Here is a 72,089-nt window from a genome sequence, read left to right on the forward strand (position 1 = left end):
CATGCCGAAAAATGGTGCCGGCGTGCTCGATAAATAACTTACAATGCCGCATTGTAAGTTGGGAGTACCATTTTTTAGCACTGCTTTTATCGGCATTTTGTAAGTTGGGAGTACTCATTTTTTATCCAAATTCCTATTACCTCAAAATATATCCTTATACTCTCATCCAAGTGAAGTGATTATGATTCATACTAATCATTATCAAACTAATCTATTTACTTATCTAATTATAATTAACCACTAAACATGATTAGCGAGGGGTAGATTAGGAATTATATAAATTACATGGATAAGGGGTAACTCTGATTTACTATTTAAATCTCGTTTTGTCATTTTCCTATATCCCCCAATTAGAAAAAGAATCCCCCTACCAAACGGATTCTTATAATTATTAAAATAACCCATAAAATTGTACATAATTTTTATATATAGCCAAAATAAATTATCATATCCCTAAATCAAAAAAATAAAAGTTAATTATATAGTTTTCATAAAAAATGTTACGTAAAATCTATGGCATAATTGATGATATTTAAGAGAATACTCAATTTAATGTAATTATGATTGGGAGAAAGGAACATTATCTTAATTTTTTTTTTATAAAATAGTAGTGCTTATGGAGTTTTAGAAAATTGATTTTTTGGAGAACAATCAAAACCTTAGTTGATTTCCAATCGATTTTCGATTGATATTGTTGTGCAGAATTTTTAAGAGAATAATTAGAATATATAACCTCAATCCATATTATCATAATCATGATTTAGGAAAAATTATATTTTATAAAAAATGTGAAAACTTGGGTTTAGTTTGTTTTGAGGCCGGGAAAAGTAAAAATTAAGGTTTTTAATTGGGCAATTTGTAAGAATAATGAGAGAACAATTAGAGATATTGAACCATATTTAGTTTGGATCTAAAAAAGGAAAAGTTAGGGTTTATATTTTGATTTTGGGAAGAAGTAGGATTATTAGTAAAAAGATTAAGACATATTTGGTAACTTTAATTATTCATTTTAGCTTAAATATTTTGGACTATAGTTAATAAAAATATGTGCTATATTTAAAAGAAACCTTGTTAAATTATACTCCCTCTGTTTTTGGAAAAGAGATAATTTTACAAGACCAAATTGAAAAAGTAAAAATATCTCTTTTCCAGAAACGGAGAGAACAGTAGTTTTTAGTTTTACGCTGCTGAAAGAATGCGAAATGCTAGAAAAAGGCTTTGCAGTTTGCACCAACTAAATTACGGAAGGATCCCAACTAAAACTGGATGAGCATGTGCACTCCAACAACGAAGATATAACTAGTAATTTAAAATTTTGTACGTATAGCCAAGACAACAACCACGATTATCAAGAAACAACCAGAACCACCACAAAACTTGTTGTTATGATCACAAAATTGGTTTAAAAGACCAAAATTAATATTTTTTTGTGAAAAAGACATGTAAAATTTGATACTGTTTAAATGGACGAGAATGTAAAAATAGTCAGAATGTAAACAATTTCATCCTTCCCATTTTCAAATACTTCTTTTTATTTTTAATTTACATCAGGATGCATCCGGTTTTATCCTTATTCCTTTTTAAGTTTGAGTCAGGATAAATCCAGTCTCATTCTTGCTATTTTGTCGGTGTCCATTTCACCCATACTAATTTTTACTCGTCCGTTATCAACCATGTTTTAAAAATATCTGAATAAATGACTTATTTTCCGATCTCTCATTAAAGTAGTTGCAATATGTGTATTTGTCATGAGTACGGGGTCTCTTATTAATTTGCTCGGATATAAAAATTTAACTGAAGTATTTGGTAAACCAACTCCCCAACGTGGCCACTGGGCACGGATTTTTTTTTAGTTCGATAGAAACATCAGTTTTGTGCTGTTAAGCAACAATGAAATCTTTCGGTTTTTAGCTAGAAATTTGTCATAATTTCTCATCTCATCATGCCTTGTGGTTTAAGTGTATATCTATTCTATTATATAAAGGGAACTCCCCTTAGCAACAGTACTTGAAGCTGCAAAAAGTGTTTTCCAAATTTACCCTCGGTTTTATTTTTTCTCATTTAACCATTACATAAATGAATGGGGTTAGAAAAGTAATTTACAGGAACTTTAAAGTCCCTTCGGCAAAATCATAACCATCACAACTAAGATTGTTTGATGAGAATCGAACAATTTCTTACCCCAAAAAAACAACCCTGTTACCCAAATTAAAGTTTGTTAGTGTCTTCTGTGATTGCAATAATTTTTACAAATTATTACCCCAACAACAACCCTGTTCTCCATATTCCAAATCAGGATTAAAAACAAAAACTATATCATCCTCAACGAAATTGGAAAATTAAAGCTAATAGATCGTAATCTCGCGAAATCGGAACTATATCACCTTCACATTTATCATCAATTCGATCGAATTCCATAAATAACATCAGCAAAAAGATGAAATTGAAATTTATCCTCACTGCAAACCAATTTCTATTAATCAAATGAAATTGCATTGCTATTGATTTCTTCAATCACCATCAAACAAGGACTAGGAGATAACATAAATTAAACTGGACAGAAGAAGAATTTGGGAGAAGGAGAAAACCAGCCGCAACGGTGGAGGAAGGAGAAGATTGAAGATAAGGCTTAATTGACCAAAATGCAAATTATTTGTTCCACCTGTTCAACATGCATGTGAGGTCATGGTGTGTTCCTGTACATTAAGGAGTGACTTAGTTAACGTGCTCCAACTTTCTAGATTCTTATTAGCCATTGCTTAGGCACGCGCAATTCTAGATTCTTATTAGCCATTGCTTAGAGCACGTGCATGTGCACGTGCCTAACATTCTTGTACTGTATAATCATAACTAGATTTCTCTAACGGTCCGCGAGTTATAACCCCAGAGGTGTCACCGTCCTTTCACAAAAAACCCATCAAAACAAAAGTAACACAAAAACCCCATCAAAACAAAATTAACACAAAAAACCCAAATTTAAATGTTGGTTTCATCAAATTTTATGATGAAACCAAAATAAAATTTGATGAAACCAACAGTTAAATTTGGGGTTTTTGTATCAACTTTTAAAAATTTGGAGTTTTTGTATCAATTTTATTTACGATGGAGTTTTAATGAATCTCAATATTTGAGTGGGGTTGTTGTACCACAAGTTTGGTCACATTGAGTCTTTATGACTAGTTTTGTTTCTGTAAAGATAGTGTGGAAGTAAGAGTTTGAGGGATCTCTTTTTTCGAAAATGATTAGTTGACCGAGACATAATCCCGATTCTGATCCCGCGTCTAAATTTTGGGCAAATTAATAAACTGACCAACTTCCTACCATATAATTTATAAACCGGCCACAAAATTTAAATCATTTATAAAGTGGCCTTTCCGTTAGATTTCACCTCTGGGCCCACTAGTTTAGTCCACCACGTTGATTTGGTCAACTAATCATGTTGAAGTTACTAACATGTCCTTCGCAACTTATGTTTACAAACCTTAACTATTAACAGAAGGAAAAAAACCCATGAAAACTGCCACTCATCTTTCCTTATCAGGAAATCCATGAAAAAAATCTAACCTCCTCCATGTTCTGTTGTCTTTCCTACTGTTCAGATCGATTAGATTACCACAGCCTGATCTTTCGCCGTTTCCGTAGCAGTTGATTTCTCTTCTAATACTTCATCTTCTCCGAGAATAATGAACAGGTGATGGAAAAATAAGAAGCTATCACAAAAAATTGGAGTTCTTCAAATTAATCTGTTTAATCATTTATTGGTGATAATTTAAGGTATGGGTAGGCACCAATCAAGTACAATTGCATGTATTGATGTTATTTTTTTTTTAATAAAAATTAGGGTTCTTGAGAAATATGTAAAATTTGTATTGGTTTCTAAATATTCCTGAAATTCCAGATCCTTTGTATCAGCTTTTTTAGGATGCGAGTCTGTTTGTATAGCTTGGATTTCTCAATTATTTGTTACTGGGAATCATAACCAGGACTTGATGGTTAATTTTCAAGTGTTTGTTAATGGTTGATTAATCAATGGTTTGATTGTTGCTTGTTCTTGAAATTTCAATCCACGATGCCATCAGTCTGTCTACTCTATGTTTTGATTAGAACTAGTTGAAGCAGATAGTTATATCACCATATCCCAGTCGACAATGGTGATGAATAGTTGGGAAGAAGATGAACAGGGTTATATCAGCAACCCGTTTTGTTCTTTACCGAGATGACTTTGAATAAGTCATTAATCCAACACTGAACCATTCAGCCGATTCAAGGGACTTATACGACTTTTAAACGGATTGGATAACTGACATGTGGGCATTAACTGTGGTTAGCCGTTTTTTGAAAAAAAAACGGGACGGAAATGGTCAAACTCGGCAACTTTATATAATGATTCGAAAAAACGGCCAGTTTCTTAAATATAGGTCGAAAAGTTGGCCACTTTATTAAAAAGAGACCACACAAACCCTTTACCAATTCAGATGTTGAGATCTTAGATCTCCTCCGTTGATTTCCCTTATCAAGACGTTTTGTGGGAATAGATGTCGGTTGATCTCCCCTCTTTTTTTCTTTCTTCTCAATTGTTTTTGGACAAAATTCGACTCATCTAAACTTAGATAAGAGTAATTGTTGGAAATTTGGTCTTTGTGGCTAAGAATTAAGAAGGAAAATGTAATGAACAGTCCTAGTATTAGACCCGATTCACAAAAACATCCTACTGTTACAAACTATTAACAAAATGATCATACTTCCGTAAAAAAGAGAGTTAAATGGTGACTCACAGTTAAATATGTTGATGAAATTACTTATGTGTCCTTCATATTAATCCCTTCATACATAATTTTAACTTTTGCTTTCATTATAATTTTTTTGACGGTGATGCTATTTGTAGGTGGTGGTGGTGCCACTTACATATCGCTACACCGCATTCATGATCGTAAAACCGCATTCAGGTTCGTTTCACTGCATTCAAGATCGTTACACAACATTCATCCAAAGGGTTTACCCTTTTCCCTTCGGGATCTAGCAGAGGTTCTTAAGCTTCCACCACCACCACCACTTCAAACAATTAGTTAACTAGGAAGGTTATTTTGAGAAAGGATATTTTCGAAAAAGATAACACCGTTTTATTCAAAAGTGTTAAATCGGATGAAAAAAAACCATTTTGTAAATAAATTACAAAAATATAATCATTTTGTGACCCGATTACAAAAGATATGACCATTTTGTGATTGCCCAAAGTAAGAACCCTAGATGACACATACAGATCATCCTAGCTTGCCGTTCTGTTAGATAATTTTTCGGGATGGTCAAACTTAAAAGTGAAAGTCTACAAGTTTTTTTTATCTTTTCAAGACTTGTGTTTTGGAAGAGAAGTTTCCAAAACGCTTTTTAACTGCCCAGTTTGACTCACACTGACATGAAAAGCTACAAATAAAGTGACGGAAAGAACCAAACAACACCCGCGTGTTTTATGAAGCGAAACTCTGTACATGTACGTAGTAGTAACTTTGTGCATCTGTTTTCGTTTGTGTGTGTGGGATGTTACGGTGTTTCATCTTTTTGTTTGGTATAAAAAAAGTGATGATAACTATCCAAAGGAGAGAGTGACCATCGTAGTTGACTTAAGTCAAATATCTCCCCAAAACAGGTGCGGAGCCAGAAATTATGATATGGGTGCAAAATTTTGTTAGGGGTGCAAAAAAAATGTATTTTTAGGGGTGCAGATAAGCAGAACACAGGTTCGGATATAGAAAAAAATTTCTTGTTGGTCTAAAAAAGGCTTTGGAGTCAGCTGAACAGGGAGTATAATTGCACACCTATATAATGGACTGGCTCCGCTCCTGCCTCAAAGGTTAACACTTCCAGATCAATTGATAATTTAACTTTATATGGTTAGATTTTAGATACAACTAATATTTTGGTTCGCTGACGATTGGTTTCCAAGTTCCAATTTTTTTTATTTTTAATATAGTCACTGTCACGTACCCACATGCCAGTGTTGGCTTTGTGTCTACGTCAGACGCGCGTCAGACACAAAATATACATGGGACACCGACATGACGTGCACGTAGAAATTATACTCAATTTTACTAGTTGAGTAATCTAGCATGTTAGGAAAATTATAATTAATTTTTCTATCGATAAGCTAACCTAACATTATAGAATTGAATTTTTTCAATATATTTATGTGATTAATGTATTTAATACATATATATATACACACTGTCCTCTAATAATTTTGAATTTTACCAGTTTTTGTATCCGAATCGTATCGTGTCGTATCCGTTATTAGTGCTATATATACACACACGTATCCTTTTTTACCGATCTTTGTATCCGTATCGTGTCGTGCCTGTTGTTGGTGCTTCCCAGGTGAGCATGTAGAATCTATTTGCGAAAATGACACTACTGATGCAAAGCAAATCAGTCGAGGTAAAAGTCAAGCCCCTTTGTTAGGAATAGTTTTGAGGGTTTGAGATAATCTCTAAGAGCAACTGCAGTGGTGCGAGTATAACCAAAGACCAAAGAGGGAAAAAAAGATCAAATTTTGGGTTTAGTATGGTGTGTGACGCTATGGTGGAAAGACTAAATTTGGTCAGACCTACATTATACGTTCGCCTGGTGTGGGGCATAGACTATACCAACGCCTGATTGGGTAGATTCTAAAAAAAAATAAAAATGAAAGAAGTGGGGCGGAGGTATAAAGCCCGCCCCACTAAAATGGTTTTGAAAACAAAGAATGGGGCGGGGGTATAATGCCCGCCCCATACAAAAATTAAAAAAAAAAAAATGAGGCGTAGACTTTACGTACGCCCCATGTGGAGCGTAGACTATACCAACGCCTGATGTGGGGCGTGGAATATACGTCCGCCTGATGTGGGACGTGCACTATATGTCCGCTTGGTGGTGGGGCGTGAAGTATACCAACGCTCGACTATATTTGGGTTTAGTCTTGGTCCCAGATCAAATATACTCTGGGTTTTAATCGTTGATCAAAATTTGATCGATAGTACGTTCCACTACGTCTGTTCAAAAGACCAAATATTTGGGTTTACTCTCCCACTGTGGACGCTCTAAGCAAGGTATGATATGACTCAACACTGACTAGTCAAACAAGAAGTCTTTGACAGTAATGTTGGCCTTCACAATTTCTCATACTGTGAATTTACCCGAGAAGGAAAGAACCTTGATAACTGTACGAGGAGAATCGTGGTCGATTTGGTTTTTTAGGTCATCAATGATGTCCGAGACTCAGAGAAAGAATGTTACTCTCTCCATCTCCAGTTTTATATGTGGAGAAGTGAGTTTCTCTTAGAATAAGATTTTTTTTTTGATTTCCTACATTTCCATCCTCTTTCCTGTTTTATCCTTTGTACAATTTCCAACACAGAAACATTAACTTAATTGTGGTAATAACTACCTATAATAAATAAGGGTAATATATGGAAAAACCCATCTTGGAATTGAAAGTCTGCCTATCTAACGGGACTACAAATTTTTACAACTCCGCCTTTATAATAGGGACAGAGGAAGTATAACAATTTGGTAGCCGACTCCAGGTGTTTCTCAGCAGCTTTAGCCACTTAACTCAAAAGACGAAAATGCAATTTTCCACTCGCTCTCAAATGTTTTGAGTTGCTACCTTCCAAAAAGAGAGGTTTTTTTTTTTATCTTGTGCATCAATGCATAAGATAAGAGTCAATCATTGGCATGGAAAGGTGTAAAAATCAACAAAATATAAGAGAGAGAATGATTATTTGTATTGGAGAATACATTTATATAGAGAGAAGTTAAAAAATCCATGAATCTTTGCATTCCCAAATGCAAAGAATCATTCTCTCTTAGACTGGATCTTGTGGAGATGCCCAAACTCTTCCCAAATGCCTTTACACATCAGCTTGGAAAGGGCCTAGCTCTAGCGATAATTCTCTATTTTGCTTGCGGACGGACAATGAGTATCCGTTTTTTATGGAGAAAACGGATGATGGTAGACCGTTTCATAGAAAACGGACAACGGTTATCCTTTCTCGAACCTATCTTGGCCGATCAACTTGCAAAGACCCATCATTCAGATACATATATCTGTATTTCTTCTTCAAATATACTGCCCATTGCTTGTTCAAAGCTTTTAACATTTGAAGAAATTAAAATTCTTCACTGTAATTATCAAACCCTATGTTTTCAACTTCGACAAATTCTTCCCCAACATCATCATCATCATCACTATCTAAAATTGAATACTTATCTTTAAAATACAAAGAAGATATTTGTTGAGTGAGTTCAGAAAGTTAGACTTCAGTGAAAACTGATGAATCCAAAGAAGGTAAAGTGAAGTCATCTATAGGCTGAAGTCTTGCGTAAGTTGTAGCTTTTAAACCATATTTACCTCCTCCTCCTAAACTGGGAACTGAATCTTCTAAAGATTTGTTTTTTGCTTTCAATTTAGGGCTTGGCATATTATTGTTACTATTATTTCTTCTTTTGCTTCCGGGGATTTGCTGCTGCTGTGGTCTCTTCCTTTGCTGGTTTCGATCTTGAGAAGCAATGACAGGTTGAAGGAAATGATGATGAGCAGCGAAACAAATGGATGTGGAAGTGGCCATTGTTAAAAATGGGTTTGTGTAGTCCAACTTCAATTCATAACTGAGGGTGCCCAACCATGGATTGGTCGTGGCGATAATGGTTCTACTTCTATTGTTTGTCATGGCTTCTTACCAATCTACTTTCAAGGATAAATGGTTGATCAGTTAAACTGAAAATCAAAGTTATACTAACCATTACCAATCTAATGTTACGAGTTTTGTGTAGGCTTAAAAAAGGTCAAGTAACGGGCAATGGTAGTCCGTATTTATTTCCTAACAACGGGTAACTATCAACCGTTTTTTAGGAACAAATAATGATTGTCCGTTTTTTTCTGGATAAAACGAGCAACTGTTAGCCGTTTTATACTTTTTGAGAATGGATAATCATTGTCCGTCTCCGTAGTCTTCTCGCTGGGATTTTTAGAGACCAGGGAAGGCTAGCGGGAAGAGGGGGTTTAAGCCACGATTTTTTGTTCTGGAAAGAGTTTGTGCATCTCCATAAAACCCAGTCTTATATTTTATAATTTTTTACACTTTCCTATGTTAATGATTGACTCTTATCTTGTGGATGGATCACCAAGATAACAAAACCCAAAAGAAAAATATGCTAGCATTTTATAACAGTATTTAAGAATATTGTCATTTTGACCATTTATTCAATATAAGTCAAGTAAATAATTGAACAAGAACTGTTTACAATAGTACTTCGCAGTGGACAGTTTAATTAAACACTCCATACTACACAGCTACAAGCGATAACGCGACCAACACTTCATAACTATACAACCACAAACCTACAACTCTACAAGCTGTAAGGTGATTGATCATGGATGCTGCTAATAGGGGGCAACACTTTAATTTGGAGTATTCCACTCCAAAGTCAAAAGATATTTGTTTTATATAAAGTTTGGTAAACCCTTCTATTAGCAATCTTGCGGAGATAATATTGTCTTTTTCTTTTATTATATAATTAGTATTGATCAAAAATTACATGTCAAAAGCAAAATACTTATCCTAACTCTAAATTAGGGATGCATATGGGTATATCGGCTCGAGTTTCCATTGACGAAATCACTATTCTCTCAGTTTTCATCTTTAAAACCATTTCCGCCCGTTGAGATTATTAGTCCCACATTGTATGGGCAATCTAAAATCTAGCGGTTTATAATTCTATGTGTCACTCCGCTCATTGCCAATTGATTTTGACTTGGATGCCCGTATTCTAACATGGTATCAGAGCAGGCTATTTGCGACGAGTCATTGACCGCGCCTTTACACCGCGTCACCCGATTTATTGTCCACGTGTTAGACCCAACGAGGCTACACGTGAGGGGCGTGTTGAGATTATTAGTCCCACATTGTATGGGAAATCTAAGATCCTGCGGTTTATAATCCTATGAGCCACTCCACTCATTGCCAATTGGTTTTGAGTTGGATGCCCGTATTCTAACACCGCCCGGCCTATCTTCGAGTTTAAATCACGCCGATTTGGATTAGGTTCGAGTTAAATTGTGGTTTCTAACTAATTACAGTTCTAGGCAAATATTTGTAGTGGTGATGAACTGGATCAAAGAAGAAGAACTGAATTTGAAGAGAATCTGGTGAGATATTGGGAGTGTCCCATGGGACACCGACACGATGTGCATGTAGAAATTATACTCAATTTTACTAGTTGAGTAATCTAGACGTTGATGAAAAAGTGGAGATGATAGGACAGATTAAGTCTTTTAGTTTTTGGATATCGATAGTTGGAGGCCTAGGATTAACTTTAATCAACGACCCTAACAATCGGTTTAAAACTGGTCGGTTCGAACGCTTTTGATATCAAAAACATAGACCACACCATCAATATCGGGTTTTTAATTTTAGAACCACATATCAAATCTTTATGGTCGGTTTCGAATCAAAAACCCGCGGTTACATCGGGTTCGAGGAGGTCGGCTAGGTGGGTCGCTTCTTGTGCGAGTTTACTCTAAACCATTCGTCTGATTAATCTTATATTCCACCAAGAAAAATAATTAAGTCCTCGATTCATTTTACAAACAAATATGTCTGGACTAGGTTCCGAGGTTTTTCTGCACCTTGCAGTTTTTCGCATTAAGGAAATTCTTATGTGTGTATGCACTTTTACTTTTCCGCATTAAAATTTTTGTATCCTTTTTATTATTAAAAGTACTACACAGGTTAAAAATCCTATAAGATATCAAAAAAGTTGGTGGTGTACTTTGTTAGAGCAAGCTCGGTTGAACCCACAAAGCGTTGGTATGTCAAGGGTGGTTGTCATATTTTAGTATCAAAACTCATGTAGAGTCTCTTGATTAATTACTAGAGTGAACTTCGTTTAGGTTAGATTAGAAAATCTAGGAATGTTGAGAGTTGCAAGTATTACTCTGAAGACCCGAAGAATGTGAAGAAGTAACGACTACAACGGAGACATTATCCTTCCACTTGAGATTAATAATATTTTCTTGAACTTGTTTCCATTCCTAACGTATATTTCAAGTCGCTTTTGATTGAAAAAATAACATGCGAATTTATATATTTATGAAAATCTAGTATTAGACTTGGTCATATTATTATGATTAAAGTGTCAAGGAAGTATACTAAATTACGAAGTAAAACGCTTATCTTTTGAACTTCGTAAGTGCGACATCAACATAATCTATGTAACTTGTTACTTTGATTGTGTGTATCGAATATAGGTGTGGTTTCATCCTAGGTTTACCACACTGATAACAAGTTTTATCAGAGACTGAAACCTGGATGGGCATCTTCGTCTACAGATCACTGCAATGTAATCCAAGAAATTAAATGTTTTTCAAAATATGAAAAGATCTTCGTCTACAGACCATCTTATGTTGCATTCCTTAAACAGACTGTTTTATAATCTTTTAAGACAGCGAAGCTTTGTACTCTTAACAAGAGATTTCTTGTTTTTTACTTTTGTAGAGGATTTTTTACTTTTTCCTGTAGATTCTTCACAATCAATAAAGGTATTGAAAATCTTGAATGAGTTGAGAGCATCCTGTGAGACGATAAGTCTTGAGGAAAATAAACTCGGAATAATAGTTAAGGAATTCGGGTGTACATCTTTAGAGATTTCGTTTCTGGCCATGTGGTCAGACTGCTTCAAACACAGACTTTTTAGGTCTAAAGTGTTTGCCTGCTCTGATACCAATTGAAAACGCGGGAGTACCAAAATACACCACCAGTTTTTTCTTAGGAAATCTGTATGGACAAATTTAATATAACTCCGAGAGATAAACTCAATCAAGTTATAGTATCTAAAGTTATATCTTACTCTCTTGTGATTAGAACGTTTACAGAAAGAAGTCTGTGAACCTAATCACAAAGACATTACTAGGATGGTACCAAAGACCAATTGTCCAAGAATCAATCTAGTCGTATCCAACAAACTAGGTCGGATGTATCTACTAAGGTTGATCAACGCACAACCTGTGGTATTTCAATTATTAACATAAACAATATAATTCGGAAAAAGAAATAATACATACACCATAAGTTTTGTTAACGAGAAAACCGCTAATGCAGAAAAATCCCGGGACCTAGTTCAGATTGAACACCAAACTGTATAAAGCCGGCACAAATACTAGCCTACTATCAATGAACTTCAGAATGAAATGTAGTTGAGACCTAAAAGGTATCCCACTGATTAAGGAACAATCGCGCTCCTTACGCCTATTGAATCCTAGCAGGACTCCGCGTAATTGATTCCCTTATATGATGTCACACCAACTAAGAGTTGCTTTAACTCAATTGAAAACTTTAAACCAAATCTTCTTCCCACAGATTAAGCATATATAATTGATTTCCTGATTACGATCGAAATGTATGATCAAGATGATGGAAATCGGTAGCAGTTTGAAAATGTCTAGCTATCCTCAAAACTCACTTATGCAACCCGAAGTGGAGCCTAGATTATTATTCACCTCACAAGTATAAAACTTGTTGAATCAACAAAGTTTGAGACGAAGATAACTTTGATGATTTCTATCTATCTTGACCGATGGAGCAAGCTCTACAAACAATCAAGATCAGGATACTCAAGTTATCAAGGAAAGATAACTGGACTTGGCTTCATGAATCCCTATGAAGTCTTTCTAATCGCTAAACCCTAAAAGGGTTAGGAAGAGGACGACTCTATGTACAATTAGGACATACCAAAAAGTAGTTTCGGGATTCAAAGATCCCAGTTGCTTGAAATTCCCCTTTTATGGACATTCAAAGCATAATTTGCTTTAGGTTTAAGCTAAGATAGCGTTAGAACCAAGCAAACAATATCCACTGTTAGATGAATCTTTGAATCTGATTTACATAAGCAAGTATACACTCTGGTTAGGTGAAACCATAACTGAACCGCGTACAAAGACTATGTTCAACATGGTTATCCGAAACTCGTTGGTTTGAACTTAAAAGCTTAACCTTCATGTTCTTGAAAGGTGGTTAAGAATCCAGGCTTCTTAGCTAACTGGGTGTAAGTGTTCTTGATTTGTGAGGTTTTATAGCTTTGTCTATTGACAACATATTTCCAAGCATTAGTTTTTGATCTAAAGAAAAATCAAATAGGCTTATCTATTATAGGAAGATTGGTATCAAAACTCTTCACTAAGTTTGAAGCAACTTTTAGGCTGTAAAGGACGTCATCTAAGGGAATCAATTGTGTAAAAATTTGCAAGGTTCAAGAGATGTAAGGAGCGCAACTATAACTGAATTTATTTAAGGGTGAATTCGGTATCAACTACATTCCAGTCCGAAGTATGATAGTAGGCTAGTGTATGTAGCGGCTTAATACACTTTGGTGTTCAAATCTGGTCGAGGTCTTGAGGTTGTTCTGCAGTTGCGGTTTTCTCATTAAAAAAAACTTTTGTTGTCTTGTGTTTCCTTTTCCGAATCATATTATTTATCTTTATAATAGGATTTACACAAGTAGTACGTATTTAATTCTAGCAGATACATCCATATATTAAGATCAACTACGAGATTCGTTTCTTGTAGAATTTGTATCTTGAAAGATAGATAACAAGTTTCATACTTGGAAGAGTTCAGATCTGAATATATTGGATACAGATAGATTGATTTTGGATACTGATTTTTAAGATCGTTCAAGTACTCTTCTTAACAGTCAGGTTCACGGACTCCATTGTCTAGACTTTTTGATTGAGAAGAGGTAGAAATATAAGCTCTATGTACATATTGTTAAGGATCATTAATTTGGTCTACTTGCAATTGTATTAGGTTTTGTCCATACAGGTTGGCGAACCCAATAGTTGGTGGTGTACTTTGTACCCTCTCTTTTGTAGGAAATACCATTTAGTCATAATAATAATATATTAGAGTTAGTTTGGTCCAGTTGACCCAGTCAATTGTCTGTTTGGTCCTTTTAAAAAATATATATTGTTGTTTGGTCCTAAATATTATTGTTTGGTCCTATGGTGGACAATACTCACACGGGATAACGTCATCAATGATGTCATAATCTTTTAATAGTGACAGAAATTCCCTTTTTCCTATTTTTCTCTCTCTCTTAATAAAAATAAATAAATAAAAACTTAAAAACTGAAATATCTTTTGAACCATATGTCCAAAAATGATAAATTTTATATATATGAAAAGGCCTCAACGAGAGCTTTCCAACGAGTACTATTGTTGCTATGTTTCGGAGCTTTAAATTTTTACCTTATTCCTAGGCTAAAAAATAACTACAAAATGAACTATATACGAGTTTATTATACAAAATGAACTAATTTAATGAACTACTATACTAGCTAGTTCATTCTGTTGAATGAACCGTCTGTCATGATTAAGTAACATACGAGTTCATTCTACAAACTGAACTGGTATAATGAACTACTATTACGAGTTCATTCTACAAAATGAACTGGTATAATGAACTACTATTACGAGTTCATTCTACCATATGAAATACCGTTAGGAGTTCATTCTACAATATGAACACCTATCACGAGTTCATTCTACAATATGGACTATCACTTACGAGTTCATTTTATGATATGAACTACCATAATGAACACCTATTACAAGTTCATTGTACAATATGAACTACCATACTTTATTATCGTACGAGTTCATTTTACAATACGAATTATCAATCCTACAATATGAACAACCATTATGAGTTCATTCGACAATAAGAACATATATCACGAGTTCATTCTACAATGTGAACTATAATAATGAACTACTATTATGAGGTCATTCTTAATAATGAGTACTTTTATGAGTTCATTCTACAAACAAATTGCTAGGATATACGAGTTCATTCTACGAAATGAACTGATATAAGTAGAATGAACTACGATGTTCTAAAATAATTTCATTCTTGGATATGAACTACTATTATACCGAAAAAATTAAAATTTCGAAACATAGTATAATGGATACTCATTGTGTAGATCTTGACGAGACCTTTCCGAATAAATAAAATTTATTAATTTCCGACTTATATTTTGAGAGATATTTTATTTTAAAGTTTATTTATTTATTAATGTTAAGAAGAGAGAGAAAATAAAAAGAGAGAAAACAAATAAAACAAGCACGTGAGGAAGAGAGAAAATAAGAGAGAGAAAATGTATTTTAGATACTTAAATATTTTTGAATAAATAAGGACCAAATAGAACTCCCCTTTTGTTGGTGTACCAAATTAACTTGGGACCACATAAAATAGGACCAAACAATTATACCCCCCCTCTTTTCAGGTACAATATGAGTCTCATGCGTGGATATGTGAGATTTACATACAAAATCAACTTGGATACTTCAAGTGATGAAGAAGAAAAAATTGTACGCTACAGTTTCAATAATTGGCATTAGATGTTAGTAGGCGCATTATTCGGAAACTAGTGCCTAAGGAAGTGCAGACACGAAAATAATTTAACCGAGAGAAAGGATGGCATGGGGAAAATGATGAACAATTATTTAATTAGGGGAATTGGTTGTGTAACAAGATAATTCAAACAACGTCTAGGTATGAACCAAGATTTTTTTTTTAAATTGTTAGAAAAATTACATGAAGTGGACGAATAATGGCTGTTAGAGCACTGTTCGGTCGAACTCGCAAGCGTTGCTATCAGACTAGGATAGAATTTGTAGTTGAGTATTAGACTTCATGACGTTCATCGATTTAAGACGAAGAACTACTAAGGGGAGCTTGTAGAACTTCATCAACAAAAGGTATGTGGAGACTTGAACTCATATATCACTCAGAAGTCTATTTCTATTCTATCTAATATTGAGACAAAAGTCGTATAGCTATATAGACTTTATATTATACACATTTGATATCTCGAGTTGATTTTAACTCGCTTACATATTTATCGAACTATGTGTTTGTAAGATTTCGGTTTAACCAAGTTCATCTTTAATCTTGACGAAAATCAAAAGATGATCATGTGAAAATTGCCTGGTAACATCTTATATGATTTGTGTGAGACAGACATTTGATGTAGACTCGGAATGTTTCGTATTGATCTATTGATCACTTGAAAATTTCTTTGAAGCTAATAGTTTGTGTGAGCCAGCTATTCCCGTCTTCCAAGAATGTTTCAATGATTAAGATGGAGTTTAGAACGATTAACCATCGATTGAATATATCACAATATGCGTACTTGTATGCTTACTGTTGCAAGTTATTCAAAGTCCGGGAACCATAGTATTCATACCCGTATGCGTACTGGTTTGGTAGTTGAAAGTCCGGGAACTTAGTATGCATACACGTATGCGTACCAACGTAAAGTTCAAGTCCGGGAATTCCACTGAGTTTGGAGGTATGCGTACCAGTTCGCATACTGGCGAACCCAAACTATGTCCGGCCACTTAGGTATCCGTACCCATTTGCATACTTGAGTGGGTTAAGTTCTAAAATCAGTTTGGTCATGAACTAATATATTTGTATAATAAGGAATTCAATCTTTTGCAAACCGTGGCTATAATGTTCATGAATTGATTCGAGCGAATCAAAATCGATTTTGCTTTAATTGTGTCTTGTATACTTCGATGAGAATATAAACAATTGAACAACTCCATAACCAGTTTCATTTGAGTGATTTGAACTAGTTGTGATTAAGATTAACAAGGTTGATATGAAAGTGTTCATGTGGCTAACTTCGGTTAACTATTGTTGAGCCAACTATGTGCCCACGTTTGGGTACGGTTACTCATACCTAAATGAAGTCACATTTCATTTGTGTATAACAAGCCAAGTTCGATCTAACGGTTGAAAGATATTAGCTTGACTCTAATCAGGTTTTCATAAAATGGTGAATATTGAATGCTTTGTTGCCAAGGTGTTTATGGGTAAAAACTGATTTTTCTGGTTTTGGTAAATTTGAGTGTGCCGCCGAGAAGCGAATCTAAACCCTGAACAAATGCACTGCATTGGAGTACTATAGATTCGAGAGATCAATATGTACAATCCTGGCCTAAACCAAGAAATGGCCGTTCCAGTCTTGCTTCGGTCACAAAGTGAAGGAGAAGGGTTGGTCTTAGGGAGGGAAGCGAAGAAGGTGTTGAGACCAGAATGGTTAATTCTGAAGGTGTGGTTGTTTTATGACTTGTATCAAAATATGGAACTGGCTCGCGAAATGTGAGCTATCAGTTCTTTGGTGTTTTTATGGATACTTGTGTTGTTAACCAAAACTCTGTTGTCTGGTTGAAATAGGTAGAAACCTATTTATACAAGTCATAGTTGAACGCACCTTGATCTCATAAGAAGTGGGAGTGGTTGAGTGATGGAGAAGTGGGGTATTGTGTAAATGTTGAAAACCACATCCCTATTATGAGGGGAAACATGTCAGTTTACACCCACTACTTCTCGCCGCCACTAACTGTCTGCTTTCCTGACACTTTCTCATAATGGGCGTGTTGCACGCCGCACGCTGTAAACCACCAGACCAATACCCTGATGAACATCCCCCAGTTTGTGACATGTTTGACGTCTCGAGTATTTTCGTGAAAAATGTGCAGCAAATTGCTGAGTGGGTCTTGTGTGCAACTTCTCGGATCTTCCTCTACGTGAAGTTATCTAGGCTGTGGATTCTTTCTTGACATGATGGTGCGTGCACCATTATCTTCTTGAGGCTGCTCTCTTAACGTGTCAGCTATAGTAGATCTGAAGATGTCCCGGGCTTACTCTTGCTTGGGTCGGCATGATAGGCGAACCCCTATGAATGATTTGAAGATGTGTCAAGCCTCCTTTGTTATTGTAGATGTACGAATTACCATAATTACGCCATGGTCTGGACCTACACATTTTTATGATGAAGTGATAGCGGATTCTCCTGAACATAAAATGGTAGTAGTGGTGAAATGGAGATAGACCCTCGCTTTCGTGATCTCTGCAGGTGCATTTCTAGGACTCCACTGGTGTTGATATTTTTTGTCGATTATATCCATACTGGAACAACAACTATGGAATCTTCCTTTTATCTCCCTGAGTGTGGACCCTAGAGACATTAATATCAGTGATAACTTTGAGGCGTTTCCGGCTTACTCCATATAAAACTTATGGTGTTACCGATGTGGCTGCTCCATTCGGACCTCGAGAGAAGCTATTGTGCCCTCCTAAGTAGTAATCACGTCTTCATGTGTCTTCACGCGGCTTTATGGTCCTTTCATCTGGGATATTTACTGGTGCTCAACTATATAAGGCATTTCTAGTAGCATTGCTTGAAATAACATTTTTGTGAAGCTTCTTAGCGAACAGAACATCGGAATTGAAATTGTCTGTTGAACCTAAGTTGAGTTTAAGATTGAATTGGATCTAAGATCCACCCTTTTGAAATTGAGAAAAATGGAATGAATCTTGAGAAACTTATTTTGCAACCGAGAGATTAATCTCCCACTGTGGTCGCCAGTTGTTTATGGGTAAAAACTGATTCTGCTGGTTTTGGTAAATTTGGGTGTGCCGCCGAGAAACGAATCTAAACCCTAGACAAATGCACTGCACAGGAGTGATGTGTTTTCAAGTTGTTATAGTAAAATGATTCGTTCAAGACTTGTGAAAGCGGATTTTTAGATTTTTTTTAATAAATAAAAATAGCGAACTAATTTAAAAAGATGTTGTGAAAATTATGGAGAGAATAGGGCTAGGATTCCACCATTGGTTGATATTAGTGATTTAATAAAACAATAATTATGCAACTCAACATTCAAATTGATTCTAATAGTATTGCCTAGACATGTAGATTTCCTAAAGAATAGATGTTAATCCAAGCATAGAATATCAAAACCCTAAAGCAAGCATATTCTATCAAGAGAAAATACACCTAACTAATCAAAATCATATAAACAATTTTTAGTTCAATGCAAAAATCATAATAGAGTTGTTGTAATTAATTAATAGAAATATATCACTTTTACCGAAACAATGGCTTCCTTCATAGCCCCAAGGATTGGGTTTAGCTCCGCATATTGGAAACACACTCAGAATAATTTTTTATTGCTCAAAAGTGTTTACAAGTGATGAATTGGGAGAAAATAATGATTAAACCGGGTTTTCTCTAAACGATCCCTAAACTCTCCATTCCCACACTGATACCCAAGACACTCTTATTTATACTGTGAAGCCAATCTTAGGTCGACAATCATCTCAATTACTCCAAAAGATCTTTGCAGTTAATGAAAGTATTTCACGAGAATATTTCCTTTCCATTTTCACACGTCTTCTGAGTTGTATGGTATATCCAAATCTTTTCATTTAATTGAGCCAAATAATGAAGAGAATATCTTCAATTAATTCCGTGAATAATTCCTTCCCTGTTTTCGAAAATATTCAAAAGTATACGATTTCCTTTTATTCAAGACACGTACAAAATCTTACTATCATGGTAAGAAGATAATCATGTCTTAAAGACACAAATATCCCCATAATATCATGACCAGAATCTCACACAGTTGAGATTTCTTTTCCCGCCAAATATCTTTCCCGTAAAGAAGAAGATGGGTGCCCCCTATCCGGTCCTAGGGTGCGAATAGCAGATGCCATGAGGGGTGTCTCTGATCAGCTGCTTGGGTGCAAATGTCCTTTAGGTATCCCTTATCATTTGGGCGCCCCTTATCCACAAGTGAGAGTCTGAATAACACGTTCCTTCCGGTGCTTTAGACGACTTTTCGAGCCGATTTTTCCAAGAATGTTTATTTCCAAAAATACCTAAAACACACATAAAATACCATAATAAGTACAAAAAATCGAGTACCAACAATACATGAAATTAAGGACAACGTAGACACAAAAATGTGTCTATCAAGGACTACTTTAGATTCGAGAGATCAATCTGTACAATCCTGGACTAAACCAAGAAATGGTCGTTCCAGTCTTGCTTCGGTCACAAAGTGAAGGAGAAGAGCTGGTCTTAGGGAGGGAAGCGAAAAAGGTGTTGAGACCAGAATGGTTAATTCTGAAGGTGCCTATTTTATGACTTGTATCAGAATATGGAACTGTATCGTGGAATATGAGCTATCAGCTCTTTTGTGTTTTTCTGGATACTTGTGTTGTTAACCAAAACTCTGTTGTCTGGTTGAAATAGGTAGAAACCTATTTATACAAGTCGTAGTTGAACGCACTCTGATCTCATAGGAAGTGGGAGTGGTTGAGTGATGGAGAAGTGGGGTATTGCTAAATGCTGAAAACCACGTCCCTATTATGAGGGGAAACAGGTCAGTTTACACCCACTACTTCTCGCCTCCACTAACTGTCCACTTTCCTGACACTTTCTCATAATAGGCGTGTTGCACGCCGCACGCTGTAAACCTCCAGACCAATACCCTGATGAACATCCCCTAGTTTGTGACATGTTTGATGTCTCGAGTATTTTTGTGGAAATTGTGCAGCAGATTGCTGAGTGGGTCTTGTGTGCAAGACCTAATCATTCTGACCAATCACGTGCAACCTAAATGGCGGGTGGTCATGTGTGAGTAGCTTCCAGGAGCTATCCATGTACATTAAAGATGTGGTGATCGGTCCTTATAGGAGAATGGTGGATGGTAGCCATTTTGACATCATATTGGTTGTCCCAAATTAAATCTAAACCGGTTAAGTTGGCTAGCCAAGTTGGATGGCTGAGATGATTTGTAGAAGTTTGAGCTAATTCATGAAATTTCGTAATCTGAATATTCAGATGTGAGACCCTCACTAAAACTGCTGTAGAATTCTCTTACGACTAGGATTTGACGATCCGCACCTCCATTCTTATCAGAAAAGAATTTCCTATCTTTTAGGTTGAGCTCGTTTAGGAGGTGAAAACAGCCCGACGGTAAAACTCAGGAAGAATTCAGGAGGAATTCTGTTTCAGCCATGACCTAGCTCTCTTTTAAGCTGTATCTTTTAGCTCGTTACTCCGATTGATGTTATTTTTTAGTATGTTATGCTAGACATCCATACGAAAATTTTGGCATGTAGCGCATACTAAAATTGTTTGGCATGTAGCGCATACTAAAATCGTCCAATCTTTGGGTGATCGTTTAGAAGCCATATGAGTAGGTTGCGATGTGGCCGATTGTTCCTTATGGAAGAGGAACGACCAATGGTGGAGACATTTGGTTCGCCTAGAATAGGAGTGCGGCATGTGGTGTAGCGGCCCTGCCTAAATTAGGGTTTGGCATGCCGCAACCCTAATTAGCGTGTGTGGCATGTGGCCGTGGAGGCATGGTGATGCCTATTTGGGAGCGCTAGGAGCGGCTAAGCTTAATAAATCAAGTGGCCAAATCGTGCGGCCGTGATTGTTTTTTAGAGACTGGCATGGGCCATCTAGATTAGGTTCCTAATGGAATTAGGCGCATCGACCAATCGACTTCCAACTTTATTAAAAGTTTGTGTGGTGGGTTTTGAGCGATCTGATTGGTCGATGGAAAAAAGAGGGGGGACCAACAAGCAACATGGGGCCGGCATCATTCCAAATGCGTGTGGCGCATTTAGAGCGACCTGATTGGTCAATGGAAAGAGGGCCGACAAGCACTATGGGAGCGACCTCATTCCAAATGTCTGTGGCGCATTTAGAGCGACCTGATTGGTCGTTGGAAAGAGTGCCGACAAGCACTATGGGAGCGACCTCATTATAAATGGGTATGGCGCATTTAGAGCGACCTGATTGGTTGATGGAAAGAGGGCCGTAAAGCACTATGGGTGCGACCTCATTCCAAATGTGTGTGGCGCATTTAGAGCGACCTGATTGGTCGATGGGAGAGGGGGGACGGCAAGAGAATAATGGAGCGTTGTCAACGTCCAAAGGTGGCGCCCATTGGAGCGGATTGGCCGGATATGTGGCGTGTCCGCGCCTCCTTTGTCATTGCTCCTATTTGCCGCAGTTCCTCTTTTGTTTCTTGTTTTCTGGTAGGACTTTGCTCCTACTAGATCCATGGAGGATTAGTTTCCTAGCTTACCTAGGTTTGGCCTTGACCAATAGGGTTCGAGATATTTTCACAAGGCGCAAAAGACCTAATGCTTGCACATTAATTAGGCCAAAAACTTGAATCTTGTGAGTTATCACAAAATTTAACAAATTCTCTGTGTTGACATAAAATTCTTTTATTCTCAAAGAGCAGTTGGCGCGTCTTCTTATTGAGCATTTTCATGTTGACCTTAATTTTGATACTCCGGGAAATTCGTGCTACTCAGCTGCGAGTGAACACTAATTGTCATGTCATAACAATACTAAGGGTTCATCTAGGGAACATAACATAGGAAAATACTTAATAAACCATACACTAATGAGTAATGTAGGCGAGTTTACAGAATGTTTGGGATTGTTGCTACATGCACCATTCTGAATAAATATACTGAGTTTCTCAATACATGTATGAGTAGAGAGGCCCGCGCACTAATTACTTTTAAATGGCTCAGTCCTTTTGCATACATCGCATTAAATACAGGGTCTTACAATTTTAGCCCTGAACTAAAAACCACCATCAACATGAAATCCCCTGCTTAGCACGTAACAGTGACATTGTTGCGGGGTAAGCACTAGATGGTGACCGACAAAGCTAAAAATTGAAAAGGCAAAACATGTAGAGGTTACCTGGAAAAGTTCGACCGACCTTTGGCAGCAAGTACGAGCGGCTAGTGATCTTTTTGAAAAAGCGGGGGTCTAACAACCACACCCAATATTTCGCTTAGCAATCTGTATGAACAAACTCCAATATACTTTCTAGAGAATCAACTAGATAGTCAGACTCAATATAGATAAAAGTACATCAAAGAGTTTTATATCTCAATCTCTCGATTGGATATATACTCAAGCAAATAGAAATCTGCGAGTCTTTATCAAAGAGAGATAACTTGGATGGTACCAAAGACCAATATCCAAGTGTCAATCAATTTAAATCAACGACCAAAGGTTGGATATTCTAATTGATTGATCCTAATGCACAACCTGTGATATTTCAATTATAAAGATAAACAATATAATGCGGAAACAGAAATAACACAGACACCAGAATTTTGTTAACGAGGAAACCGCAAATGCAGAAAAACCCCGGGACCTAGTCCTGATTGAACACACACTGTATTAAGACGCTACAAACACTAGCCTAGTACAAATTAACTTCGGTCTGGACTGTAGTTGAACCCCAACCAATCTCACACTGATCCAAGTCACAGTTATGCTCCTACATCTCTGATCCCAGCAGGATACTACCCACTTGATTCCCTTAGCTGATCTCACCCACAACTAAGAGTTGCTACGAACCAAAGTTGAAGACATTAATAAACAAATCTGTATCACAAAGAAAAGTCTGAGTTAATATATAAATCCGTCTCCCACGAATATAACTATGAGTTTTGTTCTATGTTTTGATAGAAATCAAGGTGAACGGGAACCAATTGATAAACCAGACTTATATTACCGAAGAACAACCTATTATTATCAACCACCTCACAATAATCTTAATCGACGCGGCGAAAGAAGATATTGTGCAATCACAAACGATGACACGAAGATGTTTGTGATTACTTTTTATCTTGCCCTATCGGAGATATATCTCAAGCCAATTATTTCAATTGAAATCGTACGATACAAAGTGGCAGGATCAGATCACATAACTACGAGAAAGTAGTATCGGTCTAGCTTCACAATTCCAATGAAGTCTTTAAGTCGTTAACCTGGTTTAGAAGAAGAAACCAAAGGTTATAGGATAATCAACTCTATCTTAGCACAACTAGCATCACATAGAATGTGTGGGGATTAGGTTTCCCAGTTGCTAGAGTTCTCCCTTATATAGTCTTTCAAATCAGGGTTTGCAATCAATGTTAGCTTGGTAACAAAGCATTCAATATTCATCGTTAGATGAAAACTTGGTTAGATTCAAGCTAATATTTATCAACCGTTAGATTGAAAACATATCTTGTTATACACAAATGAAATGCACGTTTCTAGGATTGTGTAACCGTATCCAAACTTGTACATCAGTTGGTTCAACAATAGTTAACCAAATGGTTAGCCATATGATCACTTTCATATCAACCATATTCTTCTTCACCATAACTAGTTCAAATGACTCAAATGAGATAGTTAGAGAGTTGTTCAATTGTAAGGAAATCTTATGTACTACACAAGACACAATTGAAGCAAAAACGATGTAATTCACTCGAATCGGTTCATGAACTATATAGCCACGTTTAGCAATCGCATTCCTTAGTTTATATAAGAATAAGTTCACAATCATCGTTTTTAGATATAACCTACTCAAGTTCGCGGACTTAAGTTCCCGGATGGAGTTCACAAACTCCAGCAGAAATTCTCGGGTCGAAAACTTCCGCCAGTTCGCGGACTGGGTTCGGACTGAGTTCGCGGACTTAGCTCATGCACTACTCCGGTTCTCTTGATCAACAAAGTTCGCAAACTTCGGTTCAAGGAATAAGGACTTATACATATATGTGTTTCCAAAATAATGCTTATATCCTCCAATGGTTATATAATCTAAACTCTCATTTCAATCATTTGGAACATTCTTAGAGGACTTTATTATATAGTTGTTATTCACAAACTATTTTTCGTCAAAGTAAGCAATTTCCAAAGTGATTGAAACTTGTCATGATTTTCGTCACCAGGAAAAGATGAACTTGGCTAAAGCGAAAGTTTTACCAAAACATATTTCGAGAAATAGATAGGCGAGATAAACTCGGATCGAAATGCCAAATGTGTATAATCTAAGTCTATATAGCAAAACAACTTTTGTCTCAAGATAAGAGATAAATAGATTTTTGAGTGATAGATAAGTTCAAGTCTCCACATACCTTTTAGTCGATGAAGATCCACCGGTTCCTTGAGTATTCCTTCGTCTTGTATGATGATGTCCATGGAGTTCTTGAGATCAACTACACTTTTCTATCCTAGTCCGAGACCTTAGCTATAGTAGACTAGAAATCAAGACTTATAGTTTTGATCACTAACATTGACAAACATGCTTGAGATAGCAACACATGCGAGTTCGACCGAGCAATGCTCTAACACTTTCTACTGGCATGATGCTAGCTTGGCCACGGAGCATTGCAGGTTGAGCGCCTGGCTTGGCTACGTGTGTTGCAGGTTGAGCGGCTGGCCTGGCTACGGAGCGTTGCAGGTTGAGTGGATGTCCTGGCCACGAAGTATTGCAGGTTGAGCGGCTGGTGTTCCTTGTGCTGGCGTGCTGCTGGTTCGGTCATGGAGATTGGTGCCATGAAATGTTGGCGCCGTGGGCCCAGCTGCCTTCTTCCGTGCATGGTCCAAAAGGAAAACCCTCCTCAAGTCGAATTCCAAAAATGCCATGCATATAAAAGGGCGTGCTAACTTCCTCCCCTTTTATTATTCGCTCGTATACTTCTTGTGTTCGTTTGCAGTAGCTCTATCATAGGCGTTCCAATCGTCAGCGGCAAGGTAAGTTCATCTTGTCTTCGTATTTTAGCTGTGAGTGTAATATCCATGAGTAGTTGATCAAACTTGGACATTTAGCTCGGTGTGAATGACTTTATTTGTTAGCGGCGTCAACGACAACAAAGCAATCTCCAATAGTTATAATCAGCAGCAAGGCGATCTAAGAGAACTCAAGGTAGGTGCTCTTTTCTATTTTGCGCATGTAGCCACCCAACAGTACCATCGATCTTCTCCAAAATGTGTAATAAGGTTCCGACTCCAGAAGAATGAGCATCTAACCTCTCCAGTGGATTTCAAAATTTACCCAACTCCATTGCACTCCTGGGATGGATGGATAAAATATATGCTCGACAATGATCATGTCGGGGCCAATCTTGGAGAGTGTGGTTGTGTTGTTGATCCTTCCTTGAATTTAAGTTATTTGGTGTCTGGACTGCTGAGCCGGTGTCTGGAAAGCTTATTCTTACCTTTCTGATTGCGATGATGATATGTTATGGATGCTTGTATGGTCGAAATCTTCCGGAGAGGTTGGGTGAAGTAGACGAGCTGAGAGGTGTTCCATTGCCGACGTGATGTTATCAAGTCTTAAAGAAATTCATTCAGAGCGACATCCTTTGAACCATCTTCTGAGTATTGTATGGGATGCGATGAGCAGTCCTCAGTTACACTTACGTATGGTCATGGATCCGATGGCGTGGACGGATATGTGAATATCTCTGCGGCGTGCTTTTGGAGTCTTTGATGCACGTGTATGGCTTCATGTTGAGAAATTCCTGCGGCTCATAAATCTTCGACAGTGAAAATGTTGACACCAGAAATAACCTAGTGAGGGAAGTGAAGGCATCCCATGCTAGTAGTCCCCATGTGTAATTATCCTGAGCCTACTTTCTCGTGGAAGATGTGCTTCTACTGCATTCGCCGTTAAGGTGGTGAATGCATTTAAACTTCTAAATCTGAAGGAGGCTTCAGTCCCCAAGTGTATCCTGCTTTGATTGTATCACCTTGAATCCACGCCTATGGGATTTCATACAAGCTTATTGTACTCTCCTGGATGCGATGCTGGGATGCTTGGAAAATCACATGGACGAAATATTTTGGATAACGAAGAGGTGGAAGTGAGAGAGTTATGTTGTTAATCGTGGCTCCCCCTGTTTCTTCAAAAAAAAAAAAAAATTCAGCCGCGTGTATGGAATTATCTCATGAATCTTTGATTGTTGTCGGGGATGGACTGCGATGAGCATCCCCCATTCGTACTTCTTTAGTTACTGAAGTTGTTTTCTCTGAGTAGGCTTGGGATCCGTCGCTGCCTCGTAAAGTGTTGCAAGCGCCTTCCAGACAGAGAGGTGACGATATCCTTACGCTTCACCTTTGAAGAGTAGATGACCTTGTCGTGGCTATGACCTTTTGGTTTTCTGTGTCTTCTGAGCTTTGACAGTAAAGGGATTCCTTGTAGAGCATCAGTCCGCAAGTGTAGTTTACATGTTTCTATCTTGTATGGTCGGTGGATTGAACATGATAAAGATATCACCATCTTGCATCCGTACTGGTGAGTCTATTACTTCTTCCATGTGAAACTAAAATATGGACAAGTATATATTATCTTTGTAGTGGTTGTTGCTGTGGTGAAACTCTGGATGGTATCAACAGACAAGCAGCAAAGGTTCTTGGCAGCAGCTTGGCTGGCTGCGATCACGATCCTTGACAGGGAGTAGTGGCGTCTATGGCACGAACCTTGGAAGGAAAAAGTGGCGGCTGCGGGCACGAAGCTTGGAAGGAGGGAGTGGCGTGGCGGCCACGACCACGGACTCTGGTAACACGCAAGGATTTGCTCGGACATTATGGCCCAAAAGAAGGATTCCTCCTTTTAATATAAATCATGTCCGTGAGGTTATTTCCTCTTATCCTTCTCTTTTCTTATTTCGGAGAAGTAGCTCTTCCATGATTCTTTGCGTGCGGCATCTTTCCCATTGTTGCTTGCCTGCGACCTTGGTGTATTGACTTGATGAAAATTTCAGATTCGTGTCTTCTTGCCAAAACGACCGCAAAATCTTCGTTCGATATTGGAAAGAGGTGATTGACCTCTCATTCTTTTCCTAAGAAGAAAATATAACTTTTGAAAAAAAAAATATTCATTCAGAGTACGTTTGGTGGGTGAAAAGTACCTGACACCGAGAATTCAGAACTTTCTAGAAAGAATTCTGTATGTTTTCAACTGTCACGTAGTCGAGAGTTTCGGCTTCTATTTATAGCTCATTCATAGGATTGATGTGCCCTTTTAGTATGTTGTATAAGACTTCCATACGAATCGTTTGGTATATGTATCACTCCAAAATTCTTCATCAATTAGAACCAGTTTCAATTATTCCGGAGGGCAGTGTAAAAACGTTTCTGACGGATTTCTTGCAAAACGACCCGTAACCTTTATCAACCTCATGCCATGTTCATAGATGGCGCTTTTGATGAGGTATCTATCTTTGTGAGTTATCTGTTGATGTGTTATTACCAGCAGTATACTTGGAAATCGAGGGCTTCAATTCTGGATCTCTTGACGTAGTCATCGAGATGCCTGTTATTTTGATGGAATATCCCGGTGTAGGTTCTTCTGGTAGGCAATTTGGAGAACTCTTCAGCATTACCCGCTTCCCTGGGAAATGGAAATATGGGATACGTGTGTCCTTTTGGTGCAAAAACTTCTCGGATCTTCCTCTACGTGAAGTTATCTAGGCTGCGGATTATTTCTTGACATGATGGTGCGGGCACCGTTATCTTCTTGAGGATTCTCTCTTGACGTGTCAGCTCCAGTTGATCTGAAGATGTCCCGGGCTTGCTCTTGCTTGGGTCGGCATAATAGGCGAACCCCTATGGATGATTTGAAGATGTGTCAAGCCTCCTTTGTTATTGTAGATGTACGAATTCCCATAATTGTGCCATGGTATGGATATACACATTTTCATGATGAAGTGATAGCGGATACTCCTGACCATAAAATGGTAGTAGTGGTGAAATGGAGATAGACCCTCGCTGTCGTGATCTCTGCAGGTGCATTTCTAGGACTCCACTGGTGTTGATATTTGTTGTCGACTATCTCCATACTGGAACAACAACTATGCGAATCTTCCTTTTATCTCCCTGAGTGTGGACCCTAGAGACATTAATATCAGTGATAACTTTGAGGCGTTTCCCGCTTGCTCCATATAACACTTATGGTGTTGCAGATGTGGCTTCTCCATTCGGACCTCGAGAGAAGCCATTATGCCATCCTAAGTAGTAATCACGTCTTCATGTGTCTTCACGCGGCTTTATGGTCCTTTCATCTGGGAGATTTACTGGTGCTCAGCTATACAAGGCATTTCCAATAGCATTGCTTGAAATAACATTTTTGTGAAGCTTCTTAGCGAACGAAACACCGGAATTGAAATTGGCTGTTGAACCTAAATTGAGTTTAATAATTGAATTGGATCTAAGATCCACCTTTTTGAAATTGAGAAAAATGGAATGAATCCTGAGAAACTGATTTTGCAACCGAGAGATTAATCTCCCACTGTGGTCGCCAGTTGTTTATGGGTAAAAACTGATTCTGCTGGTTCTGGTAAATTTGGGTGTGCCATCGAGAAACGAATCTAAACCCTAGACAAATGCACTGCACATGAGTACTTTAGATTCGAGATATCAATTTGTACAATCCTGGCCTAAACCAAGAAATGTCGTTCCAGTCTTGATTCGATCACAAAGTGAAGGAAAAGGGCTGGTCTTAGGGAGGGAAGCGAAAAAGGTGTTGAGACCAGAATGGTTAATTCTAAAGGTGTCTGTTTTATGATTTGTATCAGAATATGGAGCTGGCTCGCGGAATATGAGCTATTAGTTCTTTGGTGTTTTTCTGGATACTTGTCTTGTTAACCAAAACTCTGTTGTTTGGTTGAAATAGGTAGAACCCTATTTATACAAGTCGTAGTTGAACGCACCCTGATCTCATATGAAGTGGGGGTGGTTGAGTGATGGAGAAATGGGGTAGTGTGTAAATGTTGAAAACCACGTCCCTATTACGAGGGAAAACATGCCATTTTACACCCACTACTTCTCGCCGCCACTAACTGTCCGCTTTCCTGACACTTTCTCATAATAGGCGTGTTGCACGCCGCACGCTGTAAACCGCCAGAACAATACCCTGATGAACATCCCCCAGTTTGTGACATGTTTGACTTCTCGAGTATTTTTGTGGAAAATGTGAAGCAGATTGCTGAGTGGGTCTTGTGTGCAAGACCTAGTCATTCTGACCAATCACGTGCAACCTAGATAGGGGTGGTCATGTGTGAGTAGCTTCCAGGAGCTATCCATGTACATTAAAGATGTGGTGATCGTTCCCTATAGGAGAATGGTGGATGGTAGCCATTTTGACATCCTATTGGTTGGACCAAATTAAATCTAAACCGGTTAAGTTGGCTGGCTGAGATGATTTGCAAAAGTTTGAGCTAATTCATGAAATTTCGTAATCAGAAAATTCAGATGTGAGGCCCTCACTAAAATTGCTGTAGAATTCTCATACGAACTCGGATTTTGACGATCCCCACCTCCATTCTTATCAGAAAAGAATTTCCTATCTTCCACAGTGGGAATATTTAGGTTTTGAGCTCGTTTAGGAGGTGAAAAAATCCCGACAGTAAAACTCAGGAAGAATTTAGGAGGAATTCTGTCAGTTTTCAGCCATGACCTAGCTCTCTTTTAAGATGTATCTTTTAGCTCGTTACTCCGATTGATGTTATTTTTTATTATGTTATGCTAGACATCCATACGAAATTTTTGGCATGTAGATCATACTAAAATTGTTTATTAAATGCTCCCAGTTGTTCGTCCAATCTTTGGGTGATCGTTTAGAAGCCATATGGATAGGTCGCGGTGTGGCCGATTGTTACTTATGGAAGAGGATCGTCCAATGGTAGATACATTTGGTTGAACGCCTAGAATAGGAGTGTGGCATTTGGTGTAGCGGCCCTGCCTAAATTAGGATTTGACATGCCGCAACCCTAATTAGCGCGTGTGTCATGTGGCCGCGGAGGCATGGTGATGCCTATTTGGGCGCGCTAGGAGCGTCTAAGCTTAATAAATCAAGTGGACAAATCATGCGGCCGTGATTGTTTTTTGGAGACCGGCTTGGGCCGTCTAGATTAGGTTCCTTATGGAATAGGCGCATCGACCAACCAACTTCCAACTTTATTAAAAGTGTGTGTGGCGGGTTTTGAGCGATCTGATTGGTCGATGGAAAAAAGAGGAGGGACAACAAGCAACATGAGGCCGGCCTCATTCCAAATGCGTGTGGCGCATTTAGAGCGACCTGGTTGGTCGATGGAAAGAGGGACGTCAAGCACTAAGGGAGCGACCTCATTCCAAATGCGTGTGGCGCATTTAGAGCGACCTGATTGGTCGATGGAAAGAGGGACGACAAGCATTATAGGCGCGGCCTCATTCCAAATGCGTGTGGCGCATTTAGAGTGACTTGATTGGTCGATGGAAAGAGGGCCGACAAGCACTATGGGAGATGTTAGATCATTGCTCGGTTGAACCCACCAAGCGTTGGTATGTCAATTTTGGTTGTCATATTTTAGTGAATCAAAACTCATGTTAAGAGTCGCTTGATTATGTACTAGAGTCAACTTCGTATAGGTTAGCTTGAAAGTATTAGGATATGATACATTACAGGTATTGCAAAGTCTTGAAGATGTGAAGAAGCAAGGAGCTACAACAACAACAATCATCCTTCTACTTGAGGTTAGTGATATTTGAATTGAACGGTTTCATTCCCTAACGTATCTTTCAAGTCGTGCATATTGAAAACATAACTGCGAAGCATATTTGAACTCTAGATAGACATAATATTAAGGAATACAATAAGAGGTTTATTGCTTAACCATTAAATTTTGTAGATAAGACATCGCCATAATCATTTGGATGCTATTGCGATTATGTATGGGTATGAGGTGAGGATTTCATCTTAGGGAACAATGTTTACATGTGTTCTAAGGAATTAAGTTCATAAACTTGTTTGTGGACCGAAAAGGAAATTGCCAGGTGTTATTGGTTTTGTTATTCATTGCATATCTTATGAACAACCAATATGTGTGATAGATTATTACCGCTCACAACTTGTTGTGTTCTTGGTAGAACTATTCACAAAGGCCTGACTTATGTATTGATATAACTTTTATTAGTAAAACCGATCTTAAGTAATCACCTGTGGTATGATCGTATTTTGTATGTCTGATCAATTAAAAGGAAAGGGGAACCGATCCTTGTAAGGGGTGCAATACATCAAAGTAAACCGATCCTTGTATGGGGTGCAGCAAGGTTTATAGCAGAAAGGGGAACCGATCCTATGGACATGTGCAACACATATAAGTTAGATACTATATATATATGGGGAACCGATCCTAGTACCTAGTCAATCGAATTTTTGGAAAGCTAGTGTGACTATGCACAGTACTCACATGGAGGTAGAACCGAAAATTGTTTTGGTAGAACCTTAAACCCATGATTGTGATTGAATCACATAGTTCTTGAAAGCCAGAACAATCACATGTTGGTTTGATCAATTACATAGTTCTTGAAAGCCAGATGAACCAATTCTAAACTTGTTTGGAAGTGTGGCAAATCGGTTTCAAGGTTGTAAGTGTGAAAGAGAACTTACAAAGTTAAGATGTCGACAAAATTTGAACACGTGCTATGAATGTTTATTTCTTTAATTGTTCAAAGATATTCCTTAACGTCTAAGGGAAGAGAATCCCAGGATCGAAACATAAGTAAGTTAAGAATCTTTTAATTAAGGTTATTAATTTCATTTTGTAGGGAAATTACATAATTAGTAATGTGCATTTACTAATTAGATTTTCCGAGAGATTTCAATCCTTATTTTTGGACAGAGCATTTCCAGGAATTATGAAAACCGAATTTGTGCTTTAGTGAGTATCTTGAGAATATTTTCGGTTTTGGAAATTCCGTCGTGTCCAAACATCCTTGTCTATAAATACTCGAAGTTTTCCTTTCTAGCAAACTAATCCTTCGTAACAACAGATTTAGTCTTTTGTTGTTGTTACTGGTGTAGTCGCCTATTTGGAGAGGAGAGTAACCTAATTAGGCGACATCTCTTATGACCGCTCAGTTTAAAGTCTTCTTTGAGATTGAGAATCTCTAGCGCGACCCGTTGGTGGGAAACTAGATAATTGCGGTTTATCTTTTGTGTTCGATTGATTTGATTAACTAACGGCGGTTGAAATCTGATTGCACCTAGTTTGTTTATTCTTGAGAATATTCTCTTCTGATATAAGATTTACTCAAACTAGTTCAGAGTTTCGACAAGGATCTTTAGACTGTTGTTAGTACTAAAGACGATCTTGTGATAATCCATTGTTAACAGACTCCGTTCTGTGCGTGATTGATCACAAGAGATTCAAGTGATTGTGTGCAGGTTTTTATTGAAGATTTAAGAAGATTTGAAGACAAAGAAGATATTGAATATATGACTTGGGTTTTATAATCTTTGGTGTGCACAATACTTGTTTCGGTAAAAGAGGATCCAATTAATAGTCGGTTTATCTCTGTGGTAGATTGGATTGATTAATTGAGTAGATCGCATCAACACGATTCTTCGGATTAAAAGTGTTGTTGGCTTAATCTTAATCGATTACCTTTGGGTGATTGAATATAAGATAGATCTAAGGACCTGATGAAGGAGTTTATGTTGAGATAAAAGAGCCTTTTCCCGACTCATATTACTTGGTTGAATAGAGTTGATAACAAACATATTTGTTGTTCCTTTGCTGTTTGGAATACGAACCAAAGGAATTGATCGAAGTACGTGACTTATTTATAAGTTGGAGGCGTGGGAATACAGAAGAAACTAGGTGAACTATAGGTTTAGGCACTTGGTCTCAACTATACGAAGTTAGTGTAATTTTGTGTAGCGGCTTAATCCTGAGAGTATTCAATTCCGGACTAGATCTCGGGGTTTTTCTGCATTTGCGGTTTCCTTGTTAACAAAATCTTGCTGTGTCATTTACTTTTATATTCCGCATTATAATTTTTTTATTATAATTAAAATAAATTACACAAACGTTAATTCCTATTTACTTGATAAGCAATCCTATTGTGTTTGGTTAAGTCTGAACCTTTGTATCAAGTAAACATACTTCGTTGTTGTATTGTCTCGATCTCGTATCCATAGACGATCACACGAAGTGTGAACCGATTAGTTGTATTGTCTCGACCCAGTCCATAGAAAATCACTTTCAGAGAAAGGACTTATAGGTAGGAAAAGTTTTAGCTTGAGTTATATTTGGGTACCCTCACCTTTTCAGGCGCGGCCTCATTCCAAATGCGTGTGGCGCATTTAGAGCGACCTGATTGGTCGACGGAAAGAGGGCCGGCAAGCACTATGGGCACGACCTCATTCCAAATGCGTGTGGTGCATTTAGAGCGACCTGTTGGTCGATGTAAAGAGGGTCGGAAAGAACTATGGGCGCGGCCTCATTCCAAATGTGTGTGGCGCATTTAGAGCGACCTGATTGGTCGATGAGAGAGGGGGACGGCAATAGAATCATGTAGCGTGGCCAACGGCCACAGGTGGCGCCATTGGAGCGGATTGGCCGACTATGTGGCGTGGCCGCGCCTCCTTTGTCATTGCTCTTATTTGCCGCAGTTCCTCTTTTGTTTCTTGTTTTCTGGTAGGACTTTGCTCCTACTAGCTCCATGGAGGATCGGTTTCCTAGCTTACTTAGGTTTGGCCTCGACCAATAGGGTTCGAGATATTTTCACTAGGCGCAAAAGACCTAATGTTTGCACATTAATTAGGACGAAAACTTTTATCTTGTGAGTTATCACAAAATTGAACAAATTGAACAAATTCTATGTGTTGAAACAAAATTCTTTTATTCTCAGAGAGCAGTTGGCGCGTCTTCTGACTGAGCATTTCCATGTAGACCTTAATTTTGATACTTCGGGAAATTCTTGCTACTCAGCTGCGAGTGAACACTAATTGTCATGTCATACCAATACTAAGGTTCAACTGGGGAACATAGCAGAGAAAAATACTTAATAAACCATACACTAATGAGTAATGTAGGCGAGAGTTCACAGAATATTTGGGATTGTTGCTACATGCAACATTCTGAATAAATATACTGAGTTGCTCGATACATGTATGAGTAGAGAGGCCCGGACACTCATTACTTTTAAATGGCTCAGTCCTTTTGCAGACAACGCATTAAATTCAGGGTCTTACAATTTTAGCCCTGAACTAAAATCTACCATCAACACAAGGTAACATTGATTGCAAACCCTGATTTGAAGATTATATAAGGGAGAACTACAACAACTGGGAAACCTAATCCCCATACCTCCTGTGTGATATTAGTTACGACTAGAGTCGATTCTCCTTTAACCTAAGTTTTTTCTAAAACCATATAGGTTAACGACTTAAAGACTTCATAGGGATTCTGAATCCAGACCTAACTATTTTCTCTGTAGTTGCGTGTTCTGATCTTACTTTGTTCTATCAAATTGAGTACTATCTTCTCTAAGATTTGCTCGAGATTCAATCTCCGATAGGTAAGATAAAAAGTAGTCGCAAAAATCTTCGTCTCATCGTTTGTGATTCCAAAATATCTTGTTTCGCTACCATACGATTAAGATAATTGTGAGGTGATTGATATTACTAGGTTGTTCTTCGGGAATATAAGTCCGGTATATCAATTGGTTCCTGTTCACCTTGATTTATCAAGACGGAACAAAACTCTTAATCAGTGTGAGATTGGTTAAGACTCAACTATATTCCAGTCCGAAGTTAATTGGTAGTAGGCTAAAGTCTGCAACGGCTTAATACAGTGTGGTGTTCAAATTTGGACTAGGTCCCAGTTTTTTTTGCATTTTTGGTTTCCTCGTTAATAAAATTTCTTGTGTCTGTGTTATTTCTTTTCCGTATTATATTTTTTATATAATTAAAATATCACAGGCTGTGCGTAGTTCAATCAATTAGATAATCTGATCTTTGGTTGTTGATATAAATTGAATGACACTTGGATATTGGTCTTTGGTACCATCCAAGTTATTTCTCATATTAATCCGTCTCACAGATTTCTATATGTTCCATTGCAGATTGATTTGTGAAATTGAGATATAACTCTTGGATGTATTTTCCTTGATTGAGTCTGACTGTCTAGTTGATTCTCTTGGAAATATATTGGAGTTTTTCCATACAGATATCCTAAATGAAATATTGGGTGTGGTTGCTAGACTCCCGGATTTTCAATTGGTATCAGAGCTGGCAAACACGTTTAATACCTCATAAGTCTGTGTTTGTAGAAATCTGACTCTATGGACAGAACCGCTATCTCAATAAATGCACCACTAGATCCATGGATTCCTGAGTTCTCTTCCATGAATGATTTAATAGAATCTGTTAAAGAAATTCTATCTAAACCTCTATCAGGTTTAGAATTCCTTGAAGTGTTTTCAGGGCTTGAAAAGAAACTTGAAAGCTTATCTCTTGATGTTGAGTCATACCTCCAGAAAGAACGAGAATCCCTTGACAAGCTAAATCAAGTAATGATGAATAATATTCATGTTGAGGTTGATCCTAATCAGTAAATGCAATGCTCTTTATTTTGGTAATCCAATTAGTAGAAAACTAAACGTATTACAAGAGGAGTTTAAATCTCAGTCTTCTGACTGTATCACCTGAAAGCATGAATCAGTTCAGTGGTCAAAAGCGGATACACCTTCTCAAGATAATGATATTTCCCTCTTTCATGAGAAAGTCAGGATGCTCTTCTTATCAAAAGAGTTTCACTTTGCAATACTGAACATTATCTGGAAAGACTGTGTTTTATAAGTTGTAAACGAATAAATCAGGAACACAAAGTGTCTTGTGCTCTTTCTATGTTCTTTAAAAAAATTTAAAAACAGTTCCTTGGGTTTCTCTCATTACTGTAAGATGTAAGAGTTGTTGGAAAGAAACTCTCTCTTGGTGTCATGGTGTGCAAAGTTTTTTTTTTTTGGTTGCTTTTTATTAAAAGATTATTGAGCTTTGCTCCAATCTTCTTTATATCTTGTTTAAATAACATATCATAAAATAAACAATCCCTTTCCGCACACGTACGATTCACATACCCTGAACTCGTATCCTTTAAGTGTTTGAACCGCGTTCCAGAATGAACTTAACCGGTTCAGGTTCCACCGTTTGACAATTAAAAAGAGAAAGAACTCTCTTCATTCACTTCACCTCTTCTTCTTCACAGTTCGAGTGCGAAAAAAGATAACCCAAACCTTCGATCACCATAACCTCAATTCTCAATCATTTTGGGTGTTCTTGGTATCATTGGAATCACCACAAGAATCTACATCACAGGTTGGTCCTTGTTTCTCTTTTCGCTGCAGTTCCTGGGCTTCACCATTAACCTCAGTTCGTGTACCAATAAAAGTTTTTATCCTAAAGGTCAAGAACGATTTTCATCATAATCATCGTTTCGGAGCTTTATGATTTTCAACAGTTCGGGTATTCGAGTAAGTTCTTCTTCTTCTTCTTTTGTGTTTCTCTTTTCAACAATGGTATATAGGAAGAGAACAAGTCATGGTGGGAGCTCAAGTGGTCAAGATGGTAATAATACTTATTATGATCCCAATTTTCGTGCTAGGTTTGTTAACCCTGCTGCTCGCGACCTCTTTTTGGAGTATAAGAATAAAAAACTTATTTTTGAAAGATACTATAATGCTTCTGAAAATGATTTAGAGAACCTGTCTGAGTTTTTCAAAAATCACACATGGGGTTTAATTCACAAACCAATGGGAACTGCTCGCATTGATATGACTGCACATTTTTATGCAAACATTCATGATCTAGACCCTGTCAATTGCATGTTGAAAACTATTGTAGGAGATAAAATTTTCACTGTGGATCGTCATGTTATTGCATAACTGTTGAATGTGACTCAAATTAGTAGTGTATGATTCCTTTCTCCTGAGAAAGAAAGTTTGACTCCAGATGTAATGTCAAATCGTCTTCTTAATAGATACGTTTCTCTGAGAGATGGTAAGATTGATGTTCAGGGTGTTGAGTTGTTTCTCAAAGTTGCTGGTAAATTGATTGTGGTTAACATGATGCCGACCGCTATTGAAAAAATGTTATGGACCAGGTCTCTTGCTGAATTGTTTTGCTATATTGTTGAAGGGAGAGACATTTATTTCTGTGGACTTATTGTTAATCAGGTGATAAGTGTGGAACATACTTCGAAGAAAACTCTAGGTTTTCTTTGTCTCATTTGAAGGATTTGCAGTCATTTTGGCATCATCCCCTTTGGCTCCGATCTTGGAGGACCAAAAGTCTTGACTATGGCAAGCATCGAAAATATGAAGCCACCTTCAGCTAGAGCCTCAGCAAGTACTTCAGCAACTCCAAACTCTGAGCTTATCCGTCTTCGGCATGAAGTTGGATGTATGAGAGAGCAGTTGGAGTATGCTGAAGTAGACCATCCAGATCTGATTGAAAAGTTTAATGAAATTGATATTGCTTATTTTGACATGATAGATTAGTTTTGGGGTGTAATAACTTTGATAATTCTGTGTTTGTTTTTGAAAAACTTCTGAACAAGTTACTTTCTTAAAGGGTTAACAATTATTATTGTCGTTTGATTATCACTCAAATATTGTCTCGATTTTTTTATGATATGTGTGTTTAGGACTGTGAACTATAATTTTCCCATATATGTTAAAATTTAAGCCTATTATGTCATCATGCAATTATTGATGGAAGATAGGATGAACTTTTGATTTGCAAAGATTAAGTCTATGATATCATTATGCAAATATTTATGAAAAATATAATGAATCTTTGAATATTCCGCATATTGATATTTCTATGATCCACTTCTATGTGAAAGTACTGTATGGCTCCGTAAATTCTCTTGTGTTGAGCATTTACGATTAAATTAATCATAGGGTCTCTTGTGGTTAATTTAATTGAGTCTTCTGGATACGAATTCATGTTTCATGTAATTTGTTAATGTCCAAACAAATACTTATTTTCATGTGAAAGTAAGGCCGCTCTTTTTGTTCTTTCGGGAATGACATTTTATGGGAAGAGTTCTTAATTGAACTTGTGCTTAATTGCCAAATATTTATGGGGAGTGCAACTGTGGAATATTGTAGGAGTTTTCTTGTATCTTTATAAACTCTTTGATGAATACACTATGTTTCTACTATGTGAAATCACCGAAACAAATTTGATATGTTCTCTTTTAGTCATGAAGTATTTATATGAGAATTTCATTACGATTCCACTAGTTTTCGTACCTTTGCCAATTTATATTGACAAAAGGGGGGGGGGGGAGAATTAATGTGTAGTTCACACTACAAATACATATGGTTTACGGATTATGTAAGGGGAAGTGGTTTTCATTGTGAGTTGAAGTATTGACTAAGGGGGAGTGATACATATCACCGTAGTATTATTGTAAAAGTTGTGATACAATTGGACTTTAATGCTGTGTAATAATACTATGACACTGTATAACTATAATTGAGAACAACTGTTTTCTTATTGTTATGGCTACGGATCTTCAACCACTATGATGCTGAGTTGAACACGTTCAGAATCACTGGAGTACTTGGAAGTGAAGAAGACTTCGAGTAATGTTGAAGAACCAAGGAAATCAAGCATTTGGATGAGAAGATACAAAGTTTATTTATTTTGTAATCCATATGTATTGATAGTTTTGTCACTAAAATTGACAAAGGGGGAGATTGATAGAGCACTGCTTGGTCGAACTTGCAAGCGTTGCTATCTCAAGCTTGTTGTCAAGTTTAATTGCCAAAACTATAAGTCTTGATTTCTAATCTACTTATAGCTATGTCTCGGAATAGGATAGAATGTGTAGTTGAGCATTATACTTCACGGCGTTCATCGACTGAAGACGAAGAACTACTAAGGGGATCTTGTGGAACTTCATCAACAAAAGGTATGTGGAGGCTTGAACTCATTTATCACTCAGAAGTCTATTTCTATTGTATCTCCTATTGAGACAAAAGTCACATAGCTATATACACTTTATATTATATAGATTTGATATTTCGAGCTGAGTTTAACTCGCTTACATATTTCTCGAAATATGTGTTGTTAAGCTTTCGCTTTGATCAAGTTCATCTTTATTCTTGACGAAAGTCAAAAGATGATCATGTGAAAAATATCATGGTAAAATCTTACATGATTTGTATGAGACAGTCATTTGATGTAGACTCAGAATGTTTTGTACTGATCTATTGTTCATTTGAAAATTTCTTTGAAGCTAATAGTTTGTGTGAGACAGCTATTCCCGTCTTCCAAGAATATTTAAATGAATAAGATGGATTTAGAACGATTAACCGTTGATTGAATATAACACAGTATGCGTAATTGTATGCTAACTGTTGCAAGTTATTCAAAGTCCGGGAACCATAGTATGCATACCCGTATGCATACTGGTTTGGTAGTTGAAAGTCCGGGAACTTAGTATGCATACTCTTATGCGTACCAGCGTAAAGTTCAAGTCTGGAAATTCAACTGAGTTTGGAGGTATGCGTACCCGATCGCATACTGGCGAACCCAAACTAATGTCCGACCACTTAGGCATGCGTACCCATTTGCATACTTGAGTGGTTAAGTTCTAAAATCGGTTTGTTCATGAACTAATACATTTATATAATAAGGAATGAAATCTTTTGCAAACCGTGGCTATAATGTTCATGAATTGATTCGAGTGAATCAAAATCAATTTTGCTTCAATTGTGTCTTGTACACTTCTATGAGAATATAACCAATTGAATAACTCCATAACTAGTTTCATTTGAGTCATTTGAACTAGTTGTGATTAAGATGAACAAGGTTGATATGAAAGTGTTCATATGGCTAACTTCGGTTAGCTATTGTTGAGACAACTATGTGCACACGTTTGGGAACGGTTACTCATACCTAAATAAAGTCACATTTCATTTGTGTATAATAATCTAAGTTCGATCTAACGGTTCAAAGATATTATCTTGACTCTAATCAGGTTTTCATCTAACGGTGAATATTGAATGCTTTGTCACCAAGGTAACATTGATTTCAAACCCTAATTTGAAGACTATATAAGGGAAAACTCTAGCATTTGGGAAATCTAATCCCCACACCTCCTGTGTGATAGTAGTTGCGACTAGAGTTGATTCTCCTTTAACCTAGGTTTCTCCTAAAGTCATTATAGGTTAAGGACTTAAAGACTTCATTGGGATTCTAAAGCCAGACCCAACTATTTTCTTTGTAGTTGCGTTTTCTGATATTACTCTGTTCTATCATGTTGAGTACTATCTTCTCTAAGATTTGCTCGAGATTTAATCTCCGATAGGTAAGATAAAAAGTAGTCACAAACATCTTCGTCTCAACGTTTGTGATTCCACAATATCTTGTTTCCCTTCCATGCGATTAAGATTATTATGAGGTGATTGATATTACTAGGCTGTTCTTCGGGAATATAAGACCGGTATATCAATTGGTTCGTGTTCACCTTGATTTATCAAAATACGGAACAAAACTCGTAGTATTTCTGTGGGAGACAGATTTATCTATTCAATAGACTTTTCAGTGCGAGACAGATTTGTTTATCAAGTCTTCGACTTTGGTTCGTAACAACTCTTAGTTGTGGGTAAGATCAGCTAAGGGAATCAAGTGCCCAGAATCAGGCGTGGTTCAAGAGGCGTAAGGAACACGAATGTACCTTAATCAGTGTGAGATTGGTTAGGGCTCAACTACATTCCAGTCCTAAGTTAATTGGTAATAGGCTAGAGTATGTAGCGACTTAATACAATAGTGTTCAAATCTGGACTAGGTCCCGGATTTTTTCTGCATTTGCGGTTTCCTCGTTAACAAAATTTCTGGTGTTTGTGTTATTTCTTTTCCGCATTATATTTTTATTTTATATTTGAAATATCACAGGTTGTGCGTAGTTCAATCAATTATATAATCCAAGCTTTGGTTGTTGATATAAATTGATTGACACTTGGATATTGGTCTTTGGTACCATCCAAATTATTTCTCATATTAATCCGGCTCACAGATTTCTATATGTTCGATTGAAAATTGATTTGAGAAATTGAGATATAACTCTTGGATGTATTTTCCTTGATTGAGTCCGACTGTCTAGTTGATTATCTTGGAAATATATTGGAGTTTATCCATATATATTTCCTAAATGAAATATTGGGTGTGGTTGTTAAACCCCCTGTTTTTAAATTGCATCAAACTATGGATGCAAGTGGTGTTATGGGGAATTCTCTTCATATGAAATTAATAGCCGTAATGAAATATTTGTGAAAAAGTACACATGCTGATAGTATCGACGAGTATACTCGTATAGGAGAAACAACACTATTATCTATAAAGTTGTTTCCACACAATGTCAATATACGACTTTTGGAGAAAGATACTTGCCCCTACCTACTCCTGATGATGTGAAAAGGTTGTTGAAGATAAGTCAATTTGGCACGGATACGTACCTTCACAAAGTCTGATCTTGATCCTTAATCTTGGAATACGATCTTTATTATCACTCTATTATATGATCTCTGATTAGGTTTCCGGTAACGTGAAGTTAGGATTTCCAGATTATCTTCTAAGTCGGTTGTGGTTTAATGGCGGTTTAGAAGAAAACCAAAGATACAAAAGAGAGAATTGTCTGAAGTCTATTTTTTATTATCAGAATGAACTTGTTTACATCATCAGCCTTTACGGGTATTTATACATGACATGAACACGACAATTATATGTAAATGACTAAGAACGTGACACTTTGGACTACATGATCCCCGCCTTGTGCTTGTACCTACTTGGGTTAACTCTTTGTTATGAATATGTACCCAGCTTTCCAGGTCTCCCTTCAGCTGATTGCATCGAGAATCTTCTTAGCTTCACACCTGAACTCGGGTCTTCCGTTCCTAGCCCTGTGTCTCTGACTTATTTGGTCTCCTATCGCTTGATTCTTGGACATCTGGATCAGGTCTTCGACGTCTGGTTTGAGTCTTATCTCATATCTCAGCTGTATTACTCTTCTACTACTAGTTCTTGGGTGGATATTATATATTGTTATCTTCATATTTACCCGGAGTTTAATTAAGGTAAGTCTGTAGACTTATTTTATTAAACTCTAGTTCATTTTTGCATTAATAGCTCATGGATTTATTTTCTTTAGCTCCCGTATCCCATTTATGGTAGTTCATGGCTTACCGTGCCGACTTATATATCTTAAATTAGATGGTGAACTTAGGAGTCTCTTTTCCCTCCCTCCCCTTCGGGTTACTTCAGACGGGGCAACGCACTTGAGTGCCTATTTAGGTGTGTATTCCCTTTTAAGTTACTTTTGGAAACTCCGAGTTTCTCTAGGCCATACACTTGTCCTCTTTTCCCTTCAAAAGGTAAGTATATTTTCAAAAATATTTTAGATTGTAGTAGTGGGTTACCACTATACGTGTTTATAATGCTTGTATAAACGTGGGAGTAATTCACCGTTTCAACGGTTATATCCCTTTTACTTTCCTTATCTTTTATATGTACAAAAAGATGCAGTTTCGAGTCTTCTTTATGTTCTTCCCTCAGTTGATTTTTCAACCCTTCCCAACCTTTTAAGCTCGTGGAAGTATTTTTTTCATGATTTATTTGGATCTTGGCCCTTTCAGAACCCCTTTTTAGTTTTGTCATAACTTTTTAAAATGTTATGCTATTGAAATCCGTTGTTTTAACTCTTTTGTTCACTGTTTTTCACCAACTTGGTACCCTAAGAAACATGATTTACCTACTTTTGATTCATTTTTTTGGCTTGATCTTATGTTCTTCATTCTCGTTTCCCTTATCAATATCCGATATTGAGCAATTATGCTCTTGTTGATCCATCTCATAGAAGACGTGCTATGTTTTTCGATGGGAAACTCTTATCAACCTTTTTCTGATTCTTTGAATATAACCTCTTCGGATGTTCTTTGAGTTTGATGATTTGTATCTCCCGTAATCCTTTTCACTTTTAATTTCCTTCTTTATCCTCTCCCATTCCCTTTTTTAGGAAATAATTGGGACTATTTCTTTCATCGTTTTGCAGATGGGGGAGAAGTCTCTTTTGATAGGAAACTGACCACAGATCTTGTCATTCTATTTTGCCAAAGAATTGACCAGTGAGTGTGGTTCCTGATGCCCTGGTCTTGTCCAATACTATTTTGATAGGCATGTTTGATCTTCCCTTTTCAGCAACTGAAGCCAGGTTTCCTTTGGAGTCAGTGGCAGTAAATGAGGATGGTCTTAGCTTTTCTTATTATATATTTTATTTGGATGATACTTATAGTATACTATCTGTTGTTATAGTCGTATTTAACCTTATGTGCTCAAAGATGCCTAATCAACAACATAATCGTATTTCGATTTCATCAAAACATCTGTATCATCTAGATCTAAGATCTATGTTCTCAAAAGATTATGAATCAAGTAAGGTTTTGAACAAGAAAACATTAGGAATCTAGATGATTCTAGATTTAAAGTTGAGAATTTCTTTTATGTTAATTTTTTTACCACCCATCGATATATCTGATCATGGCGAATGCGTTTACGAGATCAAAATCTTCAAAATTAGTAGTTAAAAGTTCGTTCTCATTCAGAATCATAATATTATAAACTAATAAACACAAAAATCATCAATATTTGAGCATATGATGCTTATTCATGCAATTTGTCAAGTAATTATACTGAATCATGCATCTGAGTTAGATTTGTGATCTCTGTTATTTATAAAATTATGAAGTTATGAAAGACTAGTCGGCGCCAGTGAGGATACGTCAATCTGGCATAGATACATACCTTCACGAAGTCTGATCTTAATCCTTAATCTTGGGATACAATCTTGATTATCACTCTGTTATCTGATCTCTGACCAGGTTTCCGGTGACGGGTTTCCTGATTATCTTCTAAGTCTGTTATGCATGGTTTAATGGAGGTTTAGAAGAGAATCAGAGAGAGAAGAGAGAGAATTTTATGAAGTCTATATTCTATTATCATAATGAACTTGTTTAATCATCAACCTTTTCGACGATTTATACATGACATGAACACGCAATTACATGTAAATGACTAAGCATGTGACACTTTGGACTTAATGATTCCCGCCTTGTGCTTGTACCTACCTGAGACAACTCTTTGTTATGAATACACAACTTTACAGGCCTCTCTTCAGCTGATAGCATCGAGAATCTTCTTACCTTCGCACTTGGACTCAGGTCTTATGCGTCTAGTTCCGTGTCTCTAACTTGTTTGGATGCCATTAACCAAGATATTCAGCACCATGTGACTATGTGCACTCGGTCTAAAGATGCTTGTGATATCTTAGAAACTGTATTTGAAGGGAATACCTCTGAAAAGGAAGCTAGTCTTCAAAACCTAAATTCTGATTGAGAAAACCTTTGTATGGCTGATGAAGATTCATTTGATGAGTTTAATCACAAAGTGTCTGAAATTGTTAATGCATCTTTTGCATTGGGTAAGATTATTCATGAAAAAGACTAGCCTATGGCTTGATTCTTGGACATATGGATATGTTATTCGACGTCTGACCTTGAGTTTAATCTCATGTCTCAGATGTATTACTATTCAGCTATCAGTTCTCGGGTAAATGCTATATTTTGTTATCTACAGTTTCTAGCTGATATTGTTAAACGATGATTTCCTGGAATGCTAAGTAGCATAGATTCTATGCCTTGGAGGTAAAAGAATTTTTTGATAGCTTGCAAAGGAATATATTGAGGTAAAAACAAGTTTATTTCTCTGGTGCTAGAGGTGGTGGAATCATGCAACTTACGGTTTTGACGTGCTTTATTTAGATTGTATAAGTTAACTAACGACTTGAATGTGTTGGCGGACTCACCCCTTTTTGATAACATGCTCAAGGGTATAACACTTCCATGAAATTATGTCATCAACGGTCACTACTATGATATGGATTATTTATTTGCTGACGGTATCTCTCCAAAGTTGACCACAATAGTACAAGCTTTCATATGGATACTAGACCTTCTAGAATTAGTAAGATTCAACATGAATCAAATGACTGAAAGGAAGGATGTTGAGCGTGCTTTGGAGTGCTTAAAAAAATTTAGAATTTTTGGCTTCCCACGTAAGTCCCGGAAACAATCTGACTTGAAACTAATAATGAAATGTTGTATGATTTTGCATAATATAATTATTGAGTATGACCATCAGATAGGGATTGCGCTGCAGTTGATCCTGATCCAATTTAAGAGCTTATTGATGGTCATACCGTACTTATGAAAAATCCTGATTTGTACCTGTTGATGGTGGTTTTTAGTGTAGGGCGAAAACTGTAAAAGTGTATCTACCTGACCCGACATCAGATGTAGTAGACATTGATATGTCTATACTCCACAGGGAATTTGGAGAATATATCACAATCTGATAAGTGCCTATGTCTCTCTACATATTATATTGAAACTCAAGATCCTAGATGAATTTTTCACTAGTATAGAGCCTAATGAGTATATAAGCTCCTAGATGCATTACTCACTAATGCCGGAGCCTTCCGAGTATTTTTCCTATACTATGTTCCCCGGCTGAACCCTTAATATTGATATGGCATGACAATTTGTGTTCATTTGCAGTAGAGTAGCACGAATTTCCAAGTATCAGAGTTAAGGTCCTTGCATAAAAGTACTCAATCGGATAGCATACTGCTCTCTGGCAATAAACTTAAAGAACTCTGTGTCAACACATGGAATTCAATAAATTTTGTGATAATTCACAAGATTCAGATATTACCCTGACTAATTTGAAAAAATTAGGGTTTTGCGCCCTGCGCAGTATATTAGACCCCGCCGGTCGAAATTAAGATTAGGTAAACTAGGCAACCATGGATTAGTAGGTGAAAAATCCACCCCAAAATCAGAAAACAAGGAATAAAAGGAGCCACGGAATAGGAGCAGCAGCAAAGGGAGATGTAGCCATTCCATAGGCCAGCCGGCACCACTTGCAAATTGAAAAAGCGGGGGTCCAACAACCACAGCCAATATTTCGCTTAGCAATCTGTATGGACAAACTCCAATATACTTTCTAGAGAATCAACTAGACAGTCAGACTCAATCTAAATAAAAAGTATATCAAAGAGTTTATATCTCAATCTCTCGATTTGATATATACTCAAGCAAATAGAAATCTGCCAGTCTTTATCAAATACTAGAGAGATAACTTGGATGGTACCAAAGACCAATATCCAAGTGTCAATCAATTTAAATCAACAACCAAAAGGTCGGATATTCTAATTGATTGAACAACGCACAACCTGTGATATTTCAATTATATAACAAAATATAATGCGGAACATAAATAACACAGATACCAAAATTTTGTTATCGAGGAAACCGCAAATGCAGAAAACCCCGGGACCTAGTCCAGATTTAACACACACTGAATTAAGCCGCTATAGACACTATCTTACTACAAATTAACTTCGGTATGGACTGTAGTTGAACCCCAACTAATCTCACACTGATCCAAGGTACGGTTATGCTCCTACGTCTCTGATACCATCAGGATACTACTTACTTGATTCTCTTAGATGATCTCACTCACAACTAAGTGTTGCTACGACCCAAAGTCGAATACTTTAATAAGCAAATCTGTATCACACATAAAAGACTACGGTAATAGATAAATCCGTCTCCCACGAATATACCTTTGAGTTTTGTTCCGTATTTTGATAGAAATCAAGGTGAACATGAACCAGTTGATAATCCAGACTTATATTACCGAAGAACAACCTAGTATTATCAATAACCTCACAATAATCTTATTCGACACGGCGAAAGAAGATATTGTGGAATCACAAACGATGAGACGAAGATGTTTGTGATTACTTTTTATCTTGCCTATCGGAGATATTAATCTCAATCCAATCCTTGCGATTGTACTCGTACGATAGAATATGCAAGATCAAATCACACAACTACGAGAAAGTAGTATCGGTCTGGCTTCACAATCCCAATGAAGTCTTTAAGTCGTTAACCTGGTTTAGAAGAAGAAACCAAAGGTTAAAGGAGAATCGACTCTAGCTTAGCACAATTAGTATCACACAGAATGTGTGGGGATTAGGTTTCCCAGTTGCTAGAGTTCTCCCTTATATAGTCTTTCAAATCATGGTTTACAATCAATGTTAGCTTGGTGTTGATGGTGGTTTTTATCTAAGGGTTAAAATCGTAAAACCTTAGTCTGACGTGACATCGCTATGTAAGGAAACGAATCCATGAGTACCAATATCTCCACTAGCGCATTTATTGAGCCTTTCAACATGTGTACGAGAAATTTACCAGGGTACCTTATATATATATATATATCTATACGCTATGTTCCACGACAGAACCTTCAAGTATCGACTGGCATTGTCTCCGCACATGCCAGCCGCGCATGCTATCCAAGTCTGCCAACGGTATGCCATCCACACCCCTGCGCCAAAGTAATGCCAACCATGCTAGCCGCACCACAGTGCCAACGACATGCCAGCCACACCTCCGCGCCAAAGGCATGCCAACTATGCCATCTGCACCTCCGTGCCAACGACATGCCAACCATGGCAGCCACACATCCGCGCCAAAGGCATGCCAACCATTCCAGCCGCACCACCGTGCCAACGGCATGCCAACGATGCCAGCCATATCTCCGTGCAAAAGGCATGCCAACCATGCCAGCGGCGCCTTCGTGCCAACGCCATGCCATCCCCACCTCCGCGCCAAAGGAATGCCACTCATGCCAGCCGCACCACCGTGCCAACGGCATGCCAACCATGCCAGCCACATCTCCGCACCAAATGCATGCCAACCATGCCAGTCGCACCACCGTGCAAATGGCATGCCAACCATGCCAGCCACACCTCCGCGCCAAAGGCATGCCAACCATGCCAGCCGAACCACTGTGCCAACGTCATGCCAACCATGCCAGCCACACCTCACGCGCCAAAGGCCCAACCATTCCAGCCGCACCGCCGTGCCAACGACATGCCAAAGCCATGCCGGCCATGCCTCTATGTCGCTGGATGCCAAACGGAGGGTTGCAACAATCAACGACTACCATTCCCTCTAAGATGCAAATCTCAGCCGTACAAGTTGTCCACCAAACGCGTGGAAACTTCTGGCCCAATGCCAAATTCCACGGTTTGTGCCAAAACCCTAATTTGGCCGCGCCTAAAACATGCCAAAGCCATGCCGGCCATGCCTCTATGCCGATGTCTGCCAGACGGAGGGTTGCAACAATAAACGACTACCCTTCCTTCTGAGATGCAAATCTCAGCCGTACAAGCTTGCCACCACACCAATCGATTTGTGGCAACCTCTTGGCTGCGATGCCAAAATTCTGCAGTTTGCGCCAAGCCCTAATTTGGCAGCGCCAAGAGCATGCACGAACCATGCCAGCCATGCCGTTGGATTTAAAATGGAGGGTTGCAACAATCAACGGCTACACCTCCTCCTGAGACACAGATCTCAGCCGTACAAGCTTGCCGCCAAACCACACGACTTGTGGCAACCCTTTGGCTATGCTGCCAACTCTTTGGTCACGACACACTAATTGGCCACGCCAAAAGCATGCGCAAGCCATGCCAGTACCGTGGCCACGACACTGGATACCAACAAAAGGTAGCCATGATCAACGGCTACCCTTCCTCTCAAGATGCAAAATCTCGGCCGTCGAAGGTCGCCACCGAACCGGCAAGCCTCTCAATTTTAATTTGCCAAACAATAGCAACATGCTACATGTTTTCCACGAAAACACTCGAGACATCAAGACATGTCAAAAACTGTGGGATACTCACCATGGTATTGGTTTAGCGGTTTACAGCATGCGGCATGCAATACGCCCCTTACAAGAAAGTGTCATAAGATTAAGGCGGTTAGTAATGACAGGAAATAATGGTGAAATGTATCCTTCATTATGGAAACATCAATTCCAGGCGTTACCCGTTACCATTCTCTTCCACTACTCAACCGTTTCCACTTCTTACGAGGCCAGGGTACGTTTTTTTGCGACTTGTATAAATAGGTCTCACCTATTTCCACCAAACAACAAGTTTTGGTCAGGAGAATACAACACTTAGAAATCACCTGTTATCTTTCCACATTGCTAGCGTTTTCCCTTCTGATACAAGTCGTAAAACAACCACTCTTCCAAAATCAACTATTCTGGTCTCAACACTCTCTTCGCTTCCCTCTCCAAGACCAACCCTTCTCCTTAAATTTGAGACCGAAGCAAGTCTGGAACGACCATTTCTTGGTTTAGGACAGATTTGTACAGATTGATCTCTCGAATCTAAAGTACTCCCGTGCAGTAAATTGTTTAGGGTTTAGACTCGTTTCTAACCCATACACGAAATTACCAAAATCAGCAGAAACCGTTTTCACCCTTAAACAATTGGCGACCATAGTGGGAGATTAATCTCTCGGTTACAATATCAATTTCCAATTCCTGACTTCATCTTTCAAACGCCGATATCAAGATGGTAGAAGCAAAAGTCCGCTCGGGAATTGATGGCTCAGTTATCACCTATCACACGACAAGGAGTGACTGGGGACTTCTCGCGATCACGGCGGCGCTTCCCACAAAACTTGGACTTGCACTCGGAAGATCCAGTTTTGTTAGGAGATCCAAAAACCGAGTAAGTCTTGTTAGCCATGTTATGTTTCATCCCATGCCCTCTACTGACAACACAACATTCACGATTCCATGACTCTCCTGGGGTATTTATGCTACTTATAGTCATAACCAAAAACAACATTATTCCAAAAACAATTCATTCCAAAAGAATAATCCAAAACCCTCATAGGTGACGATTATCTATCAATTCAAATCAAACCATGAACCAGGCGTTTTGTTTGCCTTTCATAAAAAGAAAAAAAAAACTAAATAAAGAAGTTCAGAAGACAAGAGTGCATTCAAGGAAAACCATCTAGTAATGGATTGCTCTTATTGGAGAAAGCCTCCTTCGTGCTTTCGAGAGCCGCCCATTTCAGCTTCAGCTCCCTGGAAAACCTTTTGATTTCCTCCTCCTGGTGTGTGACCTAATCCACGGAAGGGCCTTCAACCGCCGTGGTCTGCAACTTTTCGATCTCAGATAAACCTTCAATAAACCAGGAAACGCTGAACCCGTGATCTACGCACATATCACGATGGAACTTCCAGCATGAGACCACGTCCTCAGAAACTGTATGGCCAGTCACTTTGCACATGTCGTCAATCGAAGATAAAGCTTCCTCCACACGCTTGACCAGCGCAAACCGACTAGTGACCTTTTTGGTTGTAGCGATGTGTCCATACCTATAGTGTGTCTTATTTGGATGGCACGCTGAAGCCGCCGATCAACACATGATCTGGATAAGGGACTAAGTGTGGAGGAGCGAAAGCGGCGCTCGCAACTGAAATGGTAACCGACAAGGGATTGCTAACTACAATTGTGCCAGCAGTTGCTGGAGCACTTTCAAATACTCGAGCCGCAACAACATCTTCATCTTGATTGAACTCCATTTCCGGGTCGCCAGGCGCAGCTGGCACGGTTGGAGACAAGGCTGTATCTCCACGGTTTTCCACCTCGGGGCCATCTTCAGGAGAAGATTCTCCCTGTGATATCACGGTTTAGACGTTGTTCAAAAAAAAAAAGGAAAGAGAGAGAAGGGAAGAAGAAAAATGCATGGAAGACTCACTGATTCACTTTCAGACCGACTATAAAAAGAGTCAGCGCTGCTGTTGGAAGATCTATTTCATCATCACTAGATTCCGAGCTTTCCTCTTTTTCGGGCTCTTCTTCACCGCAAGAAGGCTCATCATTTCCACCCTCTGCCGCGAGAGCCGCCATTCTCTGATGCTCGACATTGCCACCCTCTTCTGCGAGAGCCGCTATTTTTTGACTATATGCAAGCTGGGCAAAGGCGTTCACACCCTGATTGAAGAATAAAGAAAGACTTTAAATAACGAAAGAATTATGCAATCCGACTGAGTGGGAAATAAAAATAACACATACCCGAACGTTGGAAGAACTGAAGGTCACAAGAGACGTCAGATCCGACTGAAAGCCACCTGCACGACTTTTCGACCTTCGCTCCTTCTCTTAGGGACTGTCCGTGTATGCGTTAGGAGATTTTCGTTTTGGAGAGGAGGGATCCCTTAACAATGGATGTTTTTCTAAAATTGCAACAGAAGGCTTACCACAAGTATTCTTCACTACGTCATTCACGAATCCATGAATAGCAAGGAACTCGTCCTGCCAGAATATGTTATACTTGGAAGTTGTTGTCGGGTTTCGTCTTGAGAGAAAGAAGGGAAGACTTATACCCGGCACAAGAGAAATAACATCAAGAGAAGCTGGAAACAATTTTTCTGGAACAACCGACTGACGAGAGAGAGGGACCCCCTGGTCAAATACCATATGCCGAGCCGCCCTGTCAATGTTGTAAGAAACTGCCTAGCAAGATCCTCGAAAGAAAGACGGTACATAACCAGGCGTGCAACTTCGCATGAACACAACCTCCCCAACGCCCGTATTCTTTTCAGAAAGCAAAGATGTTTTCGGAACAGAGGCAAAAGTGTCCATTTGAAATATGGAGGCATGCACCGGGGACCATGGACGAAATTTGATTGTGTAGGAGTTGTCGAGGAATTCAACTAGGTTCGAACGGATTTTGGATGCCTGTTCACCCAACGAAGTATCCTAGAACCAGCCCAAGACTCGGGAAGTGAGGCCAGCGGTTTGGGAGCGTACTTCTCGAAATGCTCCCACAACCACGCTTGGAGGAAAGAGACATGGACGTACGAGTCCACTTTCACGTAACCATTTGAAGCACGCATGTCCACAACCAGATGATTCAAATGTGTGTACAGAGAACCGAAAAACAAGCCGCCAATAGGGAGAATAACACCTTGCGCTAATCTGATGGAAAACTTAATGAGCCCCTGCCTTATCTCTTTCTTACCCGATTCGTCGTCAAAAATATCCCTGGATAACCAAAGAGCCAAGAACGCCGCGACATGAAGCGTGCTATTCTTATGATCCGGCTCCGACTCATCTGGAAACCATTGAGACACCCACCAGCTGTAGAAACACCTCGTCTCGTTTTCCTTCCGGAAAAAGCCTTTCGACTTCGCAACAAGAGCGGCGCGCATTTGTTTTTCATATTCATACAAGGTGATATCAAGATTCCTTTTTATGGGAAGGTTCAGCAGGACGACCACACTCTTTAAAGAGATAGTCATTTAACCCCACCTGCATATAGCCGTGTGAGTATCTGGACACCATCAGGAAATAAAAGCAACTAAACTCGGGATGTCTTTCCTGATTTGAAGCACCACAGAAGATGTGACGGCACCAATGATTTGCGCCTTGGTCAAATTGGCTCTTACGTAGTCCTGACTTATCATGAAATGCATAAATTTGTCAAAAGAGCGCAACGGACTCTGACAGATTGATAATCTTTCCTTTGGAGGCAAAACCGTATTACACAATCTGGATGAACTGACCGGGAATCTCCTTCATCCTCTGAACCGGTCAGAAGGACGGGCAAAAACTTGGGATGATTTCTCCTAGATTTGGCGGACTTTGTAAAGAATTCATCATCCGTGTTTGGGTTGGAGCTGCCAATGTTTTTCAAGGCCGCGACAGGGTTTTTCTCAGGTGACATCCTAACAAAACCTTCTTAAGCTGCTTTCACTTTAAAAATAACTACAACAAAAGAAAGGGGTATGAAGAAAGTTACTACCGGAAGGAGGGTGCATGAAGATTACTTTATCAGCAATGAAGAATTCATTTCGGTTGCAAGCCACTCTATTTTCATCCGCCAGTCATAACACGCATAGCCAGAGAAGTGAGGAATGATACTCGTGCAAGACAAAGTTCTACGCTGCCAAGAGACACACCCTTCGCCGAAACCACGCGTTGCATCGGTAAATACACTCTCGGACAATAAGGTGCGCCTCTCATCGCGGGAACTATGCTCACGGCCGCACAAAAAAAAAGAGAAAGGTGAAACCATAACGCCAATTTTTCATGGAATCAATGGCAGTCGCCTACCCATGCATGCCTACTTTACGCAACAATTGCTTCCAACGCTATTCATGAGGTGACCGATGTTGTGATAATCAAAGAGGAGTTGTTTATGATGAAGTCTTTCTATAAATTTACGGAAGACATACCTATGTCTAGGGTTTACACCAATACACAGGAACAATATTTCTATAAATTTCTGGAAAATGTACCTATGGCTAGGGTTTGCATCAACACAAGAAGAACAAGCTAAAAGAGAAACGCTGGAGTACATACCTGGAAAATGCTCGCCACTTTATTGCTATTGCTCTACCGTTAACACCAGGATGTGAGAAAAAAAATACGAGATAAAAAGGAGAGCTAACCCCCTTTTATAGGCGTGACACTTTTGGAATTTGAATAAGGAAAGGATTTCCCTATTTGCGTCACACATGGAAAGAGGCAACCGGGCCCGCGATGGCAAGTTACACGTTGCCAACAGTCTGCGTCCAAGCTGAGCAGTGCCAAGTGCACACGCCATGTCAAGCCAGCTCCCACACCAAAACGAGCCAGCGTCCATGCCAACTCCTACGTCCACACCAAGCCAGCGCCCACGCCATGCTAGCGCCCACGCCACACCAAGCCAGCGCACATGCCAAGCCAGCGCTCACGCCACGCCGTGCTGGCAGCTCACGCACGCCAAGTCTATGCCAACGTCCCGCCATATCAATGATAACGGCTCATTCCAATCCAATCCAATTCTAACGGATCCATCCCAAGACGACCGATGCTAACGGATCCATCCCAAGCCGACCGATGCTAACAGCTCACTCCAAGCCATTACAATGCTAACGACTCCATTCCAAGCCGAGCAACTCCAAAGCGGCTTCCCATCGAGCCAAATTCTCGCAAATACGCCAACATGGGAATCACAGATGTTCCTTGCCTTCGAAAAAGGTTAGCCAGATCTTCCTGACCATCTTTTCATGACTTGCTGTTTCGATTTTGTCCTTGTCTGTCACCATCTTATGCTTACCTCACAACAACACTCCTATTCCGAGCTAAGCCGGGGACTTAATGTTGATGGTGGTTTTTAGCTTAGTGTTAAAATCGTAAAACCTTAGTCTGACGTGACATCGCTCTGTAAGGAAACGGAGCCGTGAGTACCAATATCTCCACTAGCGCATTTATTGAGCCTTTCAATATGTCTACGAGAAATTTACCAGGCTACCTTTTTTTATATATATAACTATACGCTATTTTCCACGACAGAACTCTCAAGTATCGACTGGCATTGTCTCCGCACATGCCAGCCGCGCATGCTAGCCAAGTGTGCCAACAGCATGCCAACCATGCTAGCTGTCACATGCTCATTTAATCGCCTAAAATTTTCATGGGACATGACCGGCAATACTCTATGATTCAGTGATTCAACATCACCCACAAGTACTCATCCTTGCATACTTGCACCAAAGTATGCATTTGCCTTCACTCTAAAGGCTTTGCACAACGGAAGTCTTCATATTCTTTCTCTCTAACTCTCCATGCCCCCATAAGCATAAGAGGTTTTCCATGCATAAAACCAATTGATCAACTCACACAAATAAGCAACATTATAACACAAAGATATACTGCAACATACCCATTTTATTGCACTAAAAGAAGATTACAAAACTTGTTCCTCACATGGAACAAAACATGCCATTCACCCTCTTGGTGAATGCCTAAAACTCTCTCCACATTAGTTCTTATTCTCCAAATTGAACAACACTAACATTATTGATTCCTAAGCTATTTATACATGCTAGGATCAGGCCAAAACTCTGTGCAACCGCTTGCACCTGCATGGAACAGCCATGTGTCCCAAAAGTGGTTTCCATAACCGCCAAATAACTGCCACCTTTTGTGTTGTCACGCCAACTGGTGCCACACCTGTTCTTGGTGGTTATGAAACTTCCACATGGTTATAAACTCACTTTATAACCATCCTAATTTGTCTCGTGTCATTGGCATGCTTGTGAAGCCCGTAACCAACTCATAACCGTCACTTGAACCGTATTGCACCACTGTTGTGCTTTACTGAATTCTGCCTCGCTCCAAAGCTCATCCATCTTGGCCCTACATGCTTATTACTCTAAGCTAATTCACGGAAAATCCTTGTGCTTCAATCATCGAAGCCAACTCCTTAAGCTCACTCTAGTTACTCATGCGTCATATATGCTTCACTTCGCTAATTAGCTTGACAATAGCAATGCAACTCTTGCATTACCAACTTGTTTGCATTGTTCAATATTTGTACAACCTTGAACTAATGCCATAGACTAATACTGAGTCTATTTCAATTACTTGCATCGTCCTTGAGTTTGGGCATACTCAATTCCATGGACATGCCAACATGCCACTTCCAACATGCTAACTCGCATGTTGCATGTTGCGTCTTGCAACTTTAGCTTTGTCTTTCCTTCTACTTAATGAAGCTTCATTGTGTAGTAAAATTGCTTCATTACTTATCCAAATGCATTTACAATGTAGTGCTACCCTTACACTTCATTGGCCCTGCGGGGTTATGCCATTCTTAGCACTTGACAGTCTACGCAGTGTCGCGCCATCCTGGATGCACACTGACTTGGCCTGCAACTCTGTAACGTGTAATCATTATGCGTCACTTGCATCCCTGTAATATAACTCCCCCACATAATTTTTTCAACGTCCTCGTTGAACGCAACCAAGTATACTCAATATACTTTTTCTCCGGCCTTGTACACTTCTGAGCCACTCTCAGAATTCAGCAAACTTGTTTGGCCTTCATTCTTGCCAACTCTTTCTGCCTAGTACCATATGCCATCACTTAGCTTACTGCCTTGCCATTGATCCTACTGACTTGTACTGTTGTTGGCACGTTGGAATACGCTCCAACTTCAACTACAATCGCATATCAACACCCAAATGCAACTTGGAAATTCTTCTTGCCAATTCCCTGAATTGTTCTTGAACTTCGCATGAATCATTTGCGCCTTAGTGTACGCAAGCAATGATTCTTCCTAATTGATCACACTGATCATTGCCATTGTCTTCTGCCTTCATTTTCCGACTTTAGTTGCACCACGCAACGTAACAGGACTTATACAAGACTTGGTCTCATTCTTCAATCATATGCGCCTACGCCAAACATGCCATGCCTTAAGATGTGCACTCTATGACTCCATACCACTCTTGGTATGCACCACAATCTATAGCCTTTGCTGCACTTTGCAAACTTTAGGATTTTCACTAGATTTGGCTTCCAAATCATATTGCAAACTTTACCTTCTCGGACTTGCATCATCTGTATGCCAAAGAACCCGCACCTTGTTGTTCTTTGCATGCACTGTCGCAGCATCATGATTGAAATGCATGACTTTTGTATAGTCATGACTTAGGATACCCGTGACATCACAACGCCTCTTTGGGCCAGGCATCCTCTTCACGTGCCTTTGAAACCAACAATTTAAGCATCACTTGCTCTTTCAAACTGCTACGCTTTAATATGACGGAAAAACAACATCATGTTCTTCCAAACTATGAGTTACTCTTAACTCATATACTTGATGGACTTACATCTTTATTCTTTATGCGTTACTCCATGCTATTGCTTCCAAATATCGCCGCACTTCCACATAACTCTCAACAGCAAACTCAACTATGCCATCAACTCCTCTATTTGCTTCTTTTCACTTTCAACATCTTCTATTGAATATTTTGGCTTAATATGCTATGTAGCATCTTCCACGCGAACTAGATTTACTTTGAATGAAAGAGGCAAGGCTTTCATCTCAAATACCCTCATTCACTACTACCTTACATAGAGACTTCATTCCAACACCAAGGTCCACTCGACCCAACTGAAAGTATACTCAAACTTGAGCAAATACTTGGGCCAACTGATTGCAACTTGTAAGACCTAACAAGCGTTGCAATAATGACTTCATCTTTGCTTCTAAGCAACAAAGGAAGCAAGACAAAATATAATGCGGAATAGAAATAACACAGACACCAAAATTTTGTTAACGAGGAAACCGCAAATGCAGAAAAACCCCGGGACCTAGTCCAGATTGAACACACACTGTATTAAGCCGCTACAAACACTATCCTACTACAAATTACCTTCGTCCAGGACTGTAGTTGAACCCCAACCAATCTAACACTGATCCAAGGTACAGTTATACTCCTACATCTCTGATCCCAGCATGATACTACGTACTTGATTCCATTAGCTGATCTCACCGACAACTAAGAGTTGCTACGACCCAAAGTCGATGACTTTAATAAACAAATCTGTATCACACAGAAAAGTCTACGGTAATAGATAAATCCGTCTCCCATGAATATACCTATGAGTTTTGTTTCGTCTTTTGGTAGAAATCAAGGTGAACAGGAAGCAATTGATAATTCAGACTTATATTCCCCAAGAAAAATCTAGTTTTATCAATCACCTCACAATAATCTTAATCGACGCGACGAAAGAAGATATTATGGAATCACAAATGATGAGACGAAGATGTTTGTGATTACTTTTTATCTTACCTATCGGAGATATTAATCTCAAGCCAATCCTTGAGATTGTACTCGTAGGATAGAATATGCAAGATCAGATCACACAACTACGAGAAAGTAGTATCGGTCTGGCTTCACTATCCCAATGAAGTCTTTAAGTCGTTAACCTGATTTAGAAGAAGAAACCAAAGGTTAAAGGAGAATCGACTCTAGCTTAGCACAATTAGTATCACACAGCATGTGTGGGGATTAGGTTTCCAAGTTGCTAGAGTTTTCCCTTATATAGTCTTTCAAATCAGGGTTTGCAATCAATGTTAGCTTGGTAACAAAGCATTCAATATTCACCGTTAGATGAAAACCTGATTAGATTCACGCTAATATTTATCAACCGTTAGATCGAAAACATAACTTGGTAACAAATTAAATGCACGTTTCTAGGCTCGTGTAACTGTACCCAAACTTGTATATTAGTTGGTTCAACAATAGTTAACCAAATGGTTAGCCATATGATCACTTTCATATCAACCATATTCTTCTTCACCATAACTAGTTCAAATGACTCAAATGAACTAGTTAGAGAGTTGTTCAATTGCAAGGAAAACTTATGTAACACAAGACACAATTGAAGCAAAAACGATGTGATTCACGTAAATCGGTTCATGAACTATATATCCACGGTTTGCAATTGCATTCCTTAGTTTATATAAGAATAAGTTCACAATCATCGTTTTTAGATATAACCTACTCAAGTTCGCGGACTTAAGTTCCCGGATGGAGTTCACAAACTCCAAAAGAAATTCTCGGGTCAAGAACTTCCGCCAGCTCGTGGACTGGGTTCGCGGACTTATCTCACGCACTATTCCAGTTCTCTTGATCAACAAAGATCGCAAATTTCGGTTCAAGGAATAAGGACTTATATGTGTTTCCACAATAATGCTTATATCCTCCAATGGTTATATAATCTAAAATCTCATTTCAATCATTTGGAACATCCAAGGACTTTATTATATGGTTGTTATTCACAAACTATTTTTCGTCAAAGTAAGCAATTTCCAAAGTGATTGAAACTTGTCATGATTTTCGTCACTAGGCAAAGATGAACTTGGATAAAACGAAAGTTTTACCAACACATATTTCGAGAAATAGATAGGCGAGATAATCTCGGCTCCAAATACCAAATGTGTATAATCTAAGTATATATAGCAAAACGACTTTTGTCTCAAGATAGGAGATAAATAGACTTTTGAGTGATAGATAAGTTCAAGTCTCCACATACCTTTTAGTCGATGAAGATCCACTGGTTCCTTGAGTAGTCATTCGTCTTGTATCATGATTTTCATGGAGTTCTTGAGCTCAACTACACTTTTCTATCCTAGTACGAGACCTTAGCTATAGTAGACTAGAAATCAAGACCTATAGTTTTGATTACTAACATTGAAAAACATGCTTGAGATAGCAACACATGCGAGTTCAAACGGCAATGCTCTAACAATCTCCCCATTTGTAAATTTTAGTGAAAAAACTATCAATACATATGGAATACAAAAAATATATAAATAAACTTTTGTAGCTCCTATTCCACATGCCTAATCTTCAACATTAATCGAAGTCTTCGTCACTTCCAAGTACTCCAATGATCCAAAAGATCGTAAGTTTAGCATCATCGTTGTTGAAAATCCGGAGCTATAACAATGAGAAAACAAGAGTTCTTAATCATTGTTATACAGTGTCATAGTATCATTACACAACGTCAAAGTTCAATTGTGTCACAACTTTAACAACAATACTATGGTGATATGTCACTCCCCCTTAGTCAATACTCCATCTCACATGGAAACCACTCCCCCTTACATAATGATCTGAAAACCATATGTATTTGTAGTGTGAACTACATATTAATTCTCCCCCTTTTTGTCAATAAAATTGGCAAAGGTACAAGAACGGGATCCTAATGAAATTTCCGAAAGAGACATTTCATGACCAAAAGAAAGCATATATCATATTATTTAGATGCAATCATTAATCCGAAGCTAAATCCATTCATCAAGGAGTTTATAAAGATACAAGATAACCCCTATAATATTCCACAGTCGCACTCCCCACAAAGATTTGGCAATTAAGCACAAGTTCAAAAGTACTCTCCCCCATAATATGTCATTCCCAAAAGAACAACAAGAGCGACCTTAATTTCAGAAAGAAAAGAAGGATTTCTTTGGACATAACAAATCATATACAAGTATGAATTTGAATCCAAAATATTCAATTAAATTAACCATAAGAGAACCCAAGATTAATTTAATCGAACATGCTCAACATAAGTAAACTTATGGAGACTTAAAAACACTCAATTAGATTAATCACAATAAGACCCATAATTAATCTAATCGAAATACACAATTAAACTAATCACAAAAGTAATCAATTTAATTGGTCATGCTCGAAACAAAGTATCTCATGGAACAACAACTATGCCAAAACAGTGATTCAGTCGATAGAGTTCAACACAAGACACCTTATGGAACAACACAGTATGTTTACAAAAAATTGTGGATCGGAGATCGACCTTATACCATGGAATAAACAAGGACTCATTCTATTTTCCATCACCATTTGCACAATGACATACAATAGACATAATCCTTGAATACAAAAGATTTTAACCCATCTTTTATCAAAAAATGACGTAATAGGATTAACTTTTGTATTTGTCAAAAGTCAATTCATTCTTTTATCAATACATGCATATCGAATTACGAAAGACTTTACTTTTGACAAGGTATGGGACAATCAAGTTTTCGGACGCAAGCATACATATCCCATAACAATATTGCAATATATAAAACCATAAAGATTAATACTGCAAAAATCATCTTCCAATCAATTTTAGAATTTAAACCAATAAACCTAAAAACATGAAGATGAAAACGTTGGACATAGCTATGTGTAATCACAATAATGGCTATTCCAAACTCTAGTTATTCTTCTATAAGAAATAAGAAAATAGAAGATTTCCTAGAAAAATAAAAAGAAAATCAAAGTTCACTGAGGATCTCATATCTTTCAATGAATCCATCAAAGAAGATGTCACTGATTTCTTTTACCTTCTTGACCGTAGATACACCATGTTCGTGAGTAAGAACACCAACTTTACGATCAACAACCCGAGCAAGCTGTCTAGCCTTGGCGCAATCCATGATGAACTTCTTTTGATCCCGTATCAGAAGATTCTGATTAGCAAGGATTCTGGCCTGACCATCCAATAGTTGGTTTATTTGCAGTTGAAGGTTTGCAAACTCGACCTTTGAATCGTTTTGAAAACGGGTTAAATCCTTGACAGAATCATCAATCCAGGAGTTATGATCCTTTCTTTCAAGCATCTTCTTTAGAACCAGCTCTTGAATTGACTCACATCCTTGAGCGTCTTCCTCCATATCAAGATGCACAATCTCTTGAGATTGTGCAGAGTTCTCCATATATAGTTTTTGTTAGGGATGGAAAAACACAGTACAGAGTAATATATATGTGTGTAAACAGGAGAAGGAAACTCTTGTTTTGGAAACCTTATGAACTCATAAGAAGAGAACGCAAACGTTTGTGGACCGTCATCACACAAAAAGAAAAAACTTAAACAGAAAGAATATACAACATACTTGATTAATTCTCAATTATTGTCCTTGCACCTCTCAAGTTAGGAACAAAGAAAAGAATACCTGGAATCAGGTGGTAGAGTGAGAATTAATCCCACTATGATCATTGAGAATTGATTTGTACATGTCATCTGACAACTTGATCCTTGTGTTCTTCACCTTTCTTCGGTTGACATTCATCCCAGAAGAAAAAGACACAGCTTGATAAACATATCCGTCAGAAGGTTTTTTCTGAGAACTAAATATTGGTCCTCTTGCTACTGGTTCAAGAGGATCAGGATGGAGAGGGATTCATTTTCTAGACTTAGATTTACCTGAACCAGCCTTATAAACAAGAGAATGCTTTTATCAGCAGCACAAGAATTTATACCACTAGAATGCACTTGATCCATGTGATGATTTCTAGGAAAGAGATCATATTTATAAGGTTTCTGGTATTCTGTGGGCATGCAATTCACTGCAGTAGTCGATCGACTATTTATTCCATTGACAGTGGAAAGAAGCAAATTATGAAGTTTAGAAATTTGTTTCCTCCTAGAAAAACAATGGATAGCATAATGATTCTTTTTCCCACAGAATGTACATGTTCGTGGAGGATAAGTAATAATTGGCACCTATTTTAACTTCATAGCCATATGAGAATATTGTAAGTTATGTAACTTTTGTTGACACAATCTTCTTCTGGAGAACATTTCGCCATGTACTGTACTTCATGAGAATTAGTTTGTACAGAGGAATTTCTCCTTAAGACAGAGTTTTCCTTTTCCAAGGATCTGCACTATTCCTGGGCTAGAATAAGAGATGCGCTTAGTTTCTTTTTGTCAACACGAAGTTTGTTAAGTTCTGATGAATGCGTCTCGATCAAACATTTTTCTCTAATTGAGTCTTCCTTAACAATATCCTCAAGAAAACTAATCTTTTCACGTTGTAGAGTAGTTTCTTGGAGGAGTTTTTCAATGTTCTTAGAGAAGGACTCAATAATGTGATAGAGATCACGCTCTCGATCATGAGACTTTTCAAATTTATCAATAAGCTGATCATGATCCTGAAAATCAATAATATCAGCGAAGTTTTTTGAAATTGTGGTGAGCTCCATTTCACCTTTTGCCGTAGTGCCCAATGTCTCATCGGAGAGAGAGATGTCTACACATGGGACAACCTTCCTACCTCGGGATTCGGAAGAATCTTCTAAGGAGTAATCCTTTGAGGCTTTTCCAAGACATTTGGCATAGTTAAAAGCTTTACAAGACATCTTGGTAACTCAGTCACTCTATTTCACCCTAGCAAAGGTAACAACTTGAATCGTGTGCCCCACCAAATCACTTGAAATAAAAGAAAACTAAAAATAGAAAGTGAAAAGGACTCGACGAGATATGGCGAAACTATCATGTTAATTCTAACACCTGAGCTCTGTGCTTTTATGAATAGACTCTATAGATGTTTCCATCTAGTCAGATTGGTTCCTCAGCTCCTAAAACAAAAATGTTTCCATCCACTTAGATTGGTTAGTGCTATCCTTAATAGGCGTAAATTTCTAGGCTCTGGAGTTTATTTATTACGCAACTAAAAAGTTTCTCCCAATACCCCCAAACTTAAATCTAACATTGTCCTCAATGTTCTAAAGATAAAATTAAAAACATGAACAAGGAGAAACGATTACTATTTGAAGTAAAAGAGTTAAGGAAGGATATTACCGTGTTGCGTGAGATTGGGTTACCTCCCAAGAAGTGCTAAGTTTAAAGTCTTCAGCCAGACTAAGAAAGGTTTAATCACCTCGAATCATATAGCAATAGCCGAAATAATTGTGGGTTATCGAAACCAAATAGAGCTATCACAAGTAAAAGGAATCTGCGACAAGCCAAGAAAATGAACATGTACTGCATACCCTTATCTAGTTTCCTGATTAAGATACCTATGTCCCATTGTGGTTCAGGTTCAGGTTCTATGAAAGGATCTTGATAGAAAATTTTCATTGGATGCACTTCCTCATAGCTAAGATCCAACAGTTCAGGTTTAAAAGTCTGGAAAAACTCAATTAAAAATAATAACAACCTGAATAAATGGGGATCCTTAAAGTCAATCAGATTTGACTTACACAGCTGACCACAAAGAGAGTGGTGGTCTTCCTTAAACAGATGTGTCGACCCTAATCTCCTAAAGTAATTAGGTTTAGTCTCAAAACTTAATAATTGACACATCTATAATTTATATGTTCCCACAATTGGTAGAAAAGTTTTTGGTGGGAAAACAAAGTCAATCTTGGTATTATTGCCTGGGTTAACCTCATCAACCAGAGGATGGGTTTCTAACAACTGAGCTTCTTTCTGGACATCATTAGGTTCGGGATAACGTGTATGAAGATAATCTTGTAAGATGGTTGAGGCACAAATGTCAAGTCCTACAGGAGGGTACTTTCTAAGAGTTAAAGCACACGGAGAATGATAATCACCCCCAAACTTAGAGTTTTCTGTGTCTCTAGAAAGACTAGTCACAACTTCCCTAATTTCTAGGTCATCGGATTCCTGGAAATGGTCTATAGATTCTTCTAAGTTGGGTTCATCCTCACTCATTTATACGAGTTCATGTTCTTCGTGTAAGACTAATGTTTCTAAATCGCTAGACTCCAAAACAATATTCTCAGAATAAACTCGTTCCTCTAGACCATTATCGGCTTCGTAATCCTCGTCTAAAACTGTGGTATCTCTAGTCAAATCCTCATCCTTTTGAATATGTGAATAATTATTAAAATTATTTGGATTTGAACTAGAAAGAACATTATCATTATAAGGCTCAATTGGAGAAACAAATTCCTGATTACTCTGCCTACATATTTCAGATTCTTCATCATCACTATCCTCATCATCATGATACAATTTTTGAAATTCAAGAATTCTCAATCTTTGTTCCAAACTACATGGTCTATGTTTATAATATTTCTCATAGATAGTTAGAGGTGATTCCTCAATAAAAGTTGGAGTATCCATATATCGCTGCCCACACATATGTTCAACAAGAGTCATTTCCGAAGACGTCTCTTGATAACGAGAATTTCTAGACATATATTCTCGCAACGTCATCGCAGGTGGCGTCTCCTCAAAAGGATTCATCACCGAAGAAATATAAACTACAGAGGGATTCTATACAATCACAAATAAGGCCGACTCGACTCCACCAAAGCAAACCTAAAGATTTCTAGCAAACAAAAAGCATGATGGCTCCACTTAGATTGTTTCTAGACCAGCTTCTATCTTTCGAAAGGGAATTCGTTGCAATTTGAGCAAACCCCTCTGGAATCAATCTGAGTCAAAGTAAGTTGAATTGAGGCGAGGGAAGCTCAGTGGAGCTTTGATACCCAAGGCCTCACCGCTATCACAAGGCGGTGCAGTCACGCATTCAACTCACAGAAACCATCATGAACTTTGGAGTGTGCTTAAAGAGCAACCAATATTTTTCAAACGAGTTTCCTATTAAGCTCGTTACCCTATCGGTCTCGTTCTATTCCAAATTTTAAGCTTGGGTTCGCGTTAGGTTTCGTTTTCCTAAGGCGGGCAAGAAGGGAACGGTGATGAAATCCGAACCCTTATCTTGTTTAGGTCAGGCCTTGCCCTTTACTAGGAAAATAAAGACAGTCTGGTTCGTCCTCAAACAATTATCACCTTAAGGCAGACAGTAACCCGCTTGCAGGAGATTCGCGGGTGTTTCGATTGGACTTACCTCCCGTACCAGACGGGCGATGAACCGTTGTCGTCGACTCGGGCCACGACTCATATGCCGTGTGCGAACCCGAGGGGCCGAGACGATATAGTAATCGTCGTCCTTCCCTGCACACAGTTTATATAATAAGTTTTTTTTTTTTTTAATAATAATACCCTTCCGTAGGGTTAAAAAAAAACAAAGTCCAATTGTTTAAAGTCCAAAGTCCAAAATAAATAAATAAAAAATTACAATTTTCCTCACACACTCTAAAAAAATTACAAATTAAAAATTAAATCCTAAAATTGTCCTTTTTTTCTTCTCTTTTCGCTTTAAGATTTTTCCTCTCCAAGTCCTTAGTTTTCACTTTGAACCTGCAAAATAAAGACAAAAAGAAACGTAAAAAGGAACAAACAATTCTAAAAAAAAATAATAAACCTACAAAAAATAAATCAATCTATATACAAGTCCGCGTCGGCGGCGCCATTTTGTTGTAGTCTTGAAAGTGGTAGTAAAAGTTCGTTGCTCGGACTTGTAAAGATTTAAAAATAAAAATATATACACAATAATTGTCACAATGGGCGAGAGGTACTGGGACTAATGATTCGGCCAATTTTCATAACATAGGGATCAATGATTTATTCTCAACAATAATCGCTCAAAACATAAATTATATGGACTCTTATTTTGCCAAAATAGATTTTCAAAACATTGATTGTAAGTCCTAAGCATGATGTATCAAAACACCTAAGCCAAGCATACATCATCAAATTAAATAACAACCAATTAATTCAAGTCATATTTCAATTTTAAATTAATGCAAAAGTCTTAAAAAGAATTAATGAAATTACCCCAAGTATGAAGTTTGGCCTCCTCCGTCGTCCCAGTGTTGGGTTTTAGCTCATCATAGTAAAAATGCTCTCAAAATAATTATTTATTGCTCAAAAAGTGGTTTACAAATGATGAAAAGGTGTAAAACAATTGAACAGAAAAATCGCAACAGAAATAACTGTTGCAAAGGCGCTGTTCAGCTGTTACAAGAAGAACGATAAATGATAACTGATGTTGTACGACGAACTACGACCCACCAGTGTGCGTCTTAGACACTGTTGATAAACGACTGCTGCTGCGAGTCCGTTCTTCGTGTTCTTCATCTTCATCAATGGTGGCAGCAGCAGCAGAGAGAAATCATGGTTCTCGATTCTGCAGCGTTCCTTCTCTCCTCCCAACTCTCGACAGCCTCTCTACTAAACCCAAGGGGTCCTTTTATACCCAACAACCTTCAAAATATCCTTGATTTAATCCCGAATATCTTCCAATATTCTTCACAGCCATATTCGATGTTTCTTTCCCTGTGGACTCTGTTCACGCATTAATGGCAGATATTTCGTTTTTTAAATCTTCTAGGATTCGATATAGGTACCATATATTCCCTCTTTACTCGAGTATCTTCCACAAACCCAACAGAGAACTCGATATTCTCTCTCTGTTTCCAAAAATATTGCTATCCCCTGTTTGGACTTTGATCTTCTCTCCCGGTCATTTCAGCCCAACTTGATCGCTAAAATCATTTGCATTCGGCCTGTTTATCCTTAACAGGCTTAACCCAATAATTTCCAGCGATTGAGTCTCGCTAGAATTCCTCCAACAATCCGACCAAACTTCAACAGCGTCTGCATGTTTTCTTCCCGCCAAATTCATTTTTTTTGAATCGTGAATATGGTGTCCCCTTAGCAAACAGTGGTGTCCCCTTAGCAATTTGGGTGGAAATAGTAATTTTTGGGGCTGAAACAGTAATTTTTCTGGGGTTCCTCCGGGACATTTCTGGGGTTCTTCCGGTGCATTTCTGGGGTGCCTACGATACATTTCTCCGGGGTGTAAAACACTGCTTTTTGAGCCCATTTCGCCGCAAGGGCTTATTTATCTAAAAATTCCTACAAAGACATAAAAGAACACAATAAATACAAAATTGAGCACTAACAATACATACAATAGAGACATATTAGACACATAAATGCGTCTATCACTTGGTATGCGTGTATGTCAGAGATTTTTTCCTCAGACTCAGATTGCCACAAACACATACTTGTAAGGTCTTTAAACGTGTTTCCCTGCTCTGATACCAATTGAAAAAGCGGGGGTCTAACAACCACACCCAATATTTCTCTTAGCAATCTGTATGGACAAACTCCAATATACTTTTTAGAGAATCAACTAGACAGTCAGACTCAATCTAGATAAAAATTATATCAAAGTGTTTACATCTCAATCTCTAGATTTGATATATACTCAAGCAAATAGAAATCTGCGAGTCTTTATCAAATACTAGAGAGATAACTTGGATGGTGCCAAAGACCAATATCCAAGTGTCAATCAATTTAAATCAACAACCAAAAGGTCGGATATTCTAATTGATTGAACAACACACAACCTGTGATAATTCAATTATATAACAAAATATAATGCGGAATAGAAATAACACAGACACCAAAATTTTGTTAACGAGGAAACCGCAAATGCAGAAAAACCCCGGGACCTAGTCCAGATTGAACACACATTGTATTAAGCCGCTACAGACACTAGCCTACTACAAATTACCTTCGGTCAGGACTGTAGTTGAACCCCAACCAATCTCACACTGATCCAAGGTACAGTTATACTCCTACGTCTTTGATCCCAGCATGATACTACGTACTTGATTCCCTTAGATGATCTCACCCACAACTAAGAGTTGCTACGACCCAAAGTCGAAGACTTTAATAAACAAATCTGTATCACATAGATAAGTGTACGGTAATAGATAAATCCGTCTCCCACGAATATACCTATGAGTTTTGTTCCGTCTTTTGATAGAAATCAAGGTGAACAGGAACCAATTGATAATTCAGACTTATATTCCCGAAGAACAACCTAGTATTATCAATCACCTCACAATAATCTTAATCGACGCGGCGAAAGAAGATATTGTAGAATCACAAACGATGAGACGAAGATGTTTGTGATTACTTTTTATCTTACCTATCGGAGATATTAATCTGAAGCCAATCCTTGCGATTGTACTCGTAGGATAGAATATGCAAGATCAGATCACACAACTACGAGAAAGTAGTGTCGGTCTGGCTTCACTATCCCAATGAAGTCTTTAAGTCGTTAACCTGGTTTAGAAGAAGAAACCAAAGGTTAAATGAGAATCGACTCTAGCTTAGCACAATTAGTATCACACAGAATGTGTGGGGGTTAGGTTTCCCATTTGTTAAATTTCTCCCTTATATAGTCTTTCAAATCAGGGTTTGCAATCAATGTTAGCTTGGTAACAAAACATTCAATATTCACCGTAAACCTGATTAGATTCAAGCTAATATTTATCAACCGTTAGATCGAAAACATAGCTTGTTATACACAAATGAAATGCACGTTTCTAAGCTCGTGTAACCGTACCCAAACTTGTATATTAGTTGGTTCAACAATAGTTAACCAAATGGTTAGCCATATGACCACTTTCATATCAACCATATTCTTCTTCACCATAACTAGTTCAAATGACTCAAACGAACTAGTTCGAGAGTTGTTCAATTGCAAGGAAATATTATGTACTACACAAGACACAATTGAAGCAAAAACGTTGTGATTCACTCGAATGGGTTCATAAACTATAAGGCCACGGTTTGAAGTTGCATTCCTTAGTTTATATAAGAATAAGTTCACAATCATCGTTTTTAGATATAAACTACTCAAGTTCGTGGACTGGGTTCGCGGACTTAATTTCCCGGATGGAGTTCACAAACTTTAGCAGAAATTCTCGGGTCGAGAACTTCCGCCCGTTCGCGGACTTAGCTCACGCACTACTCCGGTTCTCTTGATCAACAAAGTTCGAAAACTAGGTTCAAGGAATAAGGACTTGTACATATATGTGTTTCCACAATAATGCTTATATCCTCCAATAATTATATAATTTAAACTCTTATTTCAATCATTTGTAACATTCTTAGAGGACTTTATTATATAGTTGTTATTCACAAACTATTTTTCGTCAAAGTAAGCAATTTCCAAAGTGATTGAAAGTTGTCATGACTTTCGTTACTAGGCAAAGATGAACTTGGATAAAGCAAAAGTTTTACCAACACATATTTCGAGAAATAGATAGGCGAGATAAACTCGGCTCAAAAAACCAAATGTGTATAATCTAAGTCTATATAGCAAAACGACTTTTGTCTCAATATAGGAGATAAATATACTTTTGAGTGATAGATAAGTTCAAGTCTCCGCATACCTTTTAGTCGATGAATATCCACCGGTTCCTTGAGTAGTTCTTCGTCTTGTATGATGATTTCCATGGAGTTCTTGATCTCAACTACACTTTTCTATCCTAGTCCGAGACCTTAGCTATAGTAGACTAGAAATCAAGACTTATAGTTTTGATCACTAACATTGACAAACATATTTGAGATAGCAACGCATGCGAGTTCGACTGAGCAATGCTTTAACACAAATAGACACATCCCATGTTGCCTGACCGACCCTATTTCCCGTCGACCAATCAGGTCGCTTTAAATCCGCTACGTGCACCTGGAAGTGTGGCCACGCCCATGCTTTTGCGGCCCCTCTTTTTATCGACCAATCACGTCGCTTTAAACTTTTCACAGTATTAAAAGAGGCAAAATTGCGCCAGATTGTTACAATGCCAAATTGGCTTTCCAAAACTGCACCGACATGCCACATGCCAAACGTGTATGACAAACGTGCCATCCCGCTCCGCATGCTAATAGCATGCAAAACATTCCATGTCGCTTCAATGTACTAAACGTGCATTCCAAACATGCCAAACGTGCCACTTTGCCACAACAACATGCTGAACGTGCCAACGTGCCATAAATAGCGCGCCTACGTGTTATCCCACTTTCTGTTCGTGCCCAACGCCATAACAGAGTTTGGTCAAGGTTTCCCAACTAGAATAGTATTTCCTTTAGTGGCATTAGTTGAAACCCTAACTTTGGTTGCGGCCCAAATTACGTCACTTTGGGCCCCATAACATGCCACGAGCCATGTGGGACCGGGAAACCCTAAAAATGGCGCCATGCTATGGACACTCATAGCCACCCTTGCTCATGTGACCATCCCCACGTTTTGGCTTCACCATAATTTCTTTGGCGTGGACATGGCGCCGTTTGCACAAAAAACGTCACCGTGCCGCGATCACATGCCACATGCGCAAATTAGGTTTCGACCAAACCCTAACTTAGCTAAGGTTTCCACGCCAACTAAGCCAAGTAATGCTCCCTAGGGCATTAAGTTTGATATGGCAACTGAAGCCAATGTTTCCGAAGCTATATTTGGGTCTAACACCAATATGCGCCAAATTCTAGCTTGGCCATGCCGCCAAACCCTAATTTTGGCTCAGCGCCAAGTTCTACTTTTGGCCATGCTACCAAGGCCTAATTTTGGCCATGCCTCCAAGTCCTAATTTTGTCCACGTTGCCAAATTCTATCTTGGCCATGCCGCCAATCCCTAATTTTGGCCACGGTGCCAAATTCTAGCTTGGCCATGCCGCCAAGCCCTAATTTTGGCCACGACGCCAAATCCTAGCTTTGGCTATGCCACCGTGTCACTGGCATGTGCCAATGGCTCTACTATGCTATTAAAAGATGCCAACAGAATGTGGCCATAATCAATGGCCACCCTTTCTCATGAGTTACAATCTCAGCCATCCAAATTCGCCACCGAATTGACAGGCCTGTGGCAAGTCTTAGGCGAACATACAAGGAAAGCCTAAATAGTGTCACGTACTATTTTCCCACTGCAAGTATTCTGACTTTGACTTTCCACACATAGAAAACTGCTACACGTTTTCCACGAAAACACTCGAGACATCAAACATGTCACAAACTGGGAAATGCTCATAAGGGTATTGGTCTGGCGGTTTACAGCGTGGGGAGTGCAACACGCCCATTACAAGAAAGTGACATAAAGTAGGGCAGTTAATGGCGGCAAGAAGTAGTGGGTGTAATCCCGTCTCCTTCATAGTGAGAACGTGGTCTCTGGCATTTACACATTACACCACTTCTCCATCACTCAATCATTCCACTTTCTACGAGATCAGGGTGCGTTCAATATGACTTGTATAAATAGGTTCTACATATTTTAACCAAAAAACAAGTTTTTGGTTAACAACAACACAGTATCCATAAAAACACCAAAGAACTGATAGCTTACATTCCGCAATCCAGTTCCACATTCTGATACAAGTCATAAAATAGCCACGTCTGGCAGTAATACGTTACTCTTTTTTTCCACCACTCAATTGTTTTCACTTCCTACGAGACCAGGGTACATTTCACTATGACTTATATAAATATGTCTCATCTATTTCCACCAAAAAAACAAGTTTTGGTCAGGAGAACACTACAACATTCAGAAATCACCTGGTAGCTTTCCATTCTGCTAGCCAGTTTCAATTTCTGATACAAGTCGTAAAACAATCACGCCATCAGAATCAACTATTCTGGTCTCAACACTTTCTTCGCTTCCCTCCCTAAGACCGACCATTCTTCTTCACTTTGTGACCGAAGCAAGCCTGGAATGGCCATTTCTTGGTTTAGCCCAGGATTTTACAGATTGATCTCTCGAATCTAAAGTACTCCCATGCAGTGCATTTGTTTAAGGTTTAG

This window comes from Papaver somniferum, chromosome 2 (genome assembly GCF_003573695.1).
Source record: "Papaver somniferum cultivar HN1 chromosome 2, ASM357369v1, whole genome shotgun sequence".
In the NCBI taxonomy this organism is placed as follows: domain Eukaryota; kingdom Viridiplantae; phylum Streptophyta; class Magnoliopsida; order Ranunculales; family Papaveraceae; genus Papaver; species Papaver somniferum.